Consider the following 72,089-nt stretch of genomic DNA (forward strand, 5'->3'; position numbering starts at 1 on the left):
AGAAAGACAATATCTATAGTTTGGATGTTCGTGTATAGATTAGCTAGATGATCGCATAAAATTTGATGACATTCTATCCATATTGCATCAATGAAAATATCATACAAAAATTAGAAATGTACATGCAAATTATATATTTTTTACATACATCAGGGGAATAGTATATATGCTTTGTTGACATGAAATATGCAATCGGAAATCAAGATCAAGAATTCATGTTAAGCCAGCTATATGAATGTTCAACTAGCAATTGTAATTAACAAGCCTAGCACTAGCAGTAGCAGGCAAAATGTGTTTGTTTTCTTGCAATGTGTTTTGAATTTAATGCAAAATCTTCTTGTGCTGAACATGGATTTTTAGACTTAGTATGTTTGTGATATTCTTGTTGTTAACCCTATCCCTACAAGGTGGGTCATTTTTGACCCGGGAGGGTCTTAAAAAATAATTTAAAAAAAACTTTTTGATGGATTGGCTTGAAATTTTAGATAAGCTTTGTTCGTCTAAGTTTACATATGTGTGTAAATTTTTAGACACCTGGAGTGAACAGTTTTTATTTAGTGAGGGGTCAAACATGACTACCCCTAGTCCTACAAGGTGGGTCATTTTTGACCCACTAATAAAATCAATGAAAAAACTATATTTTCTCCCATTACGGGCATATAAGTGGGTTCATTAGCGATCAAATAATAACAATAACAGAAATGTGCATAGAGCCACTTTACTTTTCTGTTATCTAGAGTTATCCTCCCCTTGATATCTTTGGTAGTTACCTCCCTTTTCACGTTATTTCCTCTTCCGCTTTTACATTGTTTTGATCCTCGTGCAACGAACATGGAAAGGAATATTTTTGAAACTTTAGAGATAGCTGATTTTACTGAAGAGAATGAGGACGATACAGTTCAAGAAATGGATGATTATGAAAGCGATGGAGAAGATTTTCCAGATGCCTTATTGGATGACAATGATAACTTACCAAATGAAAGTGACTTGGAATCTGATGAAGAATTTGTGCTTACAGAAATGGGCCCTGTCATCTACAAGTATCCTGATGAAGTTCAAACTGAAGGTAAGTCTGCTTTTATTTACTTTTGGAATAGTTAAATCTCTATTATATTCTAAGCCACAATGAGTCCTTTCCAACAACTATGATAAGATAATAATATTTCACAAGCTGTATTGTTTAGTTATTCAAATTGAGAAATCAATAAATATTGAATTCCATATCCTTTCCCAGATACCTTTTCGTCCAACTTATGTATGATTAGTAGTGATGTATGATTTGGTTGTTTGATACATTTTATCTTATTTTCATCTTCAGTTTTAGAACCGATTGAAGAAGGGGAAGGGCCAACCTCAAGCAATTTCTATCCGCCATCTCTGCCTGACTTGCAAATGAGTTCTGATGATGAAAACGGAGCAACTGAGAATACAGTTCTTCAACCCACAGGAAATACAAATGATGGTGAGTGTAACTAAATTGATATAAATTAAATATAACTAAAGTTGTGAGGTTTTTTTTTTCGCATTTTAGCACATGCAGTGCCCGAAGTCTAACTGAATAATCAATGTTATAATGCTAAAGAACTACGTAAGTTGCAACTCGAATCTCAAGTGTGTACCATGGTTACCCTATGTACCTTTAGCTACATGTCCAGTGTGATATCCATTCGATCATGCCTGTATTATGTTTACTTTTAGAGTGTTGAAATAATTGTTTCAATATTATTATATAGCAGTACTAATTCTTTTCTCTCCTTCCCCCCCCCCCCCCCCCCCCCCCCCCCCCACTTTATTATTTATTGTCAGACTCTGTTGCCGTGGTTAGTAAAGATGGGACGTCCTGGTCGGCAAACACTATACCCAACCAGAGAACTCCAAGCAAAAATATTTGTCGTCAAGCAAAGCCTAAATTGGTCAGTGTCGTCAACAGATGATTGATCCTACATCTGCATTCAATTTATTTTTCACCCAATCTATACTTTCTGATGTTGTTAGATATACAAATGCAGAAGGGAGAAAGGCTTTGGGAGAAAAATGGAAAGATACGGATGATATCGAAATGCGTGGCTACCTCGGTATTCTCATTCATCTGGGTGCCATGAATCAAAACATTTTTTCAACGGAATTAGTATGGGATCTAAAAAATGGAAACGCGCTGGCAAGGGCTGTGATGACAAGAAATCGATTCTTGAGTTTATCCAACAGACTGAGGTTTGACAATAAAAACACCAGAACGGAGAGAAGGAATCGAGATATTTTTGCTCCTGTAAGAGACATTTGGGAGGCTCTGTTGAAAAATCTAAAACGCCATTACTCGCCAGGACCTTTCATCACTGTTGATGAGCAACTAATGCCTTGGAGAGGAAGATGTTCTTTTCTTCAATATTTGCCGTCAAAACCGGACAAGTATGGGCTGAAAATATTTTGGGCAGCGGATGCAGACACAAAATACCCATTGGGAGCAATTCCATACCTTGGAAAAATTGGAAGAGAACCTCAAATAAACTTAGGGAGGAACACGGCTCTACAGTTGAGTGAACCTTATTTTGGAAGTGGTTGAAATTTGACGGTGGACAATTTTTTTACGGACATGGAACTATGCAATGGTCTTGAAGGGAATAAGATGACAGTTGTGGGGACGGTTCGAAGAAATAAAAGGTTTGTTCCTGAAGCCTTCAAAGACCCAAAGCGAACAAAGAAAGGACAGCCTGAATTTGTATTTGAAAAAGGGAAAACATTGTAAGTTATAAATCCGGATGTAAAAAAAATGTGATTGTTTTGTCTTCAATGCACAACGATGGAAAGCTAGTTACATCCCCGAATGGAAAAGAAATACCTGAAATAATCGAATTCTACAATTCAACGAAAGGAGGAGTTGACTGTATGGACTTCATGGCTCATTCAATGACAACCAAAAGACAGACAAAGAGGTGGCCCATGGTTATTTTTTTTTAACATTTTGGACATCGCTAGCATCGCTGCATTAGCTGTGTACAAAATTAAATTTCCAGAAAGTAAACTTTCCCAAGCTGACAATCGACGTTTTTTTCAGATAGATATTGCTTTGGAACTAGCTCGTCCTCTCATGGAAAGAAGATTGACTATGAACATTCCTAAGGAATTGAAGAGTAAAATAGTTACTCAACTAGGCAATGATGATGAATATGAGCCAATTCCAACTGCAACAATAGGGTGTGGCCTGAAAAGGAGACGGTGTGGAAAGTGTCCACCAAAAAAAGACGTGAAAACTTCAACAGCCTGTAATAAATGCTCTGTGCCAGTTTGCAAACGACATTCAGTGAAAACCATTTTATGTACAGCTTGTTCCAATTGAAAGCTACATACTGTTTCCATTTGATCTACCTTTGATCCAAGTTAATCTGAGTTAATAAATTTTCTAGTTTTTCTTATATTTTTTGTGAAGGCTTATTCCTATAATCTAAAATACAGTGGAAACCGATTATAACAGGGATGGTGGAGGTGGAGAAAAATCCCTGCGATATCCGATTCCCGGTTATATCCGATAAAATATTACATAGATAAAGAAAACAAAACCAAAAATGTGGGTTTAGAGTATCCCTGTTATAGCCGGATCCCTGCTATATCCAGGCCTGTTATAAATGGTTTCCACTGTAAACATTTACCACTGCTCGGTAGTAGCAGTCTCGCCTAACTCTCGGCATTATGGGATTAGTACTATTACTAAGACGGTTGGCTCGGTATCAGTATACTGTGATCGAATGAGGCATGTGTTGTGCTATACCATGTCTCTGTGTGGCAGCACAAAAATGAATGTGAAATATAACACTCGCTGATATGACTTACCATGTGTTAAAAGCGACGTAAAACCCCACAAACAAACAATAGTATCCTATCAAATGCTTTATTCATAATATATATATATATATATATATATATATATATATATATATATATATATATATATATATATATATTATATACAGTATACATATATATACTAATAATTAGGACTCATGGAACAACTTAAACCGCATATTTATATGAGATTCGAACCCCTATCATATCAGTATAAAAGATGCGCACATTTTTTTTCTATTGAAAGTGGCAGCATTGTACACAATATAAGCATAAAAGATGTATTTCTGTTATTTTATATCCCGGGTCAAAAATGACCCATCTTGTAGGAAGAGGGGGGTACAGAGTTTTTCTCTCTTTGAGAAGTCTGGGTCAAAAAAGACCCACGTTGTAGGAAGAGGGGGGTAAAGAGTTTTTTTTCTCTTTGAGAGGTCTGGGTCAAAAAAGACCCATGTTGTAGGCGAATACAGGTAAAAAGCCTTGTAGGGATAGGGTTAAACGGATATATATTTATATAAATTTAAAACAAGGACTCTATTTTCTTTGTACAGGCAATACAAAAATCTTGAACACTATTGGAGGCGAACACGGAAATATCTAACAAAATGGACTTTAACTTTCGTATTTGTTGATAAAATTCTTTTGCCTTATGTTTGTATTGAATGCAAACAAAAACTACCATTGCTCTCTTTGATATGTGGCCTTAAATATATTAGTCAATGAGTTAAACATGCGTGTGTGGAGTATGAGTGTGTAAGGGAGGGGGAGTGGGGGGGTTTGTGCGAAACATGTCTGATCAGTGTCTACTGCACGGATGCCTCACTCTAAATTACCAGTACCAACAAGGCAATGACGACATGAGACCGTTACTGTAACTGTATTGAAATCAAAGAAATGATTATGGGTAGAGAAGACGGGGTGAGTATAGAAGCATGAGAGTGTTAAGTGAGGATTGGTTGCATGAGTGCCGAGTGTGTAATCTACAATGGTGGGGACGTGCTGCTTTGTCTTCTTAATATACCACACATAAAGGGGAGCATTATTCTACCTGTTATTGAATGAAAATAAAACAAAGCTACACTTCATTATAATGGAACCTCACAGAATCAACTCGTTTACCTCCTCCACTCACATGTTTTCTTCATATTCTTGTTTGAGATTTCCGTGCTGCGCTGTAGTATCTTAGCACCCTTTTCACTCCAACATAATTCGAGGTTTCAGATGAACCAGGTCATGATAAAAACAAGTGTTAAGAAGAATTGAAAATAACATCAGATATGCCATTGCAGAGGTCTTCTAACTTAAAAAAAAATCCATCCAGTGGGTGGGATTCCTGACCTCCCATAGTGGACAGGGAGGTACTTACTGTGTCTTCTATCCCCTTATATCTGTTTTCCAATTTGCTTTTTGTCTTTGTCTTGGAATGAGATTACTTGGTTTTGCCCTGGCCCTGGCCGTACTGCTTGATTGAGAGGGAAACAGTCAAATGCATAGTTAATGTTTTTGGAGATGATATCTTTTTCCTTGTAAATCATATCTCTGTTGTGTATTGTTATATTTGTTATTTTGTATGTATAATGTAAGCATTTGAGTTTATTCCTCTTAGTGAGATCATGTGCTGGTGTCTGGGTGAGACATTTAGGTGATCTCAAACTAAGTACATTAATGGTGTGCTCTTGGAATCTACATCTATTCCCAATTTCAACCACTCCCCTTTGGCTTAATTTTTCTTCAAGTCCTTTTAATTGTACATTTAGAATCTTTTCACTATTCAGTTTTCTTATTTTTTACTGGCGCTGATATGACATAAATGTGTTTCAAGTGCCGTAAAACCCTAAAAACAAACAAACAAACAAAATCCATCCATATGATCTTTAAATATGTACTCTCCTTCACTTAGCTCTTAAAATTTACATAATTACTTCAGCAGTAACAAACATTTTTTAAAACATAATTATTTCCTTGTATGTCTGTGTGTTATGTCTTTAGCTGTGCTCATTGACAGTAATAAGAAGATAACAGGTTGAGTTGATATGAATGCACCGCAGACTCAATCCGAAGATTGAGTCATACTCATACAGGGAGAATGGCCACACACACACACCCATACATGAAAAGATCTCACCCCCGTCCCCTTTACACACACAGATACAATCTAAATCCACCACACACATACAGAGAGAGAGAGAGAGAGAGAGAGAGAGAGAGAGAGAGAGAGAGAGAGAGAGAGAGAGAGAGAAAAAAAAAAAGGAAATAAAAACAGGGGACGGGGAGGAGGGCAATAAAAACATACACCGAATTTGCAAGAACATAAGAAACTTAAATGAATAAATAAATGAGATAAAAAAATAAATATAAGTGCAATATTTAGCATTATAGGACAAAAACAATAAAATAACATTTTAAAAAATTGATATAATAAAAAATCACAGCGGAAAAGGCATTGAGGTCAAAGTAGGTATTCAAATAAAAGGAAGTAATTGGCCCAAATACATTTTTCACTTATTTGGATTTCACAGGTATCATACTAATCCCAAACAGCAGTTCAATATCTGGAGACAATCATTGCTTATCGTTATTCATACACGGATTAAGTGCCCATCTTAAGCAAAGTTGATTTTTATAAACTATGAGAACCCCTGCAACCTGACCACCACTGAGTAGTCCGAATCTGTGAATTTGATTCTTAACCAAAGAGAAATGAAAATGAAAGTCATTGTGCATTAGTTGGACACAATCCTATTGAGACTCTATCTCTAGCTTCACAAGACCTGTTGTAAATGAGGCTTGTATGACTGGACAGCTCAGTAGCTAGTGCAACTGTGTCAGAGAGCCAAACTTGGCGAACAGTTGGCAACTGTTCGCCAAGTTTGGCTCTCTGACACCGTGATATTTTTATTCTTTGTTTTAATCGGGCAGTTTTCCAATACACTTTAATTCTCATCCTTGTTGTAAATGAGATAACTTTGTCATAAATTTATATTTTTTGGTCATGATAATATGATTGTTGCACGAGCATTCATTTAAGTGACATTGCAATCTAGTTCTAGGGGAAGGTGGGGCTTAAAGTCTCGTGGGTAAAAAGTCTCGAAAGCCATGCAGGGTAAGCTAGGCAACCAAAGCTACCAACAGTTGCATTGTTCCGTAGCTTGGGGCATTCCTTCTTTCCACATAAAACAAGGTGACATAACTCCCATTATTTTTCTTGTTACAGCCATGCAAAGGAAATCAGTGTTCTGATCTAACTTTCGTCATTCTTGATTCAAGTTCTTATTTTGGGTTGCTGTGTTGTCTTGTTTTGGGTTTTTCTGTGCATACACATCCATTAGTTTCTTGTGCAAGAAGAAATTGACTTGTTTTCAAAGAAAGTAAACTATTTTTGCGTGGTACACGTTTAAAGATTATTTTTTATGTTTTACTGAGAGAGCGAGACTTTTTGCCCCATACTTGAAAATGAGAGAGACTTTAACACTTTCCATGCCGTGGTCCCAATATTGCGACCAGTATCGCAATATTGCGACCAGTTGAGTTTTACCGATGATTGCCGTGGTCGCAAAATTGCGATTTTCTAATAGTACCGTGAGATGGGCTTACTTTGCCTCAAAGGGCAACTTTGCCTCAAATGGGTACTGAATTAGGGACAAGATTCACATATATTACAGTTACTTCCCTTGGTTTTTTTTGGAACTCATTTATAAGAGGGTATTTTTAGCTACCCTTGAGTACTTCTACTTTCACTATCAAGACAGTGTACAAGCTGAACTCATTGTTGACACTTCAGAGGCGTTTTGGACCAAAAAATGTGAGTTGAAATTATATTTAATAAATGGACCATGGTTACATTTATATTAGTTTTGTTTCTTAAAAGGTCAATAAAAATGATGGGCAATAGTAAGTTTGAAAGATGTTCCATGGATTTATTCTACAACAGGAGGCAAAGTTGCCCCATGTAAATGAAAGATGATCAGCCAAGGGTAAAGTTGCCCCATGAATTGGAGGATCAGTCAAATTTCCTTTAGGATATCCATTTTTACTTCAGTAAAAGGTTGTACATGAGTAATATATTTTACTTACACTGTAACTGACTGTCGTAGTCACTTTAAAATATGAATTAAGTTCTGTTGATTGCAACCATGATATATGAACTTTGCTGACTACATATTTAAAAATTAAGTCTCCATTTTATCCTTTTTTTTTCCTTCTTTTTTTTTTATTCCCCAGCTACCATTATGCCTAGAAAACATAAAAGGAACCCAGGAAGCAGGCATTATAAAGACTATTCAGAGGAGACCCTCCTGAAAGCTGTTGCTGAATGCAAGCACTCTTCCATCAAAGATGTCTCCAATATTTACAAAATTCCAATCCGCACACTGCGAAACAAAGTCAATGGCTTGCACAAAAAAAGCCCTGGTAGGCCTGCAGCTCTGACTACAGAGTTTGAAGAGACCATTGCAAACCACTTAAAGATGTGTGCAGATTATGGGATGCCTTTAGAAATGAATGAAATACAATACATGGTGAAGGCAGCACTCGATAAGGCTGGAATGACCGTCAGTGTGTTTAAAAATAATTTTCCAGGAATTGACTGGGCAAGGGGATTTTGTTCTAGGAATAAGGATACATTGTGTGTTAGAACTTGCCAAAACATTAAACGATCAAGGGCTGAAGTTGACCCCGAACAAATAAAACAATATTTTAATAATTTAGCACAGTCACTAGAAAATGTTGATCCGGGCAATATTCTCAATTATGATGAGACGAATCTTTCGGATGACCCAGGTCAGAAAAAGTGCATTTTCCGAAGAGGAATCAAGTACAGTGCACACTCCCGATAACGACCTCTCCGAATAACGACATTCTCCCGATAACGACATTGGCCCCCGGTCCCGATTTTTTTACTATATGTTATTAGTAATAAAACTCTCTAAATAATGACATACTTTTTAGACCACTCTCCGGATAACGACATTGAGTTAGCAATAATCGGCTGTGACTTTGCTAGATACAAAAATAAAAATAGCTAAAATGTTGTTTCCGGTAAGTTTCATTTCATTCTCTGAGCCAGAGGCACCTCATAGCCAATGAGATCACTTTGTTATCGGCCAATGAAATGTCCTACCAGAGGCACCTCATAGCCAATGAGATCACTTTGTTATCGGCCAATGAAATGTCCTACCAGAGGCACCTCATAGCCAATGAAAACACACTTGTGTCTATTGTCATCGGTACAAAAGGGTGACGCGCATTGAATGAGTCAATCATCACATCGCTGACCGCTGAATCGATTATATTCACCCGAGAACAATAACGCACCCCAAGATGTCGACAGCTGCTATTAGAAAAAGAAAGATACTGACAATAGATGTCAAGCTGCAAATTCTGGCTGATGTGGACACAAAGACATTAACCAAGAAACAGATCGCTGAGAAGTATGAGATTCCCCACAACAGCTTATCAACAATAATCAAGAACAGGACAAAGATAGAGACAAGCAGCCATGAACCTCAGCGCAAGAAACCACGCCTTGCAACGAATGCGACCGTAGACGAAGCTGTGTTGACATGGTTTAAACAAACAAGAGCAATAAATGCCCCTACTTCTGGCCCCATTATCCCCGAGCTGGCCCGACTTATTGCGGAGAGGCTAGGCGTAACAGATTTTCAAGCAAGCAGCGGTTGGCTGATGAAATTCAAGCAGCGACACGGCATCGTGTTCAAGGTGGCCTGCGGCGAATCTGCTTCCGTGGACACATCAATCGTCGATGAATGGAAGACAACAACTCTGTCCAGTTTGATGAAAGAGTATTCACCTCGTGACGTTTTCAACGCGGATGAAACAGGCCTGTTTTTCCGCTGCCTCCCGAACAAGACTCACACTTTTAAAGGAGAAGCCTGCCACGGTGGCAAACAAGCGAAAGACAGACTAACGGTACTCATCGCAACTAATTCAACGGGAACAGAAAAACTTCCCCTTCTGGTTGGTACATTAATGTACATTCTAAGGGTCTCACCACACCCCTTTTTCCGCCATCTTGAAATTTTCCGAATAACGACATGTTCCCGATAACGACATGCACCTCTGGTCCCGAGCCATGTCGTTATCGGGAGAGTGCACTGTATCCTGAAAGAATAATGAATTATTCTAAAGGCAACATTTCTTTAATGTTTTCAGGCACGGCAAAAGGTGAATTACTTCCACCATATGTGATTTATAAGTCAGAACATCTCTGGAGGACCTGGTGCGAAGGTGGCCCTGCAGGAACGCGTTTCGGAAGGAGCAAATCTGGATGGATGGATACTACAAACTTTGAGGAATGGTTTCTATCAGTTGTGGTTCCATGGGCTAGAAGGAAAGAAGGAAAAAAGGTTATCATTGGGGATAACCTAAGCTCCCATTTCAGTGGGGTTGTCCTGGAGAAATGACTGGAGTGGAACATCGGCTTTGTGTTGCTGCCTCTGAATTCAACGGACAAATGCCAGCCATTAGACGTCTCTTTCTTTGCCCCCCTGAAAAAGGAATGGAGGAAACAGCTAGGGGATTACAGGCAGAAAAATCCCTCATCATCATCTCTTGACAAGTCAAAATTCCCTTCCATGCTTAACAAACTGTTGGAAGGCATGGGCACACGAAATGCTACGAACCTGGTCTCGGGATTTCGAGCTTGCAGAATTTTCCCCCTCAATGCGGAGCAAGTTCTCAGGAAATACCCCACCTCCACTTGTACCAATGCAGATCCAGCTCCTGTTGCTGATGCTCTCCTTGATTATCTCCAAACATTTAAATACTCTCCGGGGCAAAAGAATTCATCCAATCGGCAAAAGCGAACAAGGCTAAATGTCGCGCCTGGGAAGTCGATAAGCGGCGATGACCTCATAGAACAGGCATCATCATCATCCAAGTGTCCAGCTACTACTTCATGTACAGCTGCGTCCTTTACTTCTACTACTACTCTTGCAACAGCTTGTCATGCTTCTTCATCCCAGCTTCAACCACCAGTTTCAGACTCAGAGTCAGATTCCCAATCTCAGGACATTAGGCCTACGTCTTTGTCGGACATTTCAGTGTCAGATTCGGATGATGATTGGTTGCCCTCCTATCCTAAGAAAAAGAGGAGATTCTAAATTCTTAAGACGTTTCCATAATCATTGGACAAAAGAAGTTAACTCTTACAATTTACATATAATGTTCTTGTTAGTTTCTTAACAAAATAAATGTTCTTTGATAATATTTTTCTCTAAAGTTTGCGTTCGGGCAAAGTAACCCCATTTTTGTAATTATGAAAAAATGTTTTTAAAAAATGTTCTCCTCTTTTGTTTTGCAATATTTCAATAAATGCTGAGTTGTAAAACAAAGTTTTAAGGCTTACTCTATGGATAGAACACTATTTGTCTCTTTATTTGCATAATTTTTTACAAGCTATTGGTCAGAAGTTCATTTTGATGCAAAGTAACCCCATCTCACGGTACTTAAAAAACGGCTCATAACTGCTGTAAACTGCCATGTATTGCACTGCTATGATTCTAAATGTGATCTACAAGCATTCAACTAGCGTGGTGATTTTTTTCAAAGCTTTACTTCAATTATTTCCTTCAAAATCAATGATCTTTTCATGATGGATGATGAATCAATTTATAGACATGACTCTGATTCAGAGGAAGAGTTTAATTATGATAGTGAGGACTCTTGGTTGAGTTTTGAACGTGATTCTGTGCACTCGATGTCTGGTTCAGATGTTTTGGATGAAAAACCCGGCCCATCAACAAGAATTGGGTCATCAAGGAAACGGAAACGAGCTGGTGGGCGTGGCAGGGGGGTGGTGCCTAGTAGTACTTCTGAAGTAAGTCAATTTCAATGGCAGGAGTACAATGAATTAGACAATAACAATAACAGAGACTGGCTGGATGTGTTTGAAGGAGAATTGAGGAGAAATTGTGGTGTAATAGTTGACACAACAAACTTTGATTGTTTGGATTATTTTCGTCTTTTTTTCCCTGAAACAGCTATTGATTTGATAGTTGAACAAACGAATATGTATGCTGTTTCTGAACTTGTTACTGGAGGTGGGGATAGCTATAGGAAGTCAAAATGGGTACCAGTTGATAAAGTGGATATGGAAGCATTCATCGGATTGCAGATTGACATGGGGCTCTATCCAATGAAGGCATGCACTGACCACTGGTCAATGTACTGGCTGAACCACACATGTTGTGGCAAGGTCATGTCTCGGAACAGATACCAAATAATTCAGTCATTCCTACATTTTGCGGACAAGTCTAAGGATTGAAAGGAATGAAATGGGATATGATCCTTTCCAAAAGATCAAAGGACTGATTAACCTAACAAAAGACAGATATAGTGAATGTGTATATCCCAGTCGCCACCTCAGTATAGACGAAAGTATGGTCCCTTTCAAGGGCCGATCATTCATGAAGCAATATCAGCCAGACAAGCCCAGCAAATGGGGGTTCAAAGTTTTTAGTTTAGTGGATTCTGCAAGCATGTACTGTCTAAAGAACATATTTTATCCTGGTAAAAGACATTTTGATACAAATGGACTGTTGGTTGGTGAGCATGTGGTACATGAATTGATTGAGAAATATAAAGACAAGGGGCATATTGTTTACACAGACAGTGCATATACATCCCCTGATTTGTTCCGGAATTTGAAAATTAGAGGCACTGGTGGTGTAGGTACAGTTAGTGAACAGAGGAAAGGCTTTCCAGATAACTTGAAGAAGAAAAATCTAAGTTGAAAAAGGGGGACCCTCCAAATTTTTTCCGCACTCACGACATTGTTTCTCTTGCGTGGCACGACACTAAACGTATGTGCATGCTTAGCACTGTGCATGGAAATGAAACAACTGAAAAGAGAGTACGAGCAAAGGGGCATGAAGGAGGCCATCGAATGGTTCAGAAACCAGCCATTGCTGAAGAGTACATGGGAGGAGTTGACCATTTCAACCAGAGAATGGGAAATTATGCGTACCCCTACAGAAACTATAAATCGTACTATGCCATCTATCACTTCATCAAGGAAACAGCTCTCGTCAATGCCCACATAGTTTTCTGCAAGAGCAATCCTGATGTGTCCATGTCAGAGAAAAAATTTCGGCAAACAATAATTGATCAACTCGTTATTCCACTCATGGAACGCAATTCTGCTGAAAAAGCACAAACACCAGTAGAAATCCCTGGCGACATGAGACTTGAGGCTGCTCAACTGAAACATTTTCCAAGACGGTACGAGGATCAAAAACACCGTCCACGTTGTGAAGTTTGTAACAAGATAAAGATTTGTCGTCAAACTCAAATATTTTGCATCGCTTGCAACAAACCACTGTGTCCTGTCCCATGTTTTGAGATATACCACACTAAAAAAGACTTTGCTGCAGCTCGTTGTGACCTCATGTGAACATTTATGTGTTCTTATCTCACTGACTGCCATGACCGACACGTCTCGGTTTTTTTCATTCTAAGCCTGACTGCCAAGACCGAACCCCCTCGGTTTCATACTTTGCTATTTATTATCTGTATTCACCGAACAGTATCGGCCGTGGCAGTTTGCCGACGTCGTAGTTCGCGACTTTAGCTTTGTTTTCATACCAAACATGAACGGGTACTTTGTACTGTTGACATTTTTTACTAGCACGAATAGTACTCGATAAACTGACTTCTTTTCCATGATTTTCAACCATGGCAGAAAGAACAAGAAGAAACGTATTTGATGCTTTTCAAGCCCTAAATCCTTATATTTCTAGTAGCGAAGATGATTTTGATGAGCCAGACAGTAATGATAATGACAGTGACTTTGTTCCTGAGCATTCTAGTCGTGGTAAAAAGAGACAACGAAGGGTCATAAGTAGCAGTTCTAGTACTAGTAGTACAAGCAATTCTGATTCAGACTTCGACATTCCAGGTCCATCAACTTCTAATTCTAGAAAGAGAAGGAGACCAAATGCCTCTCATGGCTCTACATCAATCAATCCTTTATCTAATTCACCTGATGATTGTGGTGATAACCCCACTGCTGACTCTGATAATGAGGAAATACGGGAACTTGTCCGAGATGCAGCCGGCGGGCTCGAAGGGTTTGCTGGTTTACCTGATATTCCTGAATTCAATGGCAATCCTGGACTTACATTTCCCATTGATGATGATATGACTCCAATAGACATTTATAACTAAATCATAACAAAGGATTTGATCAAACATTTCAAAGCCCAAACCAACCGATTTGCTCAGCAGAGCATTGCTGCCAAAACCAATCTTGCACCGAATAGTCGTCTCGCGATGTGGAAGACAGCTTCTGTACATGACATTGAAGGTTTTCTTCTTCTATTTTTACATATGTCAGTTGTTCATAAACATGTTATAGATGAATATTGGTCTACCAGAGAGATTCTTCATTCACCGTTCGCCAAAAATATTATGTCGCGTAACCGTTTTCAAGCTTTGTTGATGATGATTCATGTAAATGACAACGCCAACTATGTGCTTCCGACAGAGCCAGGGCATGATCCACTTTTTAAAATTAGGCCATTTTATGAGCATTTACAAAGAACATTTACAGCTTTATGTGTTCCAGACAAAAACATTGCAATTGATGAAGCTGTGTGCGGATGGAGGGGGAAGCTGCGGTTCAAAATTTATATCAAGGACAAGCCAGTGTCGCGGGGGATCAAACTGTACATGTTGGCCGATAGTAAAAGTGCTTATGTCTACACCTTTGAGATTTATGCTGGTGAAGAAAATGTTTCGAATAAACCACATGATGTTTGTCTGCGCCTCCTTCAGCCACTTTTGGACAAAGGCTATCACATGTACGTGGACAACTATTACTGCGCTCCCCCGCTTACTGATGAACTTGTCGCACGGAAAACAATGATGATAGAGACGTGTAGATCCAATAGAAAGAGCTTTCCAAAGGATCTAGCAGATAGAAAGCTTGCAGTTGGAGAGGTCTGTTACAGACAAACAAATGAGCTTGTTGCTTTGAAATGGAAAGACAAAAGAGATGAGTATATGTTGTCGACGATTCATGACCCCACCCAACAGAGTGAAACCACGACCCGCCATGGAACTAGAACAAAACCTAATGTGATTATTGATTACACTAAGAACATGTGTGCAACAGATAGAAGTGATCAACTCCATTCATATGTTCCTTTGCGCAGAAGAACTGCCAAATGGTGGAAGAAGTTGTTCGTTCACCTCTACGTACTATCCGTTGTTCAAGCTCACATTCTGTTCAATAAGGTACTGCAGACAAAAGGAAAAGCAAGGTGGAAACTACACGACTTCATTTTGAACTTGGCAGACCAACTTACAATTGAGTACAAACGTAAACAGGCAATCAAACTACGTGCCAGTACTTCTGACATTGCCACCACTTCGGCTTCACCCGTCGTAAGCTCCATGAATCGTCTTGTCGAACATTTCCCTGAACCGCTGCCAGCAACCAGCAAAAAGATACCTAGAAGGTCATGCAAAGTATGTACAAACAGGGCTAAGGCAGATCAGAAAAGAGATCGTACATCGAGAAAACGACAAGAAACAAAGTATTGGTGCCCTGATTGTAAGGTCCCGTTGTGCGTTGACAATTCGTGTTTCAAGGATTTTCACACCAAGCAAAATTATTTGTAATTTTTTAGGGAAACATTCACCAAATCATATTTTTTTTGTTTCTTATATTATTATTATGTTGTTGTTGCTTGGTTTCTGTAAAGAAAACAATTATATTATAGATATTTAGACAGTAAGACAGTCCGAGGAAGAGTTATAGTTATACCCTTTAAAAAAATTCTCGTTTTTGGCAATAAACACCCTATTTTCAAAAAAAACATTGTAAAATCCAGAATAGAGCTACATGAAATTCAATGGCATCATTTGAAAGAACAACTAAAACAGGTTTGTTTGCTTTTTAAAGTGTTTTATTATCTTAAAAAGTGTGGTCATTATGATTTTTGGAGTAACATGCCGGAACCTCTGGCAGTCAAGGGAATTCCATTTTCGAAACCTGTGGCAGTCAGTGAGTTATAAGACGTCCAAATGTTCCTTTCTTCATTTAGAACTTTACTTTGCATTCAGAAGGTTATATTTTGTGAATACTTGTGACTGACAGACAACATGTAAAGAAATGAACAATTCAGAAATCTCCAATTTTTGGTCGGTGGCGATATGCATTTTTTTTCATTATATCAATTAAAACATACATACTTATGAATTAAACTTGATAAAATATATTTCCTCTAGCTGTCAACTATATTTCTGTACATTTTCAATGGTTTATGAATGTAATTTGTGGAGATATTGGTCATTTTCCAGATATGGCCAGAAAATTTGCATATATGCTCATTAAATATTCAAAATGGCCGCCAAGGTCAAGGTCACAAGTGTTGTGACGCTCAAGGTAGACACATTATCCTATCTAGAAGAAGTATTGAAAGTTTCATCATAATCCATCCATAAATTATGGAGATATGATTTTTTAAACCTGTGAAACCAAAATTTGGAAAAAAAATTCCAAACCCTGCGGCATTTAAGGGATGTTAGTAGAAAATATGCGCGGCATGCAAAGTGTTAAGCCCCACATGTTTGTTTCTGCTTTTAACTCTATCATTTAAACAAAGAGCTAGATCTAAATCCATGACAGTTAGTCCTAGATTCTAATGAATGCTTTTGATTTTTATAATTTCAGATTGACTTCCCTAAAGAGCCTAAAGCAATCAAAATGAGACATTATAAGAAACATACAAATAGGAGGACATTTTCAAGAGAAACAATGCTTGAAGCTGTCCGAGTGGTCATTGACAATAATGCTACAATAAAACCAACTGCGAGAGAGTTTGGTTTAAACTATAAAACTCTTGGCAGATATATGGCAGTCAAACGAAGCGGTGGGAGTCTGGACAACGCCAGCTTTGGATATACAACACCGAGGAAAGTTTTCAGCGATCAGCTAGAGCAAGAGCTTGTCAACTATGCAATTAAAGCTTCTAAAATATTTCACGGTCTAACAATAACAGACATGTGTCAGTTGGCATATGAATATGCAAATGCCAATGAGGTAGCTGTGCCAAATTCATGGAAAGAAAATAAATCTGAGCCCACATCATTGCAAAGAATGGCTTGTTTTAATAAAGAAAATGTCAAACAATTTTATGACAATCTCAGTTCTGTTGTGGAAAAAAAGGGTTTTACACCGGATCGTATATTCAATTGTGATGAAACAGGAGTCACAACCGTCCAGAAACCAAGAAAGCAGATTGTTGAAAAGGGAACAAAGAGAGTAGGGTCTGTAGTTTCTCAAGAAAAGGGGACACTGGTGACATTGTGTGGTACAATAAATGCAGTGGGAAATTCTATTCCACCATTTTGTGTTTTTCCACGGGTGCACACCCAAGAGCTGTGGGAAGCCTTCCTACCCACAGGCAGTCGTGCTGAAGGACATCCTCGTGCCACAGGGTGGATGACCACAGAAAACTTTCTTTCTTATCTTAAACATTTTGTCAAGTTTGCAAGACCCACCAAAGAACAGCCCATACTTTTGTTGCTTGACAACCACAAGTCACATGTCACATTTGAAGCCATCAAGTTCTGCAAGGAAAACAATATTTCCCTGGTATCCTTTCCTCCGCACTGCTCACATGAGCTTCAGCCCTTGGATAAAACTGTCTTTGGGCCCTTCAAAACCTTTTACAATGAGGCAGCAGACAACTGGATGAGAGATCCCATAAATGCAGGCAAAGCAATTTCTATCCACACCATTCCAAAGCTGGTAAATTATGCTTATGAAAAAGCCTTTACCCCTGCAAACATCTTATCAGGTTTCCGGAGCACTGGGATTTCACCATTTGACCGACATATCATTCCTGAAGACAGATATTTGCCTTCATTCACAACAGACAGACCATTTCCAAATAACCCAGAAACTGAAGAAGCACCCACTGAAGCTCAAAGAGAAACTGAAACAGCACCCAATGAAGGTCAAAAAGAAACTGAAGAAGCACCCAACACAGCTCAGCTGGACCAACTTCCGAGCACATCAGCAGAATCTCCTTGCACATCAACAGGAACTGTGGTGTCACCGGAAGCAATACGACCCTTTGGGAAAGCACCACCCAGAAACTTACAGAGGAAAAGAAAAGCTGGAAAGTCGACAATTTACACTGCAACACCAGAGAAAGATGCCACAGAACCACAGGCATCAGATAGAAAGAAATGCGCACGCAAAATAATTGTCGAAGAATCTTCAGAATCTGAGGACGAGGGGCAAATGATTTTAGATGACAATAGTGATGACGATTATAGCACAGATGGAGATGAGTCCCAAACTATGAAAAATCCTTCAATTACAGACATTGAAGAAGGAGATTATCTCTTGACTCAGTTTAAAGCAAAATAATCAACCAGATACTATATTGGAAAAGTAGAAAGTGTGGATGTGACGGACAATACAATTGATGCCATGTTTTTAAAAAGGAAACCGACTAAAGACAAAAATCTGTTTCTTTTTAGCTTCCCTGAATATCTTGATGCAGCAGAAGTTACAATCAGTGATGTCATTTACAAGCTACCGCCTCCGTCATCTGATGGCACTAAAAGAACTGGAGACATTCTGTCATTTCAAACCTCATTTCTGGACAATTTTCCTAACCAAATTATGTAGCTCCAATACTACAGCTCCAGAGACTTTTTACCCCATGATGCGAGACTTTTTACCCTGTTGTGTGGTAAAAAGTCATTTTCTGATTCTTTTCATACAATATAATTTTTTGGCCAAAAAAAATCAAAGTCTGATTAAAGTGTTTCTGGTTTTAGCAAGCTAAATGGATGTACTTGTGATGTCATTTGTGCAAAAGATGTTATGTTTGTATGGTTCAGGGCTAATAAGCAAATTATGTAGAACGAGACTTTAAGCCCCACCTTCCCCTACTATCACAAGTAACTCCAACTGTCATGCATTGTATACAAATAAATGAACCTTCAACTTCAAACAACTGCTTACAGGTCAAAATACATGCAATTTAAAGCAATTCATTTGTTTTCATGCCAGTAATATAAGTACAGTCCGTTTTTAAATAACAAAACAAGCGCACACCTGTGGAATAACTTAAATAAGGCATTCAGGGAATCTCCATAATGATACATGTGGGAGATTCATCAGGTCCAATAAAAAATTACACACCAGGCCAAACATATGATTACACTAGGACTGTTTCTGAAGCTAAGAATCATCAGTTGTGACAGGTTCAGACGTTTCTGCACCCTGAAAATGAATTGAAATAGTTTTAATATGGTTAGGGATAAAGCAAAAGTCCAAGACATAGTAGTAAAAGTAGTCATTCAGAGCTATAGGACCCATAAAGCTTGAGACTCAAGCTTTATGGGTCCTATATTGAGTATATTCTGCTTTCTATAGCACTAAATGGTTAATAGCAATTACTTACTAACCTTTAGATATGAAACTAGCCATCGTAAAATACTTTTTACATTCTACCAGTTTTAGCAGGTCCACCTATCCTGTCACTGGTGGGTGGACAAGGGAGTTGGAAAAGAATCTCGACCTCACCCAAAATTGATCAGGATCCTTTTGTGTGTGAAGTGAGTGCTCTATCGGTACATCTATCAAGATCTTAAAAATTCCAAGTTATAATAAATGTTAAAAAATGTTTTTTTTTCTACAAAAAATCCAAAGCAGAATCTCACAGCCGTGCAAAGAAAAAATGAGAAAAAGTGTGTATGATACAGTGGCAGGCAAAGTAATGGAGAAAGATCAAGAAAATATAATTCCCAAAGAATAACAACAACAAAAATCCTTAGCTTGGAATCACTTTCATAACAGGTAAAAAGATTAGCAAAATTTACCACAAGTCTTAAATGACCCTGCTCTCTGTAATTTGTTTGTCATAATGGCATAATGGCAGAAACGATCACAAATCAAAATGATAAAAATAGATGATCAATGTTACTCACTGCAGAGGGAGGTTTAGATTCAATAGGAATTGTTACAGGGCCATCATTTTGTATATGTACTTGCATATATTCACCAAACGCACCATCTGAATGAAGAAATAATATAAAACACATAAAAATTGATTTTATAAGCTATGTTCAATTAGGATTGTACACAAAATAAGACCGTCCATACTTCTGGAAAATGAAACGTTGCTGGTAAGGTATTAGAAAGTCGATTCTATGTTATATATATTATGCATTTAAACTTACAAAAAGTATAGAAATATTTGCGACAATGTCAATCACCATTTCTTTCTTTAAAATTAAAATAAACGCACAAAAGATATAGGGAGGTGGAAGGGGGGGGGGGGGGGGAGAGAGAGAAAGAAGATGCAGCATGTGAACCCCACACTAGCCCATAAGGGAAGTCAGGGGCTCCTCTCAATTTAATATTCCTGTTGATCAAGGTCATTCTCAGAATTGTCAAGCAATACATGTAACAATTTTTCTGAAGATGATGATGGTGGTGGTGATGGAATTACTACTACCACTACTACTACTACTACTAATACTACAACTGCTAATACTAATAATAATAATAATAACAACAATGATGAAGATGGTGACGACAACAATGATAATAATAATGATAATAAGAATATAGACATTTTCATTAGGATTGAAATAAAATATTGGGAATATATAGCGATGTTTTTATTTCTAAAAAGTGAAATGACATTATATATGTCTGTAAAAAAAAAAATCAGGTATAATTCTATCTCAGAGTCTACCTTGAATTTTGTCAGGCTTGTACTGAAATTTGAGGTCTTCTAAAATTTTATTGTAAAGCTTCTGGGCTTGTTCAGGACCCATAGCCCTTGAAAAATCAGGCTTGTTACCTTTAAGCTGGGCATCCAAAGTAAACTGTAGAGTATGTAAAATAAATTGTAATAATATATATATATATATATATATATATATATATATTTTATATATATATATATATATATATATATATATATATATATATATATTACAGTATTCTGACCCAGACTCGCTCACATCAATAACCCACGAAATATATTAAAATATAAATAAAGTTCTGGTGGAGCCTGGGAATGGCATGTAGAGTACTCTTTTCAAATAAAACTTCTGTCTCTGGTATGAACATATAGAATATTTTTTTCATGGAATCAGATATTCATTCCATTATTTAACATAAGGTCTTGGTGTCATCAAACATCTGAGTCAGACTATTTGACAAATTACATCCAACAAGGGTTCGCCCTGTGTTGAAAATAAGATTAAAATCTATCAATAATAATAATTATAATAATAATACATAGTCTAGCACGGGTGAAAGATTCTCCTGCTTTCCCTCAAAACTTTTGTGGTGTCATAAAATGACCTCAAAGTTATATTAGCAAACATTTATTAGATGGTGGTTCAATGGCAAAATGCAGCTTTAGACTCAATGGATTTGCATATTAGTAATTTCATTTATCTTACAGCGTGCTATAAGACCAAAGGAAGACATGCTTATTCTCCCTCGATTCATCCTCATTGAAAATTGAACAAATTTGTTCGATTTTCCATGCCAATGAATTTGAGAGAGTTAACCAAGTGGAATCAATCCATCTTATGTCAAAAGTAGAGATGAAAATCCTACACCTCTCAACCAACAAGATGGGGAACATTTCACATAGGTAATTCAATACGGTGAAGTATAAACTTGCACTATGATTCCCTTTCACCCCCTCCCCCCCTCCCCGCTCATGCTTCAGGTAGGATTTGGAGACAATAAAGATTCATAATTTCGAACTACATATCTACTTCTTCTATTAATTTACCTGACTGATACAAAGAATCTCAAAATCCATGTCTTTCACACTCTTTGTCCATCGTTTTGTCTCATTATCACTGAAAACTCGGGTGTTTAGGATTTTTCTTACACTGAAAGAAATGAGGGTTGATAGAGATTATCATCGAGAGAGAGAGAGAGAGAGAGAGAGAGAGAGAGAGAGAGAGAGAGAGAGAGAGAGAGAGAGAGAGAGAGAGAGAGAGAGAGAGAGAGAGAGAGAGAGAGAGAGAAGAGAAAGATGGAGGGGGGGGGGGCTGGAAGGGGAAAAAATTTGAATGATTACCTTTTCTGTTAAAATACATACTTCTCATGTTGTCAATATATCAGTTCATATCACCTCGCAAAAGGGCGTAGCAATATGTCTCTCACTTCTAAAGTTATGAATTTTTTATTTTTTTTTATAAATGACAATTCTTTTTTGTCATTAATGCTACCCAGGAAGTAGGAGATACCAGGTGTGCCTCTTAGAATTTTTTCATTCTTATCATCCTTTTTTTCAAAGCTACACGGAAAAACATTGTAGCCTCACATTGTTTTCTTTGCCATTCATTAACATCAAATAAAGTGGTATTTTGCTCATTTTCATCTGACAGGCCAATTTATTAATTCAAATGAGCATTTATGAATATACAGTACTCACATGTACTCTAATTCTTTCTCAGTGTCATGCTTGTTAATACCAATAAGAACACACAAGCCACGATCAATAGATCCACAAACTTTGTCTCCAACTGTTGAGATAACAAAATTATATAACTAGGAGTCAATTACAATCCAAGACTACAGACAAATAAAAAGTAAATAAACGCAGTCCAATGTCTGTACAGAATGGTTAGGCTGTTACAATTTTACAATGATTCGGACAGTGAAGGGACAGCGCTGTTAACAGCCAGGTACTCATTTTACACTTCAGTCAAAATTGAAAATGTGACTTAAGAACCTGTACAAAAGACACAACTTTTGTGGCAACCACAATGGCATTCAAACCCTCGACTTTTGGTTGCTAGGTTAAAAGTTTACCAAAAGACCATACATCCCCTCAGTGTTTAAGCGTGGTACATTCAAGTTTTGATATTACGAAAATGCTTACTTACTTACAGTGAAAGTAGCAATATAACATGATAATTTTAAGGCTTTTTAATGTCTCCCATGGCAACAAAAATAAGCAATTCCAAATGTTGTATTGCGACAAAAAGACAGCATGCAGTGACTATGTATGGCTTTGTGTATACACAGAAAAAGGATATTCTAAATATTGTATTGCACCTAACATGTAGAAGTAGAATGTGACGTCAATCATAAAATAAAAATAAAATTCCCTTTATTCATCCCATTGGGGAAATTTGTCTCTAGGGTCTATCCCAAGGGAAGACTGGAATAACCCAGGCGTCAGCCGCAATGCAGCGCCACAAATTGAGCTAGGGCGTGACTTGCTCAATCTACACAGCACATCGGCAGGTGATCAAACTTGGTACTTTTCGGTTACGAAGCAAAGACCGCACCGCAGAGCCATGTTGTCACCCACACAGAAAAAGGCAATTCCATAAATCCTAACACGCCTAACAGGCAGCATGTGGTTTTTGTCTGGCTTTTGTATGTTCTAGCCTCAGAAGACTGAAACACGTATGTGCTTGTATTAGGATTAGGCTATAAGTCTCATTATTGTTAGGGTGTGGCTATTTGGACTCGAGTCTGATTAGTCTTCCATACTATTCGAACTAAAACGAGACTGCACATGTCAATAAGTTAATAGGAATAATTTCCTGTGTCAGTATAGTTGTGTGTGTGTGTGTACGTGTGTGTGTGCGTGTGTATGTGTGTGTTTCTTTTTATTCATTTATTTATTTTCAGTGTTTTTTAAAAAAAGTAGAGCGATATCTATTCCCACCTGTTAGATCATGCAAGGTATCGCTCAAAAATTTTTGCCATGATATTAATTGCACCGATTTTCGAAAGCTTCCTGTTGTGACCACTGAAAATTAGAAGAAGAAGAAGAAGAAGAAGAAGAAGAAGAAGAAGAAGAAGAAGAAGAAGAAGAAGAAGAAGAAGAAGAAGAAGAAGAAGAGGAAGAACAAGAAGAATATGGACCCAGTTTTCGAGTCAAACATCTTAACCACTAATGCCACAGATCCACTTGACTTGTGGAGACATTTAATCATGTCTACTTAGAAGATATTTTTAAACATTTGCACGCCACTTTTATCTCGGTCTCCTAGCCAAAATGGCCAGTTTTGGGGGAGATCAAGATTTTGGCTTCCTGGCGTAAAATGGTACTTTCCTTTATGAAACTATTGGGAGGCCTTCTGAAAGCTCCTACATCCCCAGTATTCTTGTATTAGTAGTGTAGGGGGTTTGGGAGGGGGGAGACTAAAAAAAAAAAAGTTTCTCCCCCCCCCCAACCCCCTACTAGTAGTACTACTACTAGAACATTAAAGAAGAATACTGGTGATGTAGGAGTTTTCGGAAGGCCTCCAAAACTATTTCTTTCTGTTTAAGAGGCGGGCTTTTTTTCTATTTATTTTTTGCTTGATTGTTTTGTGTTTTTTTATTTTGCTAATCTCGTTTTTTAAATTTATTTTAAAAGCTTTGACACATTATTATCATGCACATTAGATTTTTAAGTCCGAATAGCCATGGGAGACTATTCAGACTCGAGTCCGAATTGCCACTTCGTTATCCTCATCATTATTATTGTCATCACTCTTTATCAATTATGAAACTGATTAGTCGATAATTGAATTGATTCTGCTCAATATCAACGTCAGCAGACAGATGATAGAGTTAGAGTTAAAGTTAAGTGTGAATGAAGTGAGTCAAGTGGAAGGCCAATTACAGGTTTCAATTCCAAGTCTCCTGTCTGTTTTGATAACGGACTTGGCCGTAAGGTTAAGTTGGATCAAGTTAAAAAGAAAACAGACACTATACCTGTTACACTAGCTTTCATTACTCGTTGAATTATAGCCTTCATTATCGATTTTCAGATGAATTGAAACCACTTAAAAACAACTTGTAAGGACAGGATTAAAAATGAAAGTGAAAGTAAAATTCGCCGACGGTGGTATTGATATCAGTATTGAAATTATTCTTATCATTGGTATCGAACAAATGAGGGGAAACATTGACGCTCTCTTTTACATTAAGATCAAATATCGCTCAACGTTGCCAGGCACTGGCGGAAGTTGTTGTTGTCGCTGACAGAGATCATCGACAATCAGGTTAGTTTTGATAATGTAATTTTCAATTATGTTTAAATAAAGCCTGTGAATTAAAGAGACAATTAACCAAGTTAATCAAAAGAATTTGCACAAATTGAGTCGTTCACAATAATAGGCTTAATTTTGTCTACTCACTCTTAATCTTAACTCGACCTGTCTAAGTCTAATCTAGTCTACAGTCACAGTACTCTACTTCTCTACGCACTAAATTTGGTACTACCGCAAACTCGGGGACCCAAATAATTTTGGGGGTTTGGGAGGGGGGACTTTAAAAAAAAAGTCTAGTAGGGTGTTTGGGAGGGGAGAGACTTAAAAAATAAAAAGTCCCCCCCCCCCTCCCAAAACCCCAAACTTATTTGGGTCCCCGAGTTTGCGGTAGTACCCTAAATTTTAATTACAATTACTTATGGTGATGTGCTTTGCAATATATTTGTTTGTATCTGGAGATAGATTGAGAATAAGAGAGGAAAAGAGAAAGAAATAAAGTTGATGAAGAAGAAGAAGAACAGAGAGAGAGAGAGAGAGAGAGAGAGAGAGAGAGAGAGAGAGAGAGAGAGAGAGAGAGAGAGAGAGAGAGATTATCGGCATATGATGATGCTTGGGCTTGAAATCGAAAGAACTCATTCCACACACCAGATCTCCAGATACCAAATGTACATGACATTTTGTATTAGCGCCATTATGGATGTAAATACATGTTACCCAGCTAATAATGAATTAATAGCAGCTATAAATCATTGTTACTTGTTACTGATAAAAAGCAAATAAGAAGGTTTCACCGTCACCAGATTACTAGATTGTACAAGTCAAAGATTTAGATGATGAAGTTTAAGATAATCAGTTGATAGACTGGTCAGACAAACCATTCACGATGTTTGCTTTCTGTTTATCTTCAATTTTACAGGACAAGATGGCTGCCGAACCAGAAGCACCCCAAATACGACCTCCTGAGCCCATCAGTATTACTGTTTTGAGGGCGAAAAATCTGGTTAGTTATATTTTTGAAGTCTAACTGCACGTCATCTGTTTTGTTTTAGGTTTACCTTGGGCTTTGTATTACAACTATTTCACAATCAGGCTTAGTAACTCAAGATTTTCTGTGTTTATAAAAGCTTTTAAATGGACTTTTAGTTAGTCGCAATAAAATGTGTAATCAGAATTTATTCTGAAATTGAAAATCAATTGAAAGAAACATTCTTCAAAGGACTTATATAATCATAAGTGTAAGATGTGTAGAATCAGTTGACTGTCCACATTATCATTTTATTTTTAGTATAGTGCGAAAAACTTGTGGCGATACTAATGACAAGATTTCGTGTGTTTGTTATACAACGCAGAGAACCTCACCTTTATTCTTTTAAAGTGTCCAACATCATATTCAAACATTGAGACAGACTCAGTCAAAGCAACAGTCAGGTTGAACAGTGATCTATGTAGTTAAACAGGAAGTAGCCTTATATTTTTTTGTCCATCAAACTTCGTGCCCATTCTCATTTCTTATTCTGTTATCAATAATTAACTATATTTCCATTCATTTAAATGTTTAATTTCTTTATATCACCAAAACTTTTTTCAGAGAGGTTCCAAAGGTGACAGCGTAAATGTTATGGTTAAACTGGAGTTTGGAGACAAAAACCTTGGAGAAAGTCCCAAAGTAGATTGTACTGTAGACTCCCCTGCTGAGTTTAACTTTAGCATCAACCTTAACTGCACTTATGATGATCCTCTTGCTCTAGATGAGATTTCATACAAACCAGTTGTGTGTAAGTTTGAATTTGCTGCTCATGAAAATCAACCATGTGCTATGGTTTTTAAAAATCCACTTCGTAAATACAATGAAAAATGTGAACTTAAAGTGGTACGAACTTCTACAATATAAGCCAAATATGTTCAAACAATTTACAAGCAGTTGCTGGTCAACAACACTGCTAATTTCGTATGAGACATGCATCTTGTTACACATTACAGTGTACCATACTTTCTTTCCTACAGAGACAGACCACAACCTCATTTTAAACTTGAGTATTATGAAAAAATGTTGGTAAATAACATATACTAAGGACAACTTTGCACTGCCCATAGAGAGATTTGAACCTTTAGCCTGCCTGTAAGAAGCTGATTGTCATAATAGAACCTTGCTTTTCTTTGGATAAATTGTTGATTTTATTAAGGATTTCTAGTCTTTTTAAAGTTAGTTTCAACACAAGATCCATCTTAATGAAACTTTTCTTGGTTTCATATAGATTCACTTTTATGCATTTTAATAATATGTATTCGTTTTTATTTGAAACTTCAATTTTGTCTCTATTCAGTAACCGTGACAGAAGTTCTTCCAAAGGAAAAAAGACAAAAAGAAGAGAAGACAAACATTTTAGGGCAATGCTGTATTGATCTGGTATCTTTTGTTAGAGGTAAGTCAAATATAGATGATAATTAGATTGGGTCTTTTTTCAGCAAAGAAAACTTAATTTCCCGAAATATATTTTCTGATTCAAGTCATTAGTCATTTTTACAATATTTTACTCTTTTCAATCATGTGAGTCACAGTGAACAAAATAGAATAAAGAAAATACTCCAATTTTGAAATCAAATATATCATTTTGTCATAAAGTTGGACATCATGATATTGATCAAGCTATTTTCGTTTCCTTGGTCTTGCAAGACACCGTAACATCGATATCCATGCAAGTTATAGTTTAACCGAAAAAGATAATTAATTCTTTCAATAAAAATTTCCATCTGCCCATGCTCAATTATGTCAAAAATAACATAGAGATTTATAGATAATTTTTTAACATATATTCCATTCATTATTTTACATACTATTGGCCCACTGGGTTGATTACTTCTCATTTTCCGTTTAAATTTCCTGGTTAGATTATAGTATCATTTGTTGGCAGAGTGTGATGGGTTTTTTTTTTAGGGGGGTGGGGGGGAGATTGGCTGTTTTTTTTTTCTGAATGGACAAAGACAGGCACCATATTCTTAACTACACCATCGATCTTCCAATACCAATATGTCTTTCAGGTGAGACAGAACTCACTCAAAGCCTTATTATCAACCCTCTTCCTGGATCACCTTTGGAAAACGCTCCCCCTGAAGCACCGAAGGTAAGCGTTCTGAAAAAAAGACCTGATGCAGGGGCTGAGAAATAGAAATTGGTTTGATAAAATTCCAAGTCTTAAAACTGGTTCTTATATCTAATATGATTTACTAACTTTTATAATAAATGGGTAGTGAATTATCCTTGGATAAAGAAAAAAAACAACAATGATACCAATTTTCAGGTCAGAAGATTAATCTCCAATGGAAGCAAAGAATTATTTTGGGTAATTTTTACTTGTAATTTTTTTTTCTTATAGATTTGTCTGGCACTGTTTCAAAAACACATAATCAGACTTTTTTTTCTCCTAAATTTGATATGATGCTGATTACGAGAATGAAAATAATAAGGATAATGATGATGATGATGATGATCATGATGACGATAGTAATAATGATAATAATAATAATAATAATAATAATAATAATAATAATAATAATAATATAATAATAATAATAATAATAATAATAATAATAATAATAATAATAATATATAATGATAACAATAATAGTAATAATTATCATTATATATAATAATAATAATAATAATAATAATAATAATAATAATAATAATAATAATAATAATATAATAATAATAATAATATAATGATGATGATGATGATGATGATGATGATGATGATGATGATGATGATGATGAATGATATGAATAATAATAATAATAATAATAATAATAATAATAATAATAATAATAATAATAATAATAATAATAATAATAATAATAGTAATAATAATAATAATAATAATAATATTAATAGTATAGGATCTTAAACAGTAAAAAGGGTCGTAAAATCAAATATCAATAAACATGTCATTAATCATATTGCGAATCTTGTTAATTTGTATAATCATCCCAATTAATGAGAAATTAATTTTATACACAGCCCGAGCTTGACATCAAAGTGACAGTAAATGAACCTTTGTTGGATGAAGTCCAGCTGAAAGATGGAAATTTGATGACTGTTTCTGTCGGTAGTTTGTATTCTCCTCCAGAAACTTGGAGTGTCAGTGGGACACAGTATATGTACGCCTCTGCTTTACCCATACCGATCAGTCACGAGGTGAGCTTAAAAGTTGATTTGTTTGTTTTAGATAGAAGTAATGTTTTTGTAATCGTGCAATCTGGTTTTCAGGTTTACTTTCTTTTAAAATGACCATGCTTTAATCAACACTTACGCTTGAAAACTAATTTTGACAAGCCTACATCCTAGCCATCAGTATGTGCTTACTCTACCTTTTCACGCTACAAAAATTGGGATTAACTCTGAACCTGCAAGCCTTGGTTTTGGTGTGGTTGCTCAACCTCTTTTTATTTTTAACCCATATATATATATATATATATATATATATATATATATATATATATATATATATATTATATATATTATATATATATATATATATATACACATAATGGAGTAATTTCTTAATTTCATAATTTCATCTCAACCTTTGAATCTCCCTCTCTCTCTCTCTCTCTCTCTCTCTCTCTCTCTCTCTCTCTCTCTCTCTCTCTCTCTCTCTCTCTCTCTCTCTCTTCATCTCACCTGTTGTATTTAAACAGCACGTGCTGATATGTAATTTACTATCATCCTATACTATTTGACTGAGTTTGTTAAATGTTTAATCTTAACAGAAAGAACTCCCCGTGGTTTTCATTAATGGAACTCTCAAACCAGGACTGGACAAGGAGCCTCCAAACAAACAAAAGAAGTGGGCAGTGCCTGGATCGGCTCAAGGCAACGCAATTTATATGCCCGACAGGTATCAGCAGGATTTGTAAAAATATTATTCCTACTTCTCTTGTCAACAAGGGTTAGGCACAAAGCAGTGAACCTTTCCTTTACGGTTGCTTACTAAAAATAGAGATAAAAGCAAACGTCTTTGAATAAGAGCAATACTATGTATACAAAGATATTACGTTTCGAGCTATATCCCTCCGTCACTGAGAACAACAATTACCCAAATTTAAAAAAAAAATAATAATAATTTAAAAAAAACAACACAACAAACATTGGAATGTAACTTTGCTCGCACTGGCTACTAACTTTGAATACTGACAACAGTTTTCATGATCAAACATTGTTTTTTTCTGTTCTCATTTTTTAAAAATGATTTACTTGCTCTCTGAGCTTTGATATATTATTTATATTTGTATAAAGCTGTTATTCAAAGCCTTTGGTTTATACCACAAACTAGTTTCTTTACTACATGAAATGATACATTGTTGTAGGCATTGTTGTTTTTAGAATAAATTTGGCTAGTGATAGAAATAGATAAGAATCAGAGCAATTTAAATATCGTAATTAGTTGCAAGATATCTTGCTACAAAAAGCCCATGTGTGCTGTACGGCAAGCAGGAAGAATGTTAACCACACTGCAAAACACATTGGTCATGCATTAATATACTTTATGAATATATTGAACTAGAATTTGTTTATAATTGTCATATTTCTTATGCCAGATGCATTTTCAATGACCCTGTAGAGGATGAAGATGGAGATTTCAAGGCAAAAGAAGACAGAGATCTTCGTCATCAGGCAGAGACAGAGAAGAACCGCGTCACGTGGAACATGGAAAGAAGATGTTACTTGGAAACATCAGCTGTGAAGGGGTATGTTCATTATGATTTTGTTCCATTGTCTGTTTGTTATGCCCTGTCCGATAAAGGGCAGTTTTTAGCTTTGTGTAATTTATTTTCTCCCATAGTCGTTAAAGTTATTTCCAATAAAGTTCTGATAGACAAAATAGACGATGATTAAAAAAACTAAACAAAACATTAACAAAAGAAAAAACAAACAAACAAACAAATAAACAGAACAGATAAAAACCAAAATGAATATCATCAAATTTAATTATATTCTGTTTCGTTATTTAATAAACACAAAACCGGACATCTGAATGTATTTATTATATAATGATTATTATTTGTTGTATCCATCTGTCTGCATCCATCCATCAATCCATCCATCCATCTCTCTCTCTCTCTCCCTCTCTCTCTCTCTCTCTCTCTCTCTCTCTCTCTCTCTCTCTCTCTCTGTCTCTCTCTCTCTCTCCCCCCCCCTCTCTCTTTCTTTCTTTCTCTCTCTCTCTCTCTCTCTCTCTCTCGATCTATCCATCATACTATCTATCTATCTATTTTTCTATCTGTCTATCTGCTTATCTAGCTGTCTTTCTTTCTATCCATATATGGAGTTAATTATCTATCTATCCATCCGAGAATCTCTTTCTCTTCTTTTCTTGCTTGCATGTGTATGTAAATGGTCCCTTTTTTGCGAGTGTGTGTTCTTGAAACATTTTAATGCTCTTTTAATTCCATTTGCTTTTAGATTTCAAGACACCATAGCCAAAAATCGATACTGGCCTGTTGAGATAATGAGATTACCCCAGCCAACAGGTGGGAAAGGAAAGAAGGTGCGTGTTTTTAGGTTTGATTTTAACAGAATTTGAATAAATAATTTTTAATTAATGACATTGTTTCAGCGGGATACCACAGTTACACTTAGTAGTCCTTACATCAACGTTTACGGGTATCGTTGGTTTGAGGAGTACTTGTAAATGGCTTTTCTTTTTTTCTGAATCTTTGATTAGAATATGACCCCATTTATCTTCATCCATTACTTTAATGTTTTGAACTATAGGTTGTCTTCAGTTTGGATTATGCAGCGTGTACATTTTCTGAAATGAATCTTTTCTATAATAAACTTAAAGGTCTTTGAAAAAGTGTGAAAATTTACCGAATTCAAAACTCTTATTTTAATTTTATGCATGTGTGTCTGTTCAGAAGGTAAGAGGTAGGGAATATGTATTGCTAAATACCCCTTTTGTTGAAATGTATACAGAAAATGTAAGTTGACAGTCTTTCTTATTTTACAACAGCCCTTTCCGTACATTAATTGTTTTTTGTCCCTACCTATTTCAGGAGGATGACAGCAGCATTAGTTTCCATGGTGTGGCCTTCCTAAATCTGGCACCTTTACTTTATCCAGGAGGTTAGTGACGCATTAGAATTTTTATGAGATATTAAAGTTACTTGTTATGCTGCTGAATTTGCAAACATTCGTTGGTAACAACTGGCATCATGAATAGAATTCGTGTGAAAAACGAAGCCAGTAAACACGGCTCATATATCCCCAAACTGAGCAAAAGGGTTAAGTTGTTCAAGGAAAATTGGAAAACACAGTGGAATATGACAACAATAGCGGTTTTCTTTCCTTTCTAACCTTGGAAAAATTGAATCATCAATGAAACCAAGAGTGGATATTTGGGAGATTGAAATAAATACCAATGAAAAAAGACTAATAACATCAAATTTTACCATGTTTGATGATCTTTCATTTATTGTATGTTTTTTGTTTTTTTGGTATCATTTTTCAAATCATTGTTTGGGGGAGCAATATTGTATCGTATTGCTTTAAAACCACGTCGATACATCTCTACTAACTTTCAACATTGTAACTTAAGAAAGAAATTAGTTTGCTCTTTTTTTAAAATATCATTTTCTAATTGCACAATAATATACCATCAAAAGCTGTATAATGAGTAATGACTAAATTTTAAATTCTATCCGTTAATTAGTCCGGTATATACTTTTATCAGTAATTTTATTTTCATTTTCAGTCAAACGAATTCGGGGAGCATTCAAAGTTGTAGCATATTCTGATTATGCACTGAATGAAAAGGTATTGTTTAGTTTTGTTCACATAATTTCAAACAATCATTTTACTATTGCTATAGAATATAAAAGCGATAATTATGGTTGAAAGAATATAATGAGCACAAATAGCTCATGTATTGAGAAAGAAAACACTGATGTTTCTGTCATTGGCTAGCGTCTTTTGACGAAGGAGAATGGCCAAAGCATAGGTTAGTTAATTTCTCTGTAATATAAAATGAGCCAATTTTATGAGGGTTTTTTTCTGATTTAGTGAAAAACAAGTGCTTGAAATGTTTTATTTTTAATGTAAGTAAAAAAGAAAAACCTTTGCACAATCCTAAATTGAATATTCAGTATTCCTGGATTTTACTTATTTATGTATCACGTTTTACCCCTTTTCATTTATACACATATAACGTTTTGATAATCAATGAGCCGGTGTTAATACCATCCATGATATCACTCGATTAAATGTCATTATTTATATTTTTATTGGATCACCAAGATGCCTTTAGTTTTTAGTTTCACTTCTTCACTTGCCTATTACCTAATGTAATTTTTATATTCTATATCCGTTCCATTTCAAGAATTTTCATCTCATTAATTTCATGATGTAAATGATTTTTTTTTTTCTCATCATTTTTTTTTTTTGCGTGTTCTGTCTATTCCCTGAGGAATACCAGAGCTAAATAGCCTTTTTTATATTGTTCCAATACTACATGAATCACATTTACCCCTATAGTTTCTGTATATTTTGACTGGCGCCCTAATCACCTTTCGTTTTTAATATCACTAAAATAAAGTTCATTATTTTTTTTTCAGACCAAAAGAAAATCTGGCGTTGCAGATGACGCCACCAAAGTAGCTTTTAACATGCTAAATAGAGTAACAGCTTCACCAGCACCAAAGAAAGGATCTAAAGAAAAAGAAGGAGACAAGAAAGACCCAAAGAAAGGCGTAAGTACATTATAATCAAGTCTTTGTCATATCTTTTCATTTTTCATTGTTTGAAATCGTTTGATGCTCGTTCAGCTTTTTATTTTTGTCTCCATGAAAATGCAGCTCTTTGAGTAGAAATAGAGTCCTGCCAGTTTTTGTTTGGGATTTATTGCATTTAAGCCAAAAATTTGGATTTTGTATTTTTTTTAAATGCTAATAGATGTTGAAATTATTTTTGAAAGCATTAACTGCCAGCCATATTCCATTTCTTAGCTCTCTCTCTCTCTCTCTCTCTCTCTCTCTCTCTCTCTCTCTCTCTCTCTCTCTCTCTCTCTCTCTCTCTCTCTCTCTCTCTCTCTCTCTCTCTCTCTCTCTCTCTCTCTCTCTCTCAATCTCTCTCTCTAACTCTCTTTCCCTCTCTATCTTTCTCTGGTCTTAGTTCTTCATCTCTACTACAACTCAAAACAATCAGGATTGAAATTTATTTAGGTTTCTATTGTCACAAATGTATATTGAAACATTTCATGTCTTTGCGGTTTTAAAATAGACATAACTGAATTACATGCACGTGGTTTTCATTTACTTTTGTATGAATGAGTTACCGCTCAAAAAGCATAATGCATCCAACACAAAATCGGTTTGAAAGTTTTCTATCCCATTCATTATTATCATTTCTTTTTCAATTGAGTGAATTGCAAAAGTTGAAAGTTACTTTTGATCACAAAAATATATATGAACAAAATCTATACAAATATATATATAATATATATATATATATATATAATATATATATATATATATATATATATATATATATATATATATATATATATATATATATTATAATATATATATGTGTGTGTGTGTATACAAATGTGACAAATGTGCTACGTGTTAATTTTTTACAAAGGTCTTCTCAATATTACAGCACTCATTTGAACGTAACATTCATTCACAATTAAATGTCTGTTTCTTACTCTTCTTTATTCTTGAGATATATCAATTCATTTGCCTCTATACATTATCTTCTTATTTGTCCAACAGCCTCCTGCAAAGGTACTTGCTTGTTAACACTTCCCATATCATTGTTGTTTTACAATCTTTATAATATTGCTTAATACCTTCAAAATGTTTAACTGTCAGGGTTGAATGTGTAGATATTATGTTTCATCTATTTACACGTTTCCCTCTGTTGTTTGATGTTCCGCAATGAAATTATTTTCTTATTATGTCATTGTTTGTTTTTAACGACTTATCGAAGTCAAAATTTTGATTTGGTTAATTTCAATTTTTGTTGGTAGTGCAATGATCTGTTTAAATACTTTTTAAAATGTTATTTTTGTTTGTTTTGAAAAAAAAAAGCATTATTATTCATTTTTGATGTGACTTCTCAGATGTATTTAGATTTAGCTTATGTCATTAATAATCATACAAAAAGCGATTTTGATTGGATTTTTCAATTAACTACTACATGAAAAGAGGGTGGGTGTCAACATTTAAGTAAAAATTTATGTATTATTAAGATTTTGATTAAAACCGTGAAGAGAAATGCTCATATCAATATTTTTCTGTTATAAAAAAAAAATGATAATATTTGTAAGGAATGTATGCTTTTTTCGTAGAAATGTTAATTTTACCATTTTTTTTTTGGGGTCATTGCTCTTTTTGTTTATTTTGGTATTTTCTTTGGCTAAATTAGATTCAACAGAACTTTGGGTATCAAATTTAACGGTGATCTTGTTTTGCTTTTGTTTGTTTTGTTTTGTTTTTTTTGTTTTTTTTTTGGTGTTTTTTGTTTTTTGTTCTTGTTTTACATTTTTGTTTTTCCATTTTTGTTTCCTTAATTTCTTAAATATATATTTTTTTGTTATTTTTCTGCGAGGCAATTGTTTTAAGTTCAGTACTACTTTACAGCGTTCCAATAGTGTCCTACAACATAGCAGTGAGATGGAGGTTTGTTGACTAAATTACGTTTGAAAGTTTCATTTTACTGTGTGCTTCTACTTAGTATCCTCTGCTCTGACATCACTTCTCTAGGCTCTGTAAAAGAGCTTCTTTATTCTATTTATACAATGACTTCGACATCATTTTGCCGTGCAGCACAACATATCACGATATATTCACATCGGGCTTTTTAAAATTATCAATGCTCTTTTCACTCTACGTACCGGATTTTGCATTAAACGTTTGTAATTTGTACACACTTTTTGAATCAATGCAACTGACTTCTGTTTTGCTTTTGTTTGATATCTAATTCTACCGAATCAGAATGTGTGAAACAGAATTCAAGAATTGAATTCACATCTATCGTGGAACTGAAATGACAGTGGCGCTCTCACACTAACTTTTTATTCGCAAGACTAGTAGTATCGCATTATTTCGGTAGTCAATTATTGACTTTATACTAATGTCAACCTTACTTTGCGACAAGTTAGAGCTTATTAATATACATTATTAATAGAAATCAAGACTATGATAAATAACAATTAAATGGTACATTACGTTTTATCTTTTAAATTTTATTATAACGATTTAAAGTCATTTGGTTTTAATTTATTACTAATTATACTAATGGATAGTAGTTTTGTAGTTTGTTAAAGCACATACACTCTACATTACACATGCATGAACTATTTTTCATTTGAACTATTCACTTTAGCGACGATTTGTATCTTTTATTTTTGTCTTATCTAAGCCAATTTTTCAATTTTGTTTTCATTAATAAACTTAATATAACTTAATTTTTTGCCATTTTGTGATAAGATAATATATATGTTTAAAGTTTAAAGCATTCCAATGTTATTACATGGTGTCATAAGATGAGAGCTAACTCGTTTTAAGTTTGATTGTGTGTGTGCGTGTCTGTCTTGCACTAAATTTGCCTGATTAGACTTATACTGTGATCTTGCCTATAATTAAGTTAATTGAGGCCTTTTTCTTCAAAGTGACGTTTCACAAGACATAAGATCTCGACTCTGCCTTTAGTTTAAGAGTATTATGTGAAGTTTTCTTTGATTTAACTTAAAACTGAGAAATTTATATTATGCTCTATATCGTCTCCTTATTCTTCTTCATCTGCATAAAATCCTCCTCATCCTTTTTGCTCTCCACCCCTCCTCCTCCTCCTCCTCCTCCTCCTCCTCCTCCTCCTCCTCCTCCTCCTCCTCCTCTTTCTCCTCCTCTTTCTCCTCCTCTTCTTACTTTTTCTCATCCACCTTCCCTCTTCAATATTTTTTTCTTTCTTCTCTTCTTCTTCTTCTTCTTCTTCTTCTTCTTCTTCTTCTTCTTCTTCTTCTTCTTCTTCTTCTTCTTCTTCTTCTTCTTCTTCTTCTTCTTCTTCTTCTTCTTCTTCTTCTTCTTACTAACTTACTACTACTACTACTACTACTACTACTACTACTACTACTACTACTACTACTACTACTACTACTACTACTACTACTACTACTACACTACTACTACTAACTACTACTACACTACTACATACTACTACTACTACTACTACTACTACTACTACTACTACTACTACTACTACTACTACTACTACTACTACTACTACTACACTACTACTACTACTACTACTACTACTACTACTACTACTACTACTACTACTACTACTACTACTTCTATTACTACAGCGACTACTGTTGTCAACATTTTAGAATACAATTGTAATTAGAAATTAGAAACAGTTGACTCGTTTTCTGCCATCCTTTTCATTATTTCCACGATGTCAGCAAATTTACGATCTTTATCCAACATTTACTTATTTACAAGTCTGGATGACAAAACCAAATTGTTATAGTATTGTTGTTATCAAAATGCTCTCAGACCAAAGCAAAATACTATAACCAATTTCAACAATATTAAAACAAGCCTATAGTTGTTACCTACCATCTCAAATGGTATTATGTTGGGGTGAATGTGTTGCTTATAACTGAATTTTAATCTTAACGTATAACACATGAGTTAAGATGAATGTCTTTACTGAAAAGAGTTAGATTGCACATTAGACTTTAACCCTCTCTTTACCAACTAGATTAAAATCGTCACATTATTATGAAACAACCAAACATTTATCTCATTCAGATATCCTTTGTACTCATATCACAAAGTTTTGTTATAATTATGAGAGCTTAATGTTGTACTTTAAAGCTTGTTGTGCTGAACGACATGAGGTATAGTACGGACTTATTCTTTTTGTTTTATAGTTTAAAATTATTATTTTTTTATATTGGATGAGTATGATATGGGAAAATCCTGTAAATGGTCGGTAAGGAGTGAGTTATACATATGTCCTAAATCAGATCATTTTTAATTTAAACTCAGTTTTTTCATCGGTTCATTCCGACATAATACCAGTTTGACATGGTGGCTCACAATTGCCTTCTGTTTACAGAACTGCAAATATTTTAATGTGCACATAGTCTATATCTCGTGGTATTTTTTAATTTTTTATTTTTTTTTTGCCGTAGGGTATTTCTCATTTTTTCTCCAAAATCCAGTCTTTTTCCTTTGGTATATTATATTATTTATCTCTATATAGAGCATGTAATATGAGTAGATCGACAATTTCATCATTTTTGCAGTAAAACTTTAACTTTTATGGATTTGAAATGTGTAGAAATAATAGATAGCTACCAATGGAGTCTTCAGAGAGTACATGAGAATATAATATACCTACTTATATTTTTTAAAATAACTTACGAGATCGAAACAATTGAATAATGATGCGACTTTATACACTGAAAAGCTTGCACACCATGAACCTTTTTGTGCTGAAAAGTCTCACAAAATTTATTTTGAATGTGTCAAATCAAACAAATAAAAAAAAACAAACAAGCGTTGTGGTCAATGTTGACTTGAATCAATTCTGATAACTCTTTAATATTTCTTGGTTTGAGACTCTTGTCCTAAAGTGTTTAAGTCATATTATTGTAGGTTTTGAGAAAATCGAAATTAAGTTTGATTCTAGCTGTAAACTCTATGCTTTAATACAATATGATAAATATTTCTTTTGTTTTTAGTGCCGGAGATGAAATTTGTTTTTATTTTGTTTTATTTTTTTTTTTTTTGTTTGTTTTCTTTTCGTTTATAATGAAAAAAAGTTATTGAATTAAGGTTATTATTTAGTCTCTCGTTTATTATTAAATGCTGAAAAGTCTCAAAAGTGTGGCTTAAATACTTTAAGCACTAAGGCCTTCAATTATTATGGTTATTAATTTTTTTTTTGTTTCAGTTTTTTTTTAATTAATTTTTTAAATTGCAAAAATGATTGAATACCGCTTCACGGCTATTGGGTACCATCTTTTACAAGAATATCAAAAGTATTAAAATCATATTTAGACAAGCGATAAAAATTTAAAGTGAGGAATGCTAATATCGTTGAAGTTAAGCCTGTAAATATATTTTTAATGCATGGCAACGGTGTTTACAATTGTACATAGAGAAGAGACTAAAATGCTAAAATAACAGATTCTAAGCACAGTAAAATGACGTATTAGTCATGGAATTTTTGCTTATTTAACTTGTATATTTGTATATCCTTCTTAAAGATAAACGAATAATGATATAGCTGTCCTAACAACAAAAGGAAACTTTCACAGTAAAGATGATTGATATCAGAAGTCTGTGAACATCAATATATTCAATATGTTTATCTAACACCCAAGTCAATGATTTGTATTGCTGAAAACATTAGCTCAAATAAACTTTTCATCTTAATTCAATACTCCTCATGATAGCAAGTTTGTGAAAATATCATAATTTTTCAATCTACATAAAGCAAGTTAATTATGTGCTTTATTAAAGTTAGTAATTTTGTTTTGACTATGTTAATTTTAAAAAATCTTATTCTTTATATCATCTGCTCTTTCATATAAAGTCGAATCCATTTATTAGTATACACTGCTTAAATCGCTGTATCTTGTGAAATGAATCTGGGTATGAACACATTAATGCCAAATCAAAGATAATTTTTCAGTTAATTAATCTCAATGTATAAGAGTATCAAATACACATACGTCAGTGGTGTAGGATTCCGTGCAACAGATTACGCCACTGGTATGTTCGGCGAAATGTTTCACCCATTAAAACAGTTCTGCTATTTTGGAAGATCAATAAAATTAAAATCATCAGAGAGGAGGGGGGATGTCTCTCTTTAATTTGGAGAAAAAATTTCTTCCCAAATTTGAAACCAGTACGAAGAATTTTAGAATATTTGCGTGATTCCATTGGATCAAAATAATCAAGAAACTGGAGAAAAGTATTTTTTCTCTTTGCATTTCAAATTTTAAAATAATTTTGTCTTGTTAACGGCAATATAATACGTGTGTGCTAACGTTTGTTTAATCACCACCAAGAAAAAGCTATTTTAGTTATTTGAAATTTACTGATAGGAGTACTTAATTAATGGATTCGACTGTATAATATGCAGTTCATGAAGTTCTTTCAAACTGCCAATGGAAGTTTTGGAAGAAAAAAAATTACTCCCCCCCCCCCCCCCACCCCAAGAAAATACACGATAATAGTAAATTCTACAAGAGGACCGAAATGTTAAACATTCCTATTGTTATGCTGATGTCTTCACTTAGCCCTAAATCACATGGCTTTTGTGACCCACTGCCTCAATCTTGTTTCATGTCGATATAATCAAGATGCGAAAAATCAAATTTTAAGTTTTAGTAAAAAAAAATTATCAGTAAATTAGTATCTTTCATTGAGAAGAAAAATAGCTTGATTTCTTTTCATTTACGAAAAAATCTCAATTCTCGTAATATAAACCGCTTTGTTTGCCCCTTACATTCTTGAGAACACGTCAGCAATTTGAGACAATGGGTCCGACTTTCCCTATAGTTTTATTATTATAAAATTATTAAAAAAGAAATTCAATGTTTACTTTTATTGTTATTGTTTTGATTATTTCCATTGCCCATTATTTTTGCTGTCAAGAACATTAAAGTTTCGGACATGAAAAGTTTCAGAAAATAATATGCAACTTTATTATTATTATTATTATTATTATTATTATTATTATTATTATTATTATTATTATTATTATTATTATTATTATTATTATTATTATTATTATTATTTTCTCTCTCTAATCAATACGTTTTGTAGTATTGACCTTCGGGCTTAGGAATCCATGAGCTATAAAATTGGTTATTATATTTAAAGTAAAATATCAATTTCATAATCACTCTTTCTCTGGATTTGATACGTCTTCATCTCTAATCAAGTTAATTGTTTGAAATTATTCTACAATTTTAAAATGACAAACGACTTTTACTATCTTTTTATGACAGACATCTCAAGGTAAATCTGACACAGGCTCAGAAGCAGAAGGCCAGGCACCAGTAAACGTCGAAGGCCAACAATACACAGAGGCAAAGTCCTATGTTATGATAGAGATTTGTCTCGACAAACCTCTTGTACCGAAACGTCCACCCGAGGCACTTGCTAGAAGGTATGTGTTGTTAAAATGTTGGGCAGTAGTAAGTGATATTTTGATTTCTGTTCTTAACCCTCTCTTTACCAACTACAGGAAAATGGTCACATTCGTTACGATACAACCAACATTTTTCATATTCAAATTTCTTTTGTACATCATAAAATTTAAAGAAAATGAACAATGTGTTGTAGACTATGTTTAGCTAGGGAAACTATATATGGCAAGAACTTTACTGCCATTAAGTCTGGGTGATAAAACAATCAATTTTTTTGTTAGTTGGGTGTGAAGTTTTGGCGGAAATCCTGAAAATGGCTGGTAAGGAGAGGGTTAAAGAGCGAGAAAAATGGACACATAAATTAAAAATTATTTAATCACATTATTGTTGACATTATGCAAAAATTCTGATTTTGACAGTTCCAATTGAGTTTGATAAGTAACTGTTTCTGTATAGCTACATAGTGTCTAAACTTAGCAACACATCAATAGAAAGGAGAGATTTTTCAATATTATATAAATTTTTTTCAGAGTCGCTGAATTGATTCCCCCAAGACCAATGTTTCCTAAAAGAACTGACGGAGCTCAAAGGGTGGGTGTCCTCTTTCAATTATTTATTTCCATTATTATATAGTTTTTGCCCTTTATTGGATTTTCGAACCGAGGACCAGCCCGCCATTGGAAGGGCTTCTCCGATGTTACGAAATATTCACTGCTAATCAAAAACTTTATTTTAACACCCCAGTTGTAGTTTCCTGCAAAACCATCGTTAAAGTTAGTAAATTTAAAAAATAGTAGAAGATTAAATATAATTTTTTAAGTAAGACGAGATTATAAGTAGATTTTAGTTTAATTTCAAGTGCCAACAACAACAAAAAACATCACATTGTTGCGTACTATCCTTCTTTGTATGTATTATTTAAATGACGTAACAAGTTATGGTAATCCAATTCAATACAAGCTCAGTTCATTGCAGAGATGTAAAAAATATATTAAAAGATGAAGGTCAGAAGTAATACATTTTTCGATAAATGACTGCTTACCTTGACCTTATATTTAAATTGTTTAAGTCAATAATACAATTACGTCACAAGCGGTCATTAATGCATTTTAGTTCGACCGGTTTATTCCTATTGGAGGCTCAAAAGGGTTGTTGTAATACACCCTAGGAGATAGCCCTCCCAATGTCGGGCTCATCCTTCGGTCGGAAAATTCAAAAAAGGTAAAAAATTGTATATTCATAATATCATATGGTACTATTCCTTTTTATTTGTTTCTTGCAAACTTATATATAAGTCGATTCACTCTTGAAATCAATTAAGTGATTATTCCCATTCATCTCGTCAATACCCATTTTCAGGCTGTAGAGGATTACCATGCCCAGGTAGCCAGTGTTGCCAATCTTATCCTTGATGAATTCAGGTATACACATTCTTTAATTCTCCCCTTATATTGTGAGTGCTTTTGTGCTCTCATAAATATTTTTGAATATACTTCTCGATGTAATAGTTACACATTCGACATTGAAGCCACTTTGAAAATCTTAAACATTTATTTATTTATATTTTCTTATCAATATAATTCATAGGCTGTATCCATTTAGAAAGTATTTTTATCTGTGTCTTTTCTAAATTTACATTTCAACAATAGATATTACGTTTCTATTTTTTTTCTTGGATTGTGGACGATCAGTTGTTTTTGTTGATTTTAAATAATTTTGCAATTTCGATATCAATTCTTCCAGGGACAAGTTTGGAGACGAATTAAAATCTGGAGAACCTCAGACAAACGAAGCAATGGAAGCAAGGTAAGTGATAGACACATTAATTTTTTTTCTGTGACAAAAACGATTGATTAGATAATTAGATATTGATAAATAAGTCTGAATCATTGTTTAGTTATGTTAACCCCACCCCCCCCCCCCCGCCACCCCCCCCCCCCCCCCGTGTATTCTGTGTATTAAAAGAAAAACATATCATTATATTATCACAATTCTGGATTGAGTTTAAGTCTTGTATTTATGTTACTTCTATATCCTTGTATAATATGTAATATGGGGTTGAGCACAGAAAGTACCATTACTTATTTTTACTTTACAGGAGACAGAAACTCATTTACGAACTAAATTCATCTGGCAAATATTTTGCCTTCAAAGAACAGCTGAAGCATTCTGTGATAAAAATTGTCAGGGAGAAGTACTTGAAAACAACTGGATTTGACGACAAACAAGAGTTACAGGTGTGTTTGAAGACACACGATAGTGATGATGATGATAATGATGATGATGATGATGATGATGATGATGATGATGATGATGATGATGATGCTGATGATGGGGACCCTGATGGTAGGGTTGGCAATGATAATGATGATGAAAATGAATATGACGATGATGTTGACGACAATGATGATGATGACGATGATGACGATGACGATGATGGTTTTGAGATAATGATGATAATAACAATAAAGATGAAAATGAAGACGATGGTAAAAGTGGAGGTGACCGTTGTGACCAAGCCCTGGTTGTGACCTAATTGATTACAATAAAGAGTCCAATGGAGGCAATTTTAATCTAACAAGATAGTGTGTTGTATTTATATGACAATACAGCTATCATTAGGTCGCTTTTATTCAGTGGAAAAAATAACACCAATTCTATTTTCAAATCATTGGCAAGAATTGAAAAATAAATATTAAAAAAGAAGCAAAAGAACAATAACAAAAACAACCAATTGTTGTCGAAAATTTTCGTAATATTTCATTTTTATTAGATACAAATGACAACTTCTGTCTGAAACAAAATAGCCTAAATCCTCGTGCCATATTCAGCAACCACTGCTATTGGGTAATCGTTTCTGGTTTTCTCTTATTAAATCAACTCAGACATTTTTGTCCGAGCTCTACGTGTATCTCATCGACCAAATGCACGTATCTCTTGGTCATGTATTGGCTTTGGAGGACCAACCACCTGTACCCAAGCCACTGACAGACAATGCCCAGCTCAAACATTTTGCTAGGGAAGCGGAAGTAAATCAGAACTTTGATCTAGCCGCTACGTATTACAAAGAGGTGAGTTCTAAAAATTATCTTGGTCATGTACTGATTGGCCTTTACATTTTAAAAAATACTTGTTTCAATTAAACTTGAATAAGATTACAGACTAAATGAATTGATCAGAATGACATGAATGAAAATTGAAATGGAGAAATTTATAATTTAATGCTTTGATTAGTGAGATAAATATAAATTTAGTATCTGAATGAACACTGGAAAAACTTTGGTTTAAATGTTCGTTAAAACTTTATCAAAGTTTACGGTCTGTTAAAGATGGATATTTATGTCACTCAGCCCTTTGCTATTGTTTTTAGACAGCAATTTAATGATTAGTTCTCGCTAAATTCTATCAAATAGGCTATTTTATAAACGTTCAAGACTACCCATAGTTTTCTGTATTGGTAGTTTATATCAGACTGGCGGATGTTGTGAGTATTTTACCTAAAGGCATAGTATCAATATGACGTGACATCATTTTCAACGTAAAATTATTGCTAAACCAATATTAGATTAACTGCATGAAAGCGACATTTTCACTTTACACCATAATACACGGATTATTCTTGTATTTTCTGCTTATTTGACAGAGAATTGCTCGAGACAAAAATGATGCTGACAGTTGGTTTGACTATGGAACCTTTAACTTGTACATCAATGATATTACAAAGGTAATTTTGATTTAAATATATCTCTTTACAATGTGATTTATTAAAAACCTTTCAGCAATTTTTGATGTTTTTTTTCACTTCATGGGGCTACTGATTGTATTGTAAAGATTCTGATTAATAATACTTAAATGATAATCTATTAAATGTGCAAAACGATATTCAGTTATATGTGCATGATACAATAATTTTATTTCCTTGCTAAATTTCACAGGCTGAGGAATGTTTCAAGGAATGCATTGCAATCGACCAGAGGCATTTACAAGGGTAAGATTTCAACAAGCACGAAGAGGATGATGATGATAGCGGTGATAAGATGATGATGATGATAATGATGATAAGATGATGATGATGATGATGATGATAACGATGATGATGGTGATAATAAGGATCAAGAGGATATCATCATCATCATCATCATCATCATCATCATCATCATCATCATCATCATCGGCATCATCATAATCATCATCAACATCAACAACAGCAACAACAATAACAACAACAGCAACAACAATAACAACAACAGCAACAACAATAACAACAATAACAACAACAACAACAATAGCATCAGTAATGACAGCAACAACAACAACAACAACAAAAAAAAAAACAAAAAAAAAAAAACTAAAAAACTGTAACAATAGCGATGATGATGCTAATGATGATTATACTTCCTTTTCATCTAATTCACTTCAGCCTTCTTCTCTACGGAGTGGTCTGTATGCTTTCTGAAAGAAATGAGCAAGCTGAGATTTTTTTCGAAAATGCAACGTGTGTAGACCCACAGAGCATCCTAGCCTGGACAATGCTGGGTGAGTCTCGACTTCCTTTAAAAAAAAATAATTATTCTCCTCTCTTTCCTGTTATATCAAAGTCAGATTTCTTGTAATCTTTTATGAATAACAAAATGAATTTAACTCTCATGGGTCGTGGAAGTTTTAGATTAGTCATATGTATAAGTAACCCATTGCCTCAATGCGGCATTTTGTAGGGTTGATTTAAAAGCTATAAACATTTTATGTGCTAATGATTTCATGTGCTAAAGATTTCATGTGCTAAAGATTTCATGCGCTAAGGATTTCATGTGTTAAAGATTTCATCTTTAGCACATGAAATCTTGAAGGAGAAGAAAAAATGGTAAACTCAACATACCGTTTTGAGACGATAGGTCCCATATTTTCTTACTATATCATTAAAAAAATTACTATTCTTTATTTCTAACATTTCAAGTGCAAATCATACTGTTAGAAATGACAAATTTTACCATATTGTGAATATCCAGGATTGTTCTACGACGCCATTCCAAACGAGATCGGGGCTGAGATGGCTTATTTAGAGGCTAATAAACTGAACTTGGCCAAGGCCGCTGCCATTGCTAAGGCCTGTAGGGAAGAAGAGGAAGACAAGGAGAAAGGAGAGGATGCTGACACAGCCAGGCCTGATGGTCGAGGTACTTGTGTGCGTGTGTGTGTATGTGTGTGTGTGTGTATGTGTACGTGCGAGGAAGGGTATATTTTCTGTGTGTGTGTGTGTGTGTGTGTTTATGCGGTGTGTATGTATGTTTGTGTCCACTAGTAGATTTGTCCTCTCCACAACCCCCCCCCCCCCCCCCCCCCCGCACTCTCACTCTCTCAAACACACCTCACACATACACACACACACGCACGCGCGCGCACACACACGAAAAATTCTGTATTTTTTCGCATCCACCTCGTCTTCCATCCATCCATCCATCCATCCATTCATCTATCTATCTATCTTTCTATCTATCTATCTATCTATCTATCTATCTATCTATCTATCTATCTATCTATAAATCTATCTACTTATCTATTTGTCTATCTCTCTAGTGACTATTTAACTTGCGCCATAATGCTAATTGCTTGAGTGATGGTGACTAATCATGCATACATTCCTGGGAACAAGCAAAACATATAATTATTTTATGCAAACTGTATCGAACAAAAATTAAAATCGTGGAAAAAGAACACCATATAATATTTATATGAATCATTTTTTTGTGTGTTGCTTGTTATTTGTGTTACCTCAGATGGCGAGCCCTCCGATGGCGGATTATCAGTACCCAGTCTTGAGATAAAAAATCCAACCCCCGAAAAAGTACCAACCTCAGCCCGATCAAAGAATTCTACAGGGAAACGAGGTAAATATGAATTGCATTTCTCACTTATTTCAGTGTTTTATGTTTCTTTACATGCTGCATGTTGGCTTTGGTGTAGTTATTTTTGCGAATTGTTGTCTGTGAACATTGCATGCTGATTTTCTATCACTGCTACTTCCAATGATCCATGTTCTTATTTCAATCGAAGTGTTGTTTACAGCGACCTTGCTTAGCTCTTTAGAAATTTCTATCCTTTCTATCATCTTTTAAGCAGTTTCATATAAAAAGGAACTGTAAAATAGTTAAAATTGTCACTATAAATTGAAAATTGAAAATATTGCAAAACAAATAAATTAATAAATTAATATTTACATTATTTGGTCGTAAAAAAGCGAAAATAATTATATTAAATGATTATTGCTTGTTATTATAAAGCCTAATATTGAACTGCGGAAAAGATTTTCGGTGTCTCTCTGTTTTAGTTGAAATAGAGAAATGGCGACCACTCCTTCCTCACATAATACCTGATGATCTTAGTGGACGATGCTGATCATTTAATATTTTAGTAATTTTACTCATACAAAATTTCCCATATAGAAGATCTACATTGTCAGCATCATTTATATAGCATTTAATGGATTTTTTAATACTTTAATTTATTTTGTTCCTTTCCACTGCTAAGCAATTGCCTGCCCAAGCTGTTATACAAAATGACAAGACACTTTCGTTTACTGCTTTATAAAATGATGTGCAGAGGGATTTATCTATTCTAAACTGAGAAAGTTTTGATAAAAAAATAAGTAATTCTGCACATCTTATGTTTAATTATTTTAAAGTGTTCATCCCACTTGAGTCTGTCATCAATCGTTACACCAAGGTATTTGTAGGAGGAACTCGCTGGACAAATTGGTCCTTTACTTTTAACGGTTCTATCGGTTCCTTCACTCTCCTAAAGTCAATCACTAGCTCCTTTGTCTTGCTTATGTGGGCATCACACCAATACACAAATCTATCAATTTCTTGTCTATAAACCTCTTCGTTGCCATTTATTGTTATAAGGCCTTGAAGAGCGATGTCACCTGCACACTTTATTAAAGCTACACTCTGGTTTTGACATCTTCAGTCATTCGTGTATATCGTGAATAATACAGGAGACAATACACAACCTTGAGGAGCACCAATATTTGTAGTTATACAGTTATACAGGAAGATATGTTTTGTCCTAATTAAACATACTATGCTCTCTCTCTCTCTCTCTCTCTCTCTCTCTCTCTCTCTCTCTCTCTCTCTCTCTCTCTCTCTCTCTCTCTCCTCTCTCTCTCTCTCTCTCTCTCTCTCTCTCTCTCTCTCTCTCTCTCTCTCTCTCCCTCTCTCTCTTCGTAAGAAATTCGAGCACCCAAGCAATTATATACTTGATCAAATTCAGATTAGTCAATTTTTGTATTGAATGCTGAAGAAAAGTCTGCAAAAAGCAATCTGCAATAGCTCTTAGCGTGATCTAGATGCCTGTAGATGTTGTTTGTAAACAGCAAAATGGCATCCTCTACGCCACGTCCTGGTTTGTAAGCAAATTGATGACTATCACTCAATGGTATAAACTGGTTCCTAATTTTAATAAGAATAAGTTTTTCTAAAGATTTCATGACAATTGAAGTCAGTGCAACAGGTCTGAGATCGTTCACTAAAATGAAAGGCATTCCAACTCTACCTTTCCCTTTAACTAAAGACATAGAATTATTCATTGTTTTATTTGGAAAAAAAATCAAAGTCAAACATGGCGCATTAATTACAAGTGAAACTGGTATGAATGTAGGGTAAGCACTATTTGAGCCTTATTTATCATATTGTTCAACGTTGCTTGATGACTTGCTTGTAATTGTTATTGAGCACGAGTTCCTTAATACATTCTTATTAGCACATAGATTGATACTAGTTGCATTCAATACTTCTCGTAAATCATTTTGGTTCCTGCTTTCAATTTTGAACATCACACCTTTGCTGAGCGTTTTATGCTTTGACCAACAAATATTGCTCTCTCTCTCTCTCTCTCTCTCTCTCTCTCTCTCTCTCTCTCTCTCTCTCTCTCTCTCTCTCTCTCTCTCTCTCTCTCTCTCTCTCTCTCTCTCTCTTTCTCTCTCTCTCTCTCTCTGATTGTCATTTCTCTCTATTTGTTGACACATTGATGTTCTAATCTCTACAGCAGACTCAATAACAACAAACCTACCAGGCAAGTTAAGTTTTAGAAAGCTAGAAAGTTACACCGCAGCTTATTACAACAATGCTTTGTTTTGAGGCAGTAATAAACGGAAAGTTACGAGTGGCCTTGTTTTCAACAAAACGAAATATTTTGCTTTAAGGCCAACAAAAAAAAAAAGAAAGAAAAAGGAGATTGTGGTCTGAAGATAATGCTGATCGCACGAATTCAAAAATTAAGTTCGCAAAGCGGAATACATTTCTCAGTTTATCTTTTTTATCTGTCACACAAACATTTGTGTAACTCTTTCAAATAAAATCTACATTTTAAATCACTTGTGCTTGATTATTCATTTCATTCAAATATTTTGGAAAGCACTTTCTAATCATCAGATTAAAATAGATTAGTATTTCTCGCATCATCATTTTCTACCTACACACTAGCCTCTCACATGCTCCTGTACCATGGCGAATACTAGTTTTTGGTATGCTATATTACTGCCTCTTGCTTACATTTGAAGAGAAATTTTGCTTTCAGAGTTTCTTGTTTTTTTTTTTGTTTTTTGATTTGCCTGATGCATTATTCTTGATTTAAATTTTATAAAATTTATTTTCCTTTTGCTTCGCTTATGCTAGATTGTCATTTTCAGGATATTTCTTTACGCTAAAAGATGCAACAATTCTACGAGGTTCTGTTAAGAATAGAAAACATCTTGTATGTAGTTATTGGCCAATTAAATGACCCTTAATTTGCCTCCTTGTTCACAGGAATAGATGTTCCCCAATTAAATATTTCTCAGATCGCGATTTGAAAAAAAATACTACAATAAAAAAAAAACATTTTTCATTATCTTTAATTCAAGCCTTGTCTACAGGCTTTTTTATGTTCTGTTTTTGTTTTGTTTTGGGTTTTTAGCGCATAACAATTTTTCTTACTTTACATCTTTGTTCAATGCTAGCATGCTTCTTTAATATTTTCAGTATTTAGTCTTAGTTTTTCACGATTCTTCTATTTTTACGTGTAAAGCCAATGATTTTATTCTAATCATGAAACCGATTTTCCCTGTCTCTTCCTATTTTTTTTTAATTTTGAAAACAAACACCTCAAACCCGATTACTTATATACAGGCATTTAAATTTTGATCTGTTCTACTGCCCAGCCTTTTTTTTTTTGTTTGGTCTAAATGCTGCTAATTACCTATGTAATTTGAAACTTTATTTGACTTAGAATTATTCACTTATCAGTTGGTAAATTTTTAAAAAGAGTGTCAGGTCACATTTTAGGTTGCGCACATACAGTTTATTTTACTCTACATGCAACGAGTTCCAAACAATATCATGGGTATCGATTATTTGTTATCATAAAACGTTTAAGTTATGGAAATAAAGAAGACTGCACTCAGAATTCTCTCATTATTGATTTGTTAAAAATTCAATTTCATAATTGAGAATTGATTGCCATTTTAACTTTAACCAAGCGCATAAGCTTTGCCTCTTAATCAGTTAAGTCACAGCAGTTATAATGCATTTAAATGTTCAGATTTTGTTGATTGTAAAATAAGTATTTTTCTTTATACCGCTGATTTTAACTGACTGGAAATCAATTACTATATCTGCATTGTTCAGTTTTCGTAAATATACATTATAATAACATTTTCTTTGCTCATCCAAGAATAGAAACAATGCTTCCAATTTTATGTGCTAATGAACTTTACTGAAGAGAGTGAATGTGGTTTATTATACTGTAAATTATCAAAATGTTGGAACTCTGATCATAATGACTTTAAAGAAGAAAGAACAATAAGAAAATTCTCTTAATTCACCCCATAGGGGAAATTTATCTCTAGGGTTTATTCCGGGAAGACTGGAATAACCCAGGCATCAGCCGCAGTGCAACGCCGCAAACTGAGCTAAGGAGACGTGACTTGCTCAAGGCCACACAACGTAGCGGGTATTCGAACTCGGTACCTTTCGAGTACGAAGCAAAGACCGTACCGCTGAGCCACTATGTCCCCAACTCGATTCAATTTAGCCAGTGTATTTAGCATTGTATCGAATGTTGTTGTTTTATTTTGTAACCAATGCCCGTCCTTCTATGTGTTATTATCCATTGTAACAAACATCCCCATCCCTTAGAGTAGCACCACCATTAATACACTATCATGCATTATCTTTATCCAAGAAGTTGCTATTTAACTCTATTATAGCTTTGTCCCGATTGAAAGGACACTGGTTCAAATTAGCACTCGCTATAATTTAATATACATATATATATATATATATATATATTATATATATATATATATATATATATATATATATATATATATATATATTATATATATATATTATAAAAACAAAAACCATGAAATAATAGTGCTCAACTTTTTGATAAAATGGGCTATTCATAAAACATTTCAAGTATAATTATGATCAACTTCTACAATATTGTTTCAAGCGTTAGCTACCGCTTGAAACAATATTGTAGAAGTTGATCATAATTATACTTGAAATGTTATATATATATATATACTAAGCTGCTAGAAGCTGTGGATTGTAAACATTTTAAAAATCAATGCGACAGCTTTTTTAAAAAGTACGAATTGTTTGGTATTATTATTTTCTTTTTGTGAAGCTGTTATGTCCATTTTTATTTATATAATGTTTTCTAATGACTAAATACTGTTCTAAAGTTGTGTCAAGGGTGTTTTTTGATAATGCATATAAAATGGTCTTCAGAGTACTACTATTATTTTTTTATTTCTCTTTCCCGACCCTTTTTTTGTTACCTTCCCTTTGCCCCACCCTTTTTTATCACCCTTCCCCAAATCACTCATTATCTTTCCTTTTTTTTGTTTTTTTTTTTTGTTTGTTTTGTATTCTGCCCATTGCTTTGCTTTTGCATTGCAAACATTCTACTGTAATTAAATTCCTAATCTCATTCCCACTTAACGAAATCTTGATCATCTTACATTCCCTCATGTTGATTTCACCCGCAATCGCCTTTTCCAACCTTTTTGCTCATTTCCATGTGACACTTGTCTTTCAATTTTACCGAATGAAATCTGCTCACTCCTGTCTTTCTCACCGTCTACCTACCAAACTCCTCCACTGATCTCTAGGCTCTATATCCAAACCCCTTTCAGCAGCCAAATCTGCTGGTTTGAACGCATCGCGACCAGGAAGCCAGCAAAGGGGTGGAAGCAGAACGCCCCAGGAGTCGGAGCATATGGAAGAGCCCCCTCCCAGGGAACCTACCCCTGTGCCAGCTTCCAGTATCTACATGCAGGCCGTCGATTGGCTGCTCGAGGTCAAGGCTATTCCGGTATGTTAATCAACATGTTTTGAAAATCTGAAAAGGTGTGTAAGAAATGTTTCCAAACGAAGTAGAAGAAAAATACAAGAAAAAGAAATCCGATAAAAATCAGCCTGCCTCGACTGGAATTGATTCTTCCTGTATTTTTACTTTCTGCTTTGTCTGGCAGTGTTTGAGACACATCTTCTTACACGAGTGCTTGCCCAAATTAGTCACTATGGTATATTCAACTTTTTTTTTTTACTATACTAGACATATTTTGAAATAAGTTGGTCGTCTCTATTTGCTTTTTTTTTGTCTGTGTGCTTCATTGTTTATGTATGTTTTTATTATAATTGATGATTATACGTCGTAAAACCTAAGATCCATTTATTTGTTTACCATGTATTTTTAATTATGAAACCGACATTTGGAATTACTTTTTATGGCTAGTAGATCAAAATGATCTTAATTTATTCTTCCGCCGGTTATGCTTTGTGTCCATTTTTCTGGCTCAAAGTTTCACGAAAGGATTCGATTTTATTTATTTATTTGATTGTTTATTTTTTGTTTCCTTATGAATTTATTTATTTATCTTATTATTTATGTATTTAACCTTTATTTATTTATCCATTTCCCTTTCATTGATGTTTCATGGAATGATTTTTCCAATGTGTTGATTTAAAATAAAACCAGGGTGAGACACCTACATATTATGGTAGCCAGCCTCGTCCAAAATTAAACAATATTATATCAAATCTACGATATATTCTCTTCTTTTGTGTTAAGCGTTTTCTTTTGCTTAGATGTGTTTGTGTTTGAACGACTTTCTGGTCTTGTGGTATGGCACTCGCCTTTGGACCTGCAGGTCCCTGGTTTGAGTCCCTCTCTGGACGGCGTAAAGTTGAGAAGGCTTTTTTTTACTCACATTCTCTCACCACACTCAGATGTAAAATGAGTATTTTGCAATGATTGCAGCGTTGTATCAATCAGGAATAAAATTATGATAGCGCCTTACAGACGTCATGTCTTGTCCCACATGTTACTGTTGGCTGGAAATCATTTGTAAAGCGCTTTGATCACATTAAGTGGATATTGCTCAATATAACAGCTCAAATTTCATGTTTAAGTCTCATTCATGTGACAATAGATGGGAAATTCTGTTGTTTTTTTTTAAATCTTCAAGCTTTACGTTTCTCCCAATCCGTTTATCACAGTTTACAGAAAGAGCCTTGAGCCACGAGTTAGTCACTTGCCCGGGCGGGCCAAATGCAGCCTTTCACATAGCATTAGCACGGCTTAGACTACAAAAAGGAGAGTACAAAGAAGCAGAGGAAAGTCTCAATGAAGCACTGCAGTTTGATTTCCAGGTAATGTTATTTCCCAATGCCTGCTTGAAAATAGTCATAACTGATTTATTTTTTTTAACGAACTTTTTTCCAACATCACAGTGTAAACACAGGAGTAGCCATTGTTTACTTGCATACGATAAATACTATTTATTTTCGTTTTTAATTTGGATCAATCCAGTCGGAGAGTAATTCCAGTGAAAGGTCCTAAATGTGGTGGCATTACAGTATTTAGAACGAAATAACAAGGGAAATATTCTTAATAGGCAGACTGAGTTTTACTTAGAGACATTTTGTCTATCAATAAGTTGCCCCACTTTTGATCTCATTTCATTTTATATCATTTTTAAAACGATGATTTGCATTTGTATGAAGTGTGGTTATTTTTGATATTTCAAGTTGAACCCTCATGATGTCAAATCATACAAATTTTTACAGGATTCGTTTACGATTGCGGCCAGGTTCATGCACATTTACAAGAATAAAACACTCGAGAACAGCGCTATTTTGTAAATTACATTATATTTTAATTAATTGTCACAAGAGAAGGGACAATATTTTGTATCGTTTTCAGATAGAATTGAGTTTTAATAGGTTATTTTTCTTTCTTATTTTATATTTTAATGTGTACAGAACCTGGACGATTCATTATCATAATCAGTAGTCCTTTTTTCTATTGTTTGATTCACATACATGGTAAAATAATATCTTTAAAGCATTTCCATAATAAAATATAAACATGATTCTGTTTCTGTATTAGAATGCTGATGCCTGGTCACTAATGGGTCACGTCAAGTACATGACAGGAGACTCAGACAAAGCCAGAGACTGCTATGAGAGAACATTATCCTTCGTCACAGATGCATCTGAAATGCACTCCATATACCTTCGCTTGGCATCCATTTACCTTCAAGATGAAAAGGTGAAATTTGCACAATTATTTCTATGTTATTTATAAAGATTTGACATGTACAATTTAAGTTGCCTGTGGATGCCAATAACAATGGCGTTTGTATACACGTATCAACAAAAAAAAATGAACATTTGAACTACAACAGCTGCAAATAATTGGTCCAGTAAAGGAATACATATTGTTTCGAACATACAAAGAAAAGATAATAGTGATAAATTGTATGTCCTCTTGGCATTTCCAATATAATTTAAAGCTTTAACCACTGTGCGTTAATTAGAGTTAATTCTATTGTCCAATCAGATTTATATATTGACATAAAAATCAAATGGTGTCTTTGTAATTGTGTGCACTTTTTTCAACGAGAGACAATTTTATCATTGTGTAGATAACCAATATCTTTTCTTTCATTTTATATACCCTCACAGTACCAAAATGCAAAGAACACATTCCTATTGGCTTGTAGAAAATCTCCATCTTGTGTGTCATGGCTGGGAGTTGGAATTGCTTGCTACCGGGTAATTCAACAACTTAATATATCTTGTCATCTAAGCACTACTTTGGTGGTGAAAAATAACCTGATTTGATTTCAAATTTTGGTTATAGGTTTGTTGTTTCTATATTTTTTTTTCTTTCATGGTTAAAAGATTTAAATGTTTACTATCTCTCGCTGCCACAATTTCTTTTTACCACTGTCATTGTTTGTCACCCGATTTAACTGATGTAATTGATAGCGTAACGATTTAAAACGCCACAGAACACATAAACCCGAAGACAAAAATATCTACCATAAAATTGTCCAACTTTTAGATAAGACAGATCATTATGTTTTCTTCCAAACTTGGAGACTCTTAATGAAAGGATAGTAATGCTAATTATTTTATTACAGCTGTGTGAATTGTCTGAAGCAGAAGATGCCCTTTCCGAAGCAAATGTGCTGAATAACAACGACCCTCAAGTGTGGGCATATCTATCTTTGGTGTGCCTCAAGACCAACAGAAGATTGGAAGCTGAGCAAGCCTATAAATATGCTGTCAAGGTCTGTAAAGCCTTTCGTTGACTGTGAACCTGTTTTACTTGTTAAATTTGACATACTTTGTGGCTATGATCTGTCTTACATAATGCTTTTTTTTTTGTTGAAGTCCACTTGTGAAGTGGAGATTGGTAATTTGACAAGACTTGTCAGCTCAAAAAAAGTTAGGAAGTTACTCTACTGAAATAAATGTGGATATAAACTGAAACATCATTTATTTAATGAGAGGTGTTTAATCGTGAAGCTAAATACAGCCTGTCGCTAACATCAATTTTGGGGTGATCATCATTGCCAGCAATAAGTGTTTAACTCAACCTTAATATCCTTTATGTTATCGTAGTTATTATAGGGATATAATATGGCAAATGTAGTCTGCATACAGTAATCAATGATATTCTCTCATCATCATCATCATCATTATCATCACCATCATCATCATCATCATCATCATCATCATCATCATCATCATTTGCATTGATACGCTGGATTAATATTTATCATCTCTATGTTAATCCAACCCTTTTTCATATTCATCCTTTCAGCTGAACCTAGACGAAGGTCCCCTTCTCGCTGAGATTCACAGAGAACAAGTAGCTCATGGCTTTGGCAATCCTGCATTTTAGACTATGAAGATGCATGAACGATGCATTGACATATTGACATTGAACGAAACAAGTTTACATAATGACTAAAACTCTACCTTTTAAAAAAGTATCGGCACCATAGTGTTTTGAAAGTATGTCTATACTCTGACGACGAGAGTGGAGTTATAAAGTGATTTGAGAAGATCTGAATGGTGTTTCTCAACCATGGAAGATAAAACTATGCTTTGTGTCGTTTGCTTGAGATATCTTTGCGGGGTGGGAACTGTAAATATACTATTTATAGTAAAATCACTTTTACAGATAAACATTTTTCTGAGTCGATTTACAAGATAAAATATATTCCATTGTCTTTATAGGTACATATTTGTTGCAATGAATATGAAATAAATAAAACTTTATGAATAATCCTGGGTTTTTTACTCTGCTGTCGCTGTTGTGGTAAGGGGTGTTTGAAATGGTTTGCTCTGTTATTATTTATACAGTGTAGGACCTTTACCGTCTAAAGTCTAATCATTTCGAGGCGTGAAATGCATTCATTAACGATTTGGAGCGACTATCTATCCATATTAGTTCTACGTAATAATTTTATTATTTTTAGGTTGTGTGATTTACATTATAAGGGCTAACATTTGATACCTTTTACATAATATCTCAATCATATCCAAATTCTAGATTAAGTCTTATGAACGTGTCAAAAACGATTTGGGTTAATCATTCCGCAAACTTATATCAAAATGTAAAGACGAATAAATAAGTTCCGATTTTTGTAATAAGTGTGGTTAGTGACTAGAATAGGTAACGATGACGAAACGCATTATCAATCTGTGTTTAGCCATTGGGAAAAACACTTTACTATCCCGCTCGTGTGCTCGTTGTACGCGCGTTACTCTGGTGAAATGATACGGTCGTAGACTGTAATAGAGCTAAGTCCGAAGGTTCCAGCGGCTGATTGGGTACCTCAACTATAATTGCTTGGGGAGGCATTTTGCACATATTATTTCCCGTTCTTTTCTGTTGTACTCTGAAAAAAAAAAAACACACACACACACACTCACATTAAAAAAAAATTATCCAGAAACTCGTGGTTCAAATATCAATCGATTAAAATTACTCTCATCTTGTCAAAAACTCAAACCTGGGACTGAGTGTTTGACAAGATAAGAGTCATTTTAATCGATCAATATTTGAAGGACGAGTTTTCTGTTCAATGTTTTATATGTGTTTTTTTTTTTTAATCAGAGCATGACAGTGTTGGTGATTGATGTTTATTAGGGAAGGTCTATTGTTGGCATTTAATTTAGTGATTGTCAGAAAATTGTTCTGTCGTCTAACAAGACGCCTGTCTTTTCCCATACGTTAATAAATGTAAGTTGTTATAATATGTGACCCACGACGTCAATTCAGTATCATGTCGGAATGAAGTAGATTAAGAAAATTGAGCTTTAAAGCCAAACTGGTCAGAACTAGGAAGTATTTATTTTTTATCTAGGAAACAAAACTCTCTCTCTCTCTCTCTCTCTCTCTCTCTCTCTCTCTCTCTCTCTCTCTCTCTCTCTCTCTCTCTCTCTCTCTCTCTCTCTCTCTCTCTCTCTCTCTCTCTCTCTCTCTCTCAAATGCCAATTTTAGAGCAGCTCGAAATTTTCAAGTTAAGCTTTACATTAATTGAACTTTAAGCATTTAGTTCTCCTGGACATATATATGCATCTTTTTTCAATTATGGGCTAACACATAACTACGAGGGCTCTTTCATAATTAACCGAAAAATGCCTGTAAAATCCGCGTTTTTTATGCTATCAACAAAATTCTTGCACTCGTTCATACATTGACTCGTCCTTCATTTCTCAACGTAACAGCCAAGTCTGTCGACACACTTCTGCCAACGCCGCACCATGGAATAGATACCCTCTCGGAAGAAATTTCCGTCAAGGTTTTGTAGCCATTTCCGCACATGGTCAACAAGCTCTTCATCGACATCAAAGCGCTTTCCTGCCAGCTTTCAGTGGCCCAAGGAGGTGATAATCAGATGGTGCGAGGTCTGGACTGTGTGGTGGGTGTGGCAAAATCTCTCATCCATATTTCTCTAGCCAACCTTGCGTCACTCGTGCTGTGTGGGGTGTAGCGTTGTCGTGTTGCAAAATGACCCCATTGGTCAACTGCCCTGGGCGCTTTCTGCGAATGGCCTCCCTAAGCTTGTCAAGAGTTTGGCAGTACCTTGCAGCATTGATTGTTTCTCCAGGTTGTAAGGTTTCGAACAGAATAACACCACGACTGTCCCAGAAAATAGTTCCCATTATTTTCTTTGCTGACCGCATGACTTTGAATTTCTTCGCGACAGGTGAGGATGGATGTTTCCATGTCATCGAATCTTGTTTTGTTTCTGGGGTGCAATGGTGCAACCAAGTCTCATCACCGGTGACTATGCTGTCAAGAAAAGTCACATCGTACCCTAGAAAGTCTCCGCCGGCGTTGGCAGTATGCCCGTGAACCCTGCGTGAGCTCTTGCTTCTTCTCAAAAGTTCCCTGCAGATGTCCAATCTTTGTTCTTTATGATTGTCTGTCAATTGCTTAGGAACCCATCTTGCGCTGACTTTTCTGTAGCCAAGTTCATCAAATACAATTCTATGGGCAGAAGTTTCCAAAATTTCAAGACTGCTTGCGGTTTCATGAAGTTTCAACCTCCTGTCTTGACGAATAAGCTCATCAACTCGCTTCACATTGTCTTCTGACGTCGCAGTTATCAAACGCCCTCTCCCTTCCCTGTCTGTCAAGTCGGAATGGCCGGCTTCAAACAAATTACACCAGTGATAGACTTGTGTACGGCTTATAACATGCTCACCATATACACTCTGAAGTTCTTTATGAATTTCGGTAGGATTCAGACTTTTGGCGTTCAAAAAACGTATGACAGCTCTGATTTCCTCCTTTGACCAAGTTTCAAGGTGGGCCGCCATCTTTAAAATCGTCTAGAAATTCATTGTGCAAAATGATGCACTTCATAATTTCTGGGAATATCCGTAAGGAAATAAGAAATATCATGTCGTTTACAGAATTTAAAAAATCTCCACTGATTGCTGAGCAATGGGCATTTTTCGGTTATTTCTGAGGCAACAAACGTACAACTACATAATATTAGCTGATCACGCAAGGACCCCGCCAGAGTAGTTTACTAATGTATAAAATTGCCGTACTCTGGAAAAAAACATATTTAAACATTTGGCCAGAAAACTCGTCCTTCAATTATCGATTCATTTAAATGACCCTCATCTTGGCTAAAAACTCTCAAACCTGGGACTTCGCGAAGTCCCAAGTTTGAGAGTTTATGCCAATATGAGGGTCATTTAAATCGATCGATATTTAAAGGACGAGTTTTCTTGCCAAATTTTTAAATATGGGTTTTTCCAGAGTACGGCAGAAAACGTGTTGAGTGGGACGAGTCTCCTTAAATTTATCTAGATAGTCACGGAAATGAAATTCGTGGGATTAAGATCACGGACTTGTCATGACACACGGTTAGTCTATTATTCATTCTCATTGGTAGCTAATTGGCTCGGTGTACCTTTTTGAGGTGGCAAAAGGTAAAGAGAACAAGCCAAGGTCTACCAATCCTCTTTTTAAAATTATTATTAAAGTACACAAGACGTCTCTTTAAAAGATTTTAGAAAACAGTTATGTCCCCCACATTGTTAGAAGATAAATCACTTTGCAAGCGGCTCTGATTTTACTCTAAATCTGACAGTTTACGTTACTTAATACCAGTAATTGCGATACGACTTCGTCTCCGAATTAAATATCACGTTTTTCGCGTCACCGTTATTGGTCTCTTGGTGAAAAGGGTGCGCCTCAGTCAGTTATTAGACCGGAGATAATGAAATTGTGATTTTGTAAACGGGCCTCAAGTTATAAGGGCATCTAGAATCTTAAATGCTATTTTTCTTCTTAGTTGCCCAAATTGCTTAATGTTTTATTTCTTTTTGGGAGGAGAGGGGTGGGGGGGGGGGGGGGGGGTTGAGCGGACGTCGGACTATGACCTTCGTTCACTTTGTGGTCTGACCCTTTCCTAAAAATTACGTCACAATAGAAGGCGACGATCATCAAAAGAAAATTAACATTGAGTTGTATTCATTTATACAACCAATGGAACCATTTGCTACCTTGTCTTGTATTGTGACGTAATTTTAGGTTAGAGCCAGGCTATAAGTTAATTAAGTCTACGCTCGATTCCTTGGTATCGAAGCCCGCTCTTAGCGGCTCATATTTGAGTCCTTTGAAAAGGCTCTTTACTCATTTTCTCACCGTACTCGGGTTTAGAATGACTACCTGACCATTAACAGCATTGTCTTTATCCGAAAAAAAAAAATTAAGATCGCCTTAGGGGAGTCTCGTCCTACAGGTTATAGGTTGCTGTCGGCTAGGAACCCTTTGTGAAGCGCTTTGAGCACGTTTAGTTGGATGTGCATTATGCATGTATGTTGATGAAGTTTGGATATCACATATATTGAAGCTATTGCTCATTCTTATTTTTGTGATATAGCATTTGTCCAGTTGTGTCTTTTAAAACTCACATGAATTGACTCTAAACAAGTGTAAAGTTACTTTTGCACATGTATGTATAACGCATTTACATTGTTAACCGTGCTCAATGTACTTCACTATAGACTATATAGCATTTATTCGCCCAATCGCCATATGGAATCATATTTCCATTTTATACTGTACCAGTCGCCTGTTATGTGTCTTTTTATTAATACTCTTACCATATCCGTCACTGCCTGCAGCTAAGTAATCATTCACACCTCGGTCGAGCGGGAAAAATATGTGTTAATAGGATTCAATAGCCTGATATCACGCCCGCCCAGCAACAAGCAGCTTGGTTCTATACAAAGAAAATCGGTACTTTTTATTCTTCCTGCTAGCTACAACTTTTTCCCATGTGATGTGATCAGAATGTATAAAAGTAAAAACATGATCAGATTTATAATATTTTTCTCCTCTGGTACATCTTTATGCTCGTCGGAGAAGTATTTCATAAGGAGCCGCCATTGTACCGATAGTTTAGAACCAGTTACTAAGTTACAATGCGTCATTACGGGGGAAATGACGTCACGACTGTTGAAGCCTATAGATAGAATGCTGATGACGTCACGCAATGACCTACTTTAGTTCCGGATGGCAAAAGAACTTGGCTGGCTTGTAAACATTGATGTGAAACAAGCTCTTGTCCAATTTTTTAAACGTGACAAAATGCCAAATAACTGCATAATCATCGGATGCACTAGAAGACAGGGTCGAGATGGAGTCAAAATGTTCAGGTTCCCATCCATTAGGAAGACGAAGGACCCAAAAATAATAAATTTAACCCAGCGGAGACAGTACAGCGGTTATGGCAGCGATCAGAAGAAAGGGATTTGGCGATGGCTCAAACTCAAATCTAACTTGCAGCCACCGAGTTTGCAATGATCATTTTGTTAAAGGTAAGAATTGATGGATAAATTAAAATCTTAAATATTATATATACGATATGAATTAATTTTAATTATTGTGAACAAAGCAAGTTTACTTCGCTCCAACATCATCATGTAGCCATTGTGGGCCATAGCATGTCACGGAGTTGGCGGCAACCGACCAAGGTCCTTGCCTTAATTTCTGACGTTGCAAGTTTATGATTTAGTAAATATGTGTTTTTTTTCTTTTTTATGGAAGAGAAATCAAATCAAAAATTTCAAACTCGGTGGTCTAACAAATCTACGGAGAGATTTTTCACCGATGTGACTTTTCTATGCGAAACTCCGAAGTTGGAGAAATCATCTGACTCATCTCAGACTCAGATGTAATCTGTAGTCTGTAGGCGGTCTAGAAGGAATCATTTTAATTTTTTTGGTCCATACACGGTCCGGATGGATGATCTTTTATTTGTTGTGTTTAGTTATCAGATAGGACCATGAATATTTCATGCATTTCTCGTGCAACTTACTCTAAATCAAAACCAAATGCCTCATTACCGATAGTGATAGGGCTACTTTCGTTTTCAAGCTTTATGAGATGAGGAAGTCTTTCACTGTTGTTCTGGTCATTCATTTTAGAATTATAATGTTCCAGTTTATAACTTATGCTTTGTCAAGATTATTTTATTGTGCATTTTTAAAACATGTTCTCCATTTGAAGAAATATTAAAAGTAAGGTTGCGTTTTTCTTAAGTTTTTTTTTTTTTTCCGTTCCTCCGTCGGTGGTGTATTGTAAAGTAACAAACTGCTTTTCTACACCGCTGTTGGACATGTAAATGCTAGTTTTTGACAGAAGTTTAACACGCTGCTTAGTGATTGCCAGTGTCAGTTTATAATGATAGTAATGGTTATTTTTTTACTGACAAAAATAAATATTATTATTATTATTATTTTAAATTTTAATCCAAAGAAAGAAACAATTGACCTCTATCAATCCACTAAAATAACTTTTCATAATTTTCATAGTTAGAAATTATTTTAACTCAAGGTGAGGATTATTAGTTATAATGTTTCGTATAGTCATTGAATTAGGGCCTTCATATGGAATTTTCCCCAAATATGACAATAATAATAATAAAATAATTTCAATTAAAAAAAATTGTCCTTTGGGATCCCGATACTTTCATTGCAGCTATGTGGTATAGTTATCACCGTCATTTTGGAAGGATTAGGGTTCCAGACCGTTCTGAGCAGTTGAGTCATTGGGAAAGGAACTTTATTCACATTCTCTCACCATACTCAGGCATATATTGGGTAACTGGCTTTTAACATAGGCCTGTAAATTTGCCGGCATTTCTGGCAATTTCGCTCTGCCGGAACAAAAAATTAATTAAAATACTTTTTCATTTTGTTTAACAGCCTATTGAATTGGTAAAATTCTAAGAAAATATTCTGGGAAATGGGGATTTTTGCTCATGTTATTGAAAAAGCTTCGGCTCGAGGATTTTCAGGCAAGTTTTTCAGGGGGCAGATGCAGGCCTGTTAAACAGCATTGTCTCTTTCCGGAAAAAATGTAATATCGCCTAACAAGCGTCATGTCTCGACCTGCATGTAAAGTCTTGCTGTTGGCTATAAACCCATTGCAAAGCGCTTTGAACAAATTTTCATTTAATGGAAATTGCACTATATAATTGTTCTACCCTTGTTCTAATTTGACAAAGCTTGATGTAAATTTAACGGAAAGCTTAAGGATTGTAAAAAAAAATAATTAAAAAATTGAGCTTTATATTATAGCGCAATATCCACTAAATGTGCTCAAAGCGCTTTACAAGGGGTCCTTGGTCAACAGCAACATTTAACATGTAGAACGGGACATGACGCCTTTTAGGGGACGCTACAATTTTTCGGACAAAGAAAACGCTGTAAACGACCAGGTATTCATTTTACACCTGAGTACGGTGAGAGCATGTGAATAAAGAGCCTTTTCCAAGGACTCAACTATGCGCCGAGCGCGAGGCTCGAACCCTTGACCTTCCGATCCAAAATCGAGTGTCATACCACTAGACCACATAGCCACACAAGGACCAGGACCAGATTGTAATAGGCAAGAAATGACGTAATATATTTCAACAATCAATTTTTTGCCTTTACAGGAGGGCCAGCATCACTGCTGGATGAAACTGATCCTGATTGGGTTCCAACGTTAAAGCTTGGACATGGGGCAGAGAAAAAAACAGACCATTACTCATGTCTTAAAGATAGGAACAAACGCAATGACTGCAGGCAGCAACGGCTCTAGTTGAACAATCAACAATTGGAGAAAACTAGCTCAATCATTGACCATGTAAATGTAAGTGTATTGATTGTATCTGTTTAAAACAATATTTATGTAGGCATGATATCTCTTCCTACATGTTAATGTTAATGTTTCTGTTGGCTTGGGACATCTTGTAGAGTGCTTTGGGTGGATATTGCATGCGCTATATAAAAGCAGATCTCGCTCTCAGAAAATTTAATAGGTCCAAATCAAGCAATTTTGGGGGGGGGGGGGGGGGGGGGGTAAAAAGTGAGGTTAGCAACGTTTGTGCCGTTCATTACACTTTAAGGTCATTGCATTGCCAGTTGAAAGGAAGTTGAATAGAGAGTGAAAAGATTGTAGATCTATGCACATAACAATAGACAAAGGACACAAAATCATATTTCATATTGCAAAGTTAAGACACAAATCTATGACTATGAGGAAAGTAATAAGACAAAGGGGAATAGAGCACATATAAAGTGACTTCATTTGCTCATAAGGTATGTAAGGAATGCCTGTCCGGTGAGCCAGTAATGAAGTCAAAGTTTGTCCAAATTGTTGGTGCAAGAACTGACATCAAGAGAAGTTTTTTTTCAAATAACCAGACTGTACAAAAGCTTACATGGTTGAGTTATAAGACTTTTAACTTCAGAGATAATAAATAACTGAACAAAAAACATCACTTCATTTGAATCAAAAGCTTTGTCTTTATTATGTTGATTAATTTTGTTTTATTTAATGAATGGGCAATGACAATTAATAAAAGAGGAAGATCCATTAAATTTGAGGACAATGAAATTAATACTATTGTGAGCATGTCCTTCTATGCTATGGATAGGTTGCCTTTTAGGATAGTTCATACACAATTAGAAAATTCTGAAGGTTTTTTGTCTTTGACTATAGCGTAACAAATTTTAAAAATATAGATTCTCTTTATTCACCTCTAGGGAAAATTTGTCTTTGGAGTCTATTCTAAAGGGAGACTGAAATAACCCAGGCATTGCCGCAACACAGCGCCACAAACTGAGCTAGGGCTGAGGTGACTTTCTCAAGGCCACACAACGTAGTGACAAAGTGTTCTTATGATGAGATAGATAGAATTAAATGAGTTCACCATATTGATTTATTCCTCAATTATTAAGATCTGGGAGGAAATGTTTTATTAACCTTAAATTTAAATTATGCCGCTTAAGCTAAACGAATATATTAATATTATAGTCTACATGTTATTTTTACAAGCCAATTGTCATTTCATTGTGGTAAAAGGCAATCTGCACAAATCAGCAGAATGACCAATCAAACGTTTTTTTACAGAAGCATGTATTCCCTATGTATGTACAAAATACACACGCTGGCAACAAATTAAATAAAAAAAATAATAAATTATATGGCATAAAAGAAAAAAACAAACATTCCCAGAAATGTAAAATATTATGGGCTAAGTTTGTCCATTTTTATTGGTTATAGCTAGCAGTATCTACAAGAAGTTGATGGTTAGGTGCAGTGCTTGTAACACTCAATGGAATTTCCCGTGTAGAGAAAACATATATGTGTGTTTTTTGTATACTGGTGTAGGAAATACAGTTCTTATTTTTGTTTCTTTTTTTGGCGAAGGCCAATAATTGCCCGAACATTACAGTACAGCAGATTTTCTGAGCATACATAGTTTGATTCCACAGGTGATAGAATTACATTTAGTTTTTAAAATATTTGCGTGTTACTTGTAGAGTTTGTAAATAAATAGTTTTAGAATTTTTAGGTTTGCCAGTAATTTTGTGCTCGATGATAAATATTTAACATTTGCTGTACGGAGCAATGGTGATCCACAACTCTATTTTTTTAAAAGAATAGATTTCCACATAAATATGCCAAACCATTTTGGAACTCATCATAAGGTTCAGGCACTATTGGCATTTGAAATTGAAGTCAAAGAAAAACTTTATAAAAAAATTATTTTGACCTGTAAAATGAATGACTTGCGTATTTGAGGAAATGGGGCTTAAGTTTTCTTTGTTTTCAAACATATTAAAATTAAAATTCCCAGTGACACGATAGACGCCAGAGGTGGTAGTTCAATAATGTACTATTTGCTCTATATATTAACTTAATCTTGGTATTTCTTTTACAGGATTGTGAAGACAGACATTTCAGGTTCCCATCTTGATGCTGAGCAGAAAGCACTTGTCGACACACAGAGTCCACTATAACCCAATTTTTGGGAATGGCGAACCTGAAACGAAAAGAAAGCAGTCAGACTTTTTATTCATTCTTTTCCAATAATGCTTGATTTTATATACCTTTGTAATCCTTTTCATTCTTTTCATTAGACTAATACATCTGTTAAATTTTTACTTTTGCCCGAAATGTTTGTGAAAAAATTGTACTAGTTGGAGTATAACTACTAGTAGTAGTAGTATTACTTCTGTTACCATTATTATATGTTCTGCAATAATATTCAAAACCTAATAATATTTTTGAATTGGCAAATAAATAGAAATCCATTGTATATTTATGAAGTTGGAGCACAATAAAGAAAATAAAGTACTGTAATGACTTTTTAAAAAATTTGTTTTATCCGTTGCTTTTGCAATTTGATGGTGAATGCTTGACTGAGTTCTCATTTTTCTACCTGGGTGTGGGGTCATTGACCTTCCATTGTGGGCAAGGTCATTATTGCTTTCTTCACCCCCTATGTCTGTATTCCTTTTTCAGGTAGCTTTCTATCTTTGTTTTGGAATAAGATTACATGCTTTTTTCCCCTGTCCTTAGATGAGAGGGTGACAAATGGATGTAAATTTATTTTGTAAATTTATAATTAACATTTTATAAACAATAGACTGGGTGGGGTCTTTGACTTCCCATGGTGGCAAGAGGTCATGCTATGTCCTCTATCCCTTATATTGTTTTCCAAGTTTCTTTATGTCCTTGTCTTGGAATGAGATTACTTGGTTTTGTCCTTTCGACTGCCGGAGTCATTGGCTGAGAGGGAAACAGTCAAATGAATATTGTTGGTTTTGGGAAAAAAAATTTCTTTGTCTTGTAAATCATTTCGCGTAAATTTTTTTATTATATTATATATATGTGTGTGTATATATAATATGGGGGGCGAAGTGGCCGAGTGGTTAAGGCATTGCACTGTGATCCGGATGACCCAGGTTCGGGCCCCGCTTCAGGCACTTTCGTTTTTTTTTCCTTGAGCAAGATTATTAACCCCCAATTTGCTCACTTGGACAACATGGGTGATTCCCGTTGACATCAGACATCTTGTTTGATGAGTTATCTATATTCCTTCGTGGAATGCCTAGGCGACGATATCTTATGATATCGCGGCGCAAAAGGCATAACGTAACTTAATATAATATAATAAAAAAATAATACGCGAACGTTTGAGTGTATTCCTCTTAGGGGGGACCTGTGCTTGTGTCAGGATGAGACTTTTGGGTGTTATCAGACTTAGTACACTGATAGCATTCTCTTGGAATCTACATTTGTTCCTCTTTGTCTTACTTTTCTTGTGTGCTTTTAATTGTAAATCTGGAAATTTTTACAATCCCATTTTATTCCTTTTTACTGGTGCTGAAATGCGTCGCAAGTGCAGTAAAACCCTTAAATCAAACATAAACATTTGAGTGTATTCCGTCTCTGTATTGAACTGTTAGGCGATCTCAAAACTAAGCACATTAATAATTTTGATCTACTTCTGCTCCGTATTTGATCCAAGCCCATTTTTCTTACTACGTATTTCGCAACAGCTTTTAATTGTGCTGAAAATGACCTAATAGTGTCGCAAGCACCGAAAGTAGTCCATCAGAACCATTAGGTCTATAGAGCCAGATTTCATCCCAGTTTCTATAGTGTGAAAATAATAATTTGTTACCCTTCGAATAGGGCACTTTTCTATTGCCAAATTACTGCTGGGTGTACAAAAAAAAAGAAAGGGGAGGGGGTGGGGTCTTAACTTCATCTAGGATATATCTCGGTCTCTATGATTGTGAAATGGGTGCTCTACCAACTGAGTTAACGGGACTGCCATGAGTCGCATAACCATTTAAACGTTTATGTCCGAACACACTGACTGAGCAAATGTGAGTAAAGAGGCTTTTCCAAGGACTCGACTGAGTCTCCCATAGTAGAACTTGAACCTATTAAAGAAGTTTCTTATTTCTTTTTTTTTTTTAAGTTATTCATATTCTAGTTCAAGAAAATTCATTGTAAAGAATATAGCCATATGTTAAAAACCTCTATATCTTATTATCAATCCTGCATGGAGTAATATAAATAAATGTAGAAATCAAAATAATATATGTAATAACAGTAATAATAATCATAGAAGTGAGATGAAAACGGGGGGGGGGGGGGGGTTACCTTAGCAACTAGTACCACTTTCCCACAGCTAGGAGGCTTAACCCATTTTACATCCGTCACCCATCCATTGTAGGCCTGATTTTAAGTAGTCAGTCCCCTGTAAGCCTGAAAAAAAAATGTGGCAATGGTGGTAATATTATTAATTGAAACTCGAGGATAAAAACTGTTGTTATCACATTTAGTTAACAACAGTGAATTAAATTTGCTGTGAAATGTGGAGTACTCATCTGAAAGGTTATTAGAATTATTCAGAGAGACACAATTCCATAACTCAACATCAGCCGTGGGGCTAAAAATTATATAGTTTGGGGATTGAGTAAAATATCGAATAAAAAAAGTAGTCATTCAATGGAGCCGAAGTTTAACCTGGTTTGAAAAGCGCGAAACGGACCATAGCAATTGCTACCCTTTAGATAGGACTCTAGTCTATGTCAAAGTACTTTCCGCTAGATCTAACAGACTCAGCTACCCAATCACTGCTGGATTGATAAGGGGAGTGGGATGAGAAAAATAAATTCACTCGGGATCAAGCTCAGTCCCTTGGAATGGGGTGGGGCTTTTAAAACAGTCTTATGGGCATGGTGTTTTGTTACTGTATTATATCAGTTTAGATTTGGACTCGGGATCACATTGATTTCATAGTCATTGCCTGCCCTGGTGTTTTTAATTTAAATTATTATTTATAATCTTTGGTGAATTCGGAGGAATTCATCACCTTAAAGGCAAAATAGTTGAAATTTGAATGTAACCACACAGACTCATTGATCCACTACTTAGACTGACTTAGACTAAACTTACTAAGACTCGAAGACTAAGACTAAGACTAAGACACTAAGATGATCACGACTCGTGAAGCAGGTCATATCATATTAATATTTCCGTGTCAGGTTCGACATATCTGTCTTCTGTGATTTTTTGAGAATAAATCTTACAATTAGCCGTAGATGGTGTAACATAGTATAGGTATAGCATAGGGAAACGATTAAATAATACAGACTTACCGTGAAATGTGTAGACCGAGTAGACAGAAACTTGTGGTCGTGACGAGGTAGTTCGCTACATCAAACGATGAGACTGGCTGTAGTTCCTAAAGATTATGGCACCAGTCGTGTTCACAAATGGCATAGGGGTCTACATCATTAACGGGAAATTTAAAAAAAATATATTTATGTCTAGAACCAGAAAAATACGGAAGATTATCGACAGAAACTAATATTTTACTATTCTACGCCATTGCCTTCCATTGCTTTCTGCCACCCGGAAGTAAACTTCCACTCCGATCAGCTGTTTAACCGCATACTAGCCTATCTATTACCTCATCCAAGGACACAACATCGGAAACAGAATGTTCCACGATCACTGTCATCCATCCGGGCACTGATGACGAGATACCGTACCGCTGAGCCACCGACCCACTGACCCACCCATATCTGGTTTCAGTCAATAGACTGAAACGCATAATATCTATAGCCATTTTACAATGAACGTTTCGAGCTCACATCATTACCTTCATAATAAAGTCATTGCCCGACACTGACCAAAAAAAAAAGTACGTCAAAATACTACGCGATGACCACCTAAAACAAAAATGGACAGTGGGTTCGTACGTAGCCATCGTTAACTTATAGATAGTATGCGCTTGGCTTAGAAGCTCATAACATTGCCATCCGGAAGTATAACGGACCAACACACAAAACTGTGTGTATCCATGAACGTTTATAGTCAGGTTAATACAGTTTAGTGAGCATTACTCATAAACGCGGATGGCAAAAAACAATAACAAAGACCTGAGTGACATCAACTAAGAACTATCTATAGCCTCACACTGACCAAAAAATGACATCAAAATGCCAGTCTTTGGCCACAAAAGAAAACAAATCAGGAGTTATATTCAATAGTTCAACCAATCGAATCACTTGTTTGCTTGAGCTCTACTAACGACAACTCACTAGATGTTGCACAAACCTCAAAAATTACATCAAACTATAAGTCCTAGTGTGTTCTAGTTTCAGGCTATAGATGGAACGAAGATGACGTCACTCTGGTCTTTTTATTGTTTTTTGCCATCCACGTTTATGAGTACTTCTCACTAAACTGTATGAACCAGACTATAAAAGTTCATGGTTACACTGAGTTTTGTGTGTTGCCCGTTATACTTCCAGATGGCAATGTTACGAGCTTCTTAGCCAAGCGCATACTATCTATAAGATAACGATGGCTACGGTTGTAGATATACAGTTGTTCAATCAATAGTATCAACACTTGTTTCCTTGAACATTACTAAAGACGATTCACTTTTACCCTTCTTTTGATGATCATTGCCTTGCATAATGACGTATTTTCTAGGAAACTGTCGGGCTACATATCCTTCATCTGATAAGCACCCACTAGCAACTTCAGTTTCATTTCTTCTATCTTTCACCGTTTGATTTGCTGACTAAATTGTCTGGATCCAAGCGATTTCTTCCTATTCTCATCAGGGGCGGTTGGTCACATTGTATTTAAGGCGGCACAAATCCGAAATACAGAATCAAATTTTATTGGTCTAGTTAATTTAACTTAATTTGACCTACTTTGTATGTGTGTGTGTATGTGTGTATGTGTGTGTGTGTGTGGAGGGCGGTATTGCAATTGTTTGCATATATGTGCGTGTATTTGTGTGTGCGTGTATGTGTGTGTGTGTGTGTGTGTTAGAATATTAACGAGACGTACTCACAAAAGAGCATCAATTATCTTGGACAAAACTTGTCTGGTAACTTTCACCTGTTCATTATAACGACTCACAGACGCAGCATGTCCTGTTTCCAACTGATTTCTTATATCTACAACGTTGAAAAGTTTATATTTAACAGCATCTGTGACATGGCTATTTGATTCAGAATGTTTCTTCGGTGCCTGAGAGATGTGCGCAATATCACTGAATCCTCCTGTTGTCCGTTATAGCATACATCACCAAAAATCAAGCAATAAAAACAATGAAGCGTTTTACGGCTTTCACTGGCAGTAAGCCATTCAACATTTTAAAAATAATCATTATTCAATCGGCGCTGTCTCCTCGGAGTGTTAGAAACTAAGTTAAAATTCACTGGTTTGTGTGGACCTAAATCTTTCACCACTATTTTCTCTTGAGGGGATAAGTGTCGGAATTGATTATCAATTAAAAAATCAACATGATTCATGATTGGTTACAAATTACAGAAATAACTTTTTAAAATAAAATGATTCAAGATAAAAACAGGTAGGTTTCATAAACAATGACAACAGCGATAATACTTTTCTCTGAATACTAACGACTAACGGTATGACACACAACTTTAGAATAATAGAATTTAAAAATCCACATTTAATTCCAAACGCAAAGCACTTGTTAACTTCACACACAATCAGCGACATCTTTATAATTATACTATTATTAGTATTAGACAATGCACACAATACAAGTTGAGTAGGGATCGTTGGGAGTGTGCGGGGATGAAGGACTCCGTGGGGTCAGGGATTTTTATTTATAGTACCATGGGGCTCTTCTCGGTGCATACTTTGTTTACTGTTCTTTTTTATATTTAATATATATTTAAGCAAAACAAACAATGATAAAATATATATTTATTGCCATTCTCTTCATCCGTATATCTAAGTGAAGCAAAGCCTCTTCTTTCAGTGATAAAACTGATATGGTTTTAATTTATCCCAAGTAGGACCTCAGGGCGTGCATCGCTAGATTG

The 72,089-nt window shown here is 35.2% G+C and overlaps 4 protein-coding genes, 1 long non-coding RNA gene and 1 pseudogene across 16 annotated transcripts; 5 read left to right on the forward strand and 1 right to left on the reverse strand.

Moving 5' to 3' along the window:
• Positions 1–8,031: 8,031 nt before the first annotated feature.
• On the forward strand, positions 8,032–8,672 carry LOC144973702 (uncharacterized). The gene has a single exon (XM_078916520.1). It carries the CDS (start codon positions 8,067–8,069, stop codon positions 8,670–8,672), a length of 606 nt encoding a protein of 201 aa, XP_078772646.1. The 5' UTR covers positions 8,032–8,066.
• Positions 8,673–9,890: 1,218 nt separating this feature from the next.
• LOC144967826 (uncharacterized) lies at positions 9,891–10,958 on the forward strand (annotated as a pseudogene).
• A 4,787-nt stretch (positions 10,959–15,745) lies between these two features.
• On the reverse strand, positions 15,746–24,705 carry LOC144973710 (D-aminoacyl-tRNA deacylase 1-like). Its single transcript, XM_078916533.1, has 7 exons — positions 24,581–24,705; positions 22,296–22,386; positions 21,645–21,747; positions 20,586–20,718; positions 19,813–19,898; positions 19,025–19,105; positions 15,746–15,951 (listed from the first exon to the last, which is right to left on the reverse strand). The coding sequence occupies exons 1-6, from the start codon at positions 24,621–24,623 to the stop codon at positions 19,064–19,066; spliced, it is 498 nt and encodes a 165-aa protein (XP_078772659.1). The 5' UTR covers positions 24,624–24,705; the 3' UTR covers positions 15,746–15,951; positions 19,025–19,063.
• On the forward strand, positions 15,943–18,749 carry LOC144973700 (uncharacterized). Its single transcript, XM_078916507.1, has one exon. The coding sequence runs from the start codon at positions 16,568–16,570 to the stop codon at positions 18,239–18,241; it is 1,674 nt and encodes a 557-aa protein (XP_078772633.1). The 5' UTR covers positions 15,943–16,567; the 3' UTR covers positions 18,242–18,749.
• An 83-nt stretch (positions 24,706–24,788) lies between the features above and the next one.
• Positions 24,789–56,667, forward strand: LOC144973652 (cilia- and flagella-associated protein 70-like). Of its 12 annotated transcripts, none has more exons than XM_078916376.1 (31): positions 24,800–24,870; positions 25,775–25,858; positions 26,447–26,633; positions 27,183–27,281; positions 27,898–27,980; positions 28,875–29,051; positions 29,627–29,754; positions 30,455–30,604; positions 31,320–31,404; positions 31,913–31,982; positions 32,611–32,672; positions 33,470–33,604; positions 35,501–35,539; positions 40,894–41,054; positions 41,565–41,625; positions 42,394–42,455; positions 42,778–42,840; positions 43,133–43,271; positions 43,920–44,105; positions 44,678–44,758; positions 44,970–45,022; positions 45,455–45,570; positions 46,041–46,208; positions 46,809–46,919; positions 49,078–49,104; positions 52,193–52,395; positions 53,583–53,735; positions 54,475–54,636; positions 55,053–55,142; positions 55,514–55,663; positions 56,200–56,667. In XM_078916376.1, exons 2-31 carry the CDS (start codon positions 25,781–25,783, stop codon positions 56,278–56,280), a joined length of 3,360 nt encoding a protein of 1,119 aa, XP_078772502.1. In that variant the 5' UTR covers positions 24,800–24,870; positions 25,775–25,780; the 3' UTR covers positions 56,281–56,667. The 12 variants fall into 12 exon arrangements, with proteins under 12 accessions (XP_078772578.1, XP_078772502.1, XP_078772511.1 ...); XM_078916385.1 differs by having other exon boundaries at positions 52,217–52,395; XM_078916402.1 differs by having other exon boundaries at positions 52,220–52,395.
• Positions 56,668–61,388: 4,721 nt separating this feature from the next.
• On the forward strand, positions 61,389–66,567 carry LOC144973737 (uncharacterized). The gene is made up of 2 exons (XR_013645613.1): positions 61,389–61,733; positions 63,857–66,567. It is a non-coding gene; the product is annotated as an uncharacterized LOC144973737 (long non-coding RNA).
• Positions 66,568–72,089: the final 5,522 nt, after the last annotated feature.

Source organism: Berghia stephanieae, chromosome 1 (assembly GCF_034508935.2).
Source record: "Berghia stephanieae isolate SIO BIC M18660-M18661 chromosome 1, UCSD_Bste_1.3, whole genome shotgun sequence".
NCBI classification, from domain to species: Eukaryota; Metazoa; Mollusca; class Gastropoda; order Nudibranchia; family Aeolidiidae; genus Berghia; species Berghia stephanieae.

Coding starts and splice junctions, on each gene's coding strand:
- LOC144973702 (XM_078916520.1), top strand. CDS start 8,067: ATGCCTAGAAAACATAAAAGGAACCCAGGAAGCAGGCATTATAAAGAC.
- LOC144973700 (XM_078916507.1), top strand. CDS start 16,568: ATGAGACATTATAAGAAACATACAAATAGGAGGACATTTTCAAGAGAA.
- LOC144973710 (XM_078916533.1), bottom strand. CDS start 24,623: ATGAAGGCTATAATTCAACGAGTAATGAAAGCTAGTGTAACAG. Junction 19,899..20,585: donor CAAGCCTGACAAAATTCAAG/GTAGACTCTGAG, acceptor TTCTTCATTCAG/ATGGTGCGTTTGGTGAATAT. Junction 19,106..19,812: donor AATCTAAACCTCCCTCTGCA/GTGAGTAACATT, acceptor ATTCATTTTCAG/GGTGCAGAAACGTCTGAACC.
- LOC144973652 (XM_078916376.1), top strand. CDS start 25,781: ATGGCTGCCGAACCAGAAGCACCCCAAATACGACCTCCTGAGCCCATC. Junction 42,841..43,132: donor AACGAAGCAATGGAAGCAAG/GTAAGTGATAGA, acceptor TTTACTTTACAG/GAGACAGAAACTCATTTACG. Junction 43,272..43,919: donor ACGACAAACAAGAGTTACAG/GTGTGTTTGAAG, acceptor AAATCAACTCAG/ACATTTTTGTCCGAGCTCTA.